This window comes from Lathyrus oleraceus, chromosome 6, assembly GCF_024323335.1.
Source record: "Lathyrus oleraceus cultivar Zhongwan6 chromosome 6, CAAS_Psat_ZW6_1.0, whole genome shotgun sequence".
Classification (NCBI taxonomy): domain Eukaryota; kingdom Viridiplantae; phylum Streptophyta; class Magnoliopsida; order Fabales; family Fabaceae; genus Lathyrus; species Lathyrus oleraceus.
Genome location: NC_066584.1, coordinates 427,832,372 through 427,904,460, shown reverse-complemented (window position 1 = coordinate 427,904,460; position 72,089 = coordinate 427,832,372). Strand labels below are relative to the sequence as shown.

The window sequence follows — 72,089 nt, the reverse complement described above, 5'->3', positions numbered from 1 at the left end:
TTTACCAAGTCCCTAAAAAACATGTCCAAGTACCCAACTTTCCAAGGCCATAACTTATGATCCAAGCCACCATTTTCTTTGATCCAATGATCAGATTAAATAACTTGCTTCATACTTCAATTTTGTCCTAGGTGATAAAACCTTAAAAAATGCACGAATAAGGAGATATGGGGCCATGAAGTGGATGGTTCATTTGTTTGTCAAGAGGTAAAACACTTAGTAAAATTTTCAGCATGCTGACCTAGTCAAGTGACCAACTTTATGCTAGTTTTTCACCCAGATCCCAACTGATTCAAGAAGAGTTATCAACATGAAAGTTGTATATCATGACCCCATATTTCCAAAATGTCCAAGATCAATAAATTCCCATGCTCGAGCTAAGAGAATAGAATTTGGGAAGACAACCTTATGGAATGGTTCATAAGTCAAATTCTAAGCCAAAGTACACTACAAATCCAAACAAATCCACAAGTACATGTATTTCTTGCTTCTAAATCTCACTCTAATCAAAATATCACACACACTTTTAAGCCATTATCCAAGCTACCAAACCATTACACAATGAATCATTTCATTTTTGGCATAGAGGTTAGACTTCCATTTGTGTAAAGTGGCTTTAATCCAACATTAAGTACCATTGAGCTCGCAAATGGGTTTGGCTCTGATACATACCAACTCTAAACATCAAGTCCACTCCAACACTTCAGACAAAGCTCAATAAAACACTTCAAGCCCCCCATGCTTTTGCCATGCTTCCCACTTGGTGTTTTGTGCAAGAACCAACCAAGCAAAACAGTACAAGCCATGATTATTTTATGATATTTGAGACTTCTTGAACCCTCAAAGATCCAAAAAATATTATTTATTTTACCACTTTTTATTGGATAGAAAACATGTGTTTTTAGGTGTTTTTAAGGATCCTAATCAATCTCTTTGGTTTATCTTTTGTTTTACCTTATTGTTAAATGTTTGTATGATCATAGCACACTCTTTCAAGTGTTGATTGTTGTACTTAACATGTTTAAACTTGATTATTTTTATATCATGTCTAAATTGATTCACCTTGAAAACATGTTTGAATGAATGGTTAGGAGATGATTAGGCTTTCCACTTGCTTGTTTCTTATTCATGCCATGATTAGGGTTTATGTCTAAACTTGTCCCTAACGTGCTCTTTCCTCTTATTTAACTTGTATGCATAGTGATCCATTTAAGATTTTACTTTGTCCATACCATGTTCATATGATCCATGTTTTGAATATCCTTCTCTCGTCACAACATGACTTGACAACAAATATCTTGATTATGATACTTGTCTTATGTGGTTTGATACCCTTGTGTTGAGTAATGTACACTTGTTTAAATCATGTCTTGTAATTCTATCCCAATTTGTGATGTTATATCCATATCTTGTAATTGTTTATCACTTCATCCAAGTATTTCCTTTATAAACTCCCATGATGATTGAATACGTATCTCATACCTGTTCATGTGCTATCTCTTGTGGTGTTATGTTAACCTTTGTCATGTCTTGTTTATGATCATCATACTTCAAAAAACATGTAAGTAGCTTGTTCATGGCTTACCAATTATGTATCTTTATTTACCTAAATCCAAAGGAAAGGATCTTATGTTGACTTCTTAGTCATATATTATCTGTTTGTTTGTTGATTTTATTTGCCCATTCATGCATTAACCATCCCCCCTTTTCAAACTAAAACACCCATTCAAACCTTGACTTACCTTTAGTCAATGGATCTTTCAACTACACTTGAAAATGCTTTAGTACACATGAAGCATTTCAAACACAACCTTCGACTTACTTTTAGTCAATGGATCTTTCAATTACAAATGCTTTAGTACACATGAAGCATATCAACTCAAACTTTGACTTAACTTTAGTCAAGTAACACTTTCCAAAAACATTTTTTACCCCTTATAGTATCCCATAAAAAAATGCAAACAACTCTTAAAACCATAGATAAAATCAAAAGGTTCATGTAGAGTACTATAGATGTTTAGAGTGCTAATACTTTCCCTTTGCATAACCAACCCCTGTACCTTTAGAATCTCCCTCTTTTTGCTTAGCTTAAGTTTAATCTTCTAGATTTGCATATACATATTGGGTTTATTTTTGAATCTTTTCCCCTTCCCTTGGATAAATTAAAGTTCAGTGGTGATATTTTGATTCATGAGTCAAGTCTAATCAATAGCTTAGTCTTCGATTCTTCACCGCGACAGAAATGGCGACTTCACTGGGGAGTGATATTAAGTGGGTGATACCTAACTTGTTTATATGTGTTTATTATTATTTGTTGCTATGTTTTCTTGGGTTTCATTATGGAGACCTATAAGTGGTGACGAAATCCTAACCCGGATTAGAGAATACAAATAAGATAGGATGGTGGTATAATCAAAGTTACATGTCTGGAGTAATCCTAAGCATGATTAACATATGATATAACCCCGCTCAGTGGAGACCCCTTTGATGGTAATATTTGTTGTTACGAGTAAATCGTAGTGGCATTATTATCTTCGATCTGGGAGTCTAAGAAACTGAGGACCTTTAGAACCCTTTCAACCCCTCTAAGCCTTTTTAGGATGTAGTGCGGAGATTATTCATGTGTAAGATCTGAGTTAATTGTTACGCGATGCTACACTCAGACGAGTTTCTCTTGAGAATATTATTGGTCTGCGAGCAAGTCGTTAAACCGATAATATCCGAAAGATGGATCTATGACTCCGGGGACCACTTTAGAACCTTATTCTACAGGTACAAAATAAATATATTAGTTCATACATTATGGGATGGTTAAACCGTTGGCTCCATGCTTAATATCAAAACCCTAAACCTGTATTTGTGAAACATTCATGCATACATAAAAAACCTTTTTGCATAAAAACCAAGAAACTCAATAGTTTTCTTTTGCAAATATCGATAGGTAAAATGGAACTTGGAAGGAGGAATACCAAGAAATACACTTTCAAATGTCTTGACTTAACAGAGTTGAAGAAGCTTGGTTCTATGATAGTTAGTCTAGAGGATTTCAGAGCTCAATATGGAAGACTTATGGGTATCTTAAAGACCAAGGTTGAAAATGGAGTTCTCAACACACTGGTACAATTTTATGATCCACTCTACCATTGCTTCACATTTCCAGACTACCAACTTATGCCTACTCTAGAAGAATACTCTTATTGGTTTGGTTTGCCAGTCTCTAACAAATTACCATTCAGTGGTTCAGAGAAGACCCCTACATCAACAGCTATTGTAGAAGCACTTCACCTAGAAACGTCTATTGTGAAGGACAACTTCACTAAAAAAGGAGGGATTCTAGGTCTAAACTCTAGATTCCTGTTGGAGAAAGCCTTTATCTTTGCAGAAGAAGATAGTAGAGATGCCTTTGAAGCCATTTTTGCTCTACTCGTTTATGGAATTGTACTCTTCCCAAACATTGATGACTTTTTGGATGTTAATGCTATACGAATCTTCTTAATTGGTAACCCAGTGTCGCATCACGCGAAAAACCGGCGGGAAAACAAGAAACAACAGAGCCGCCACCGTGCGTTATTTATCCCAAAAGAGGGAAAGGAAACGCTCAGAGTAAACCTGGGAAAAGACATGGTCTCGCGACCAAAGAGAATGGGTTCGGGAGTCGGTTATGCGAAGGGAAGGTATTAGCACCCCTACGCATCCGTAGTACTCTACGGGATCCACGCACAAAAGAAAGGAAAATTGGTTGCTAAACACTGCTCAAATACTCACACACACTGGCTGAAAGAAACGCAAGAAACTGACTGAAACTGACTCGGCAGGATGTCGCATCCTGGGCCTACTTAGTCTATCAGGCATAGACATCAGAGTCGAAGTAGTTCGGACTGGGGAAACGACACATGCTCGCTAGGATATCGCATCCTATGCATACGTATCTTATCGGACGAGAGAAGAATCAGAGCATTCGTAGCTCGGCTGACACGCACACAAACAAACACTGGCAAAGGCAAACGTGGAGCCTGAATGCCAATCACTGGACTTACATCAGCATCCGAACCAAAACACACACAAAGAGGCAAACGTGGAGCCTGAATGCCAATCACTGGACTTACATCAGCATCCGAATCAAAACACACACAAAGAGGCAAACGTGGAGCCTGAATGCCAATCACTGGACTTACATCAGCATCCGAACCTAAACACACACACACTGGAACCCAAATGCCACTTGATAGACTTACATCGGCTTCCAAGCACACTACAACACAACAAGTTGATAGGGAGTCGGGGACTCGAGCCTATAACTGTCAAGGACACACTCAAACAAACAGACGACAAATTGCTAAGGAGTCAGGCACTCGAGCCTAGCAATTGTCAAACAACACACAAAAAAAAGAAAAAGGGCGCCCGGAGAGATCGGCTCAACCTCCTGCCTACATACTTCATCTGGTATGAAGATCAGGGCGATGTAGTTCCCCTACAGAGGGATAAAGGACTAGCCTAACCAGATAACAGAGGGAGACACAACTAGGGAGACTACGACTCGAGCCTAGATGTTGTCATGCAAAAATCAACCCTAAGTTAAGGTTTCTAGCTAACTTGCACAGGAAGCAAGCCTATCCTAAGCATGGCTTGCACAGGAAGCAAGCCACACACACACTTAACTTGCACAGGAAGCAAGTCAAACAAACCTAACTTGCACAGGAAGCAAGTCAAACAAACCTAACTTGCACAGGAAGCAAGTCAAACAATCCTACGAGCACAGATAGCACACACTATACACAAGCAAGTGGCTCAAACAAGGGTTAGGTTTTAGTCGAGGGGTCATATCAACCTCAACAAACAAACCTCTGGAACTGGGTGAATGTGCTCTTAACCTTGCCATTGAGGGGCTAAGGTGAAGCAGATGAAAGGTGAGTGAAGATAAGACTTCACAGCTCTTATCCCTGGCCTGGGAGAGCTTAAGACAAGAATGTGTGGGTTCAGAAAGTGGGAACCCTTCTACACATTTGAAACTGACTCAACTGTACAATTGTACAAGATCTCGGGTTTGTATCTACAATGCATCAACACAGTGGTGTGAGCAAAACAGATGACACAACATGAATAGTGGGGGATAGATTGCATATCCCTACCTTCCACCAATTGCCTCTTCACTTAGGAGGACTTTGACTCTATGCAAGGACAGAAGTAAACAGTCACAAACATTGCCTCTTAAGGAGGACTTCAGACAGTTGCCTGGCCAAGTAACAGGCCAGGTCTTCCAGACTACATGAAGAAGAAGAGACATACCTCAATGCAAATTGCTTATACAAGCAAAGCAAAGCAAAAAGTTCACAAGGAACTAAGCAACTAAAAGCACCTGAAACAGTCAAGCAGATGTTAGTATGCAACTTCAAACAAAGCAAAAAGAAACAGACACCAACAGTTAATTAGAGGCACATGGATGTGCAAGGCACAAGGCTCTAGGCATGTGAGCCAAGCCACCTACAAAACACACAAGTTAGTCATGGTATTTAGGCAAGCTCAAACAAAAAGAATTGGTCTCATTGGTCATTTGTTGGCCAACCTGAAAACACAAGCTCAAAAGTGAGTAACAGGACCACTAGGGCAAGCCTAGGGTCAAAAATGAATGAGAAAGCCAAAACAGCAAGGGATATCCAATCAAAGTCAAGTTTAAACATTCAAGAAACACAACCAATTGGGTTCACATGCATATCAATCACTATCATCATTTCATGAACAATTTAGGTCAAAGTATAGCAAACAGAAGCTCATAGGAGTCAACAGCAAGATTTAACTCAAAAGTCAACTCAAACATTTCCAAAAATCACCAAATAAATCATGGTCAATCACAATCCACAGCATGGTAAGCATGTCAAATTTCATCTCATTTGGACAAGTGGAAGGCAGTCAATGAAAATCAGAAAGTCAAAGCAATTTTGAACATGCTCAAAGAAGTCAAACAAACATGTATCAACTTAGAAAATTCATAAATCAGAGATGGCATATGATAAATGAATGGGATCAAAACCATGGCAAAGATGAGGATGTCTAGTTATCTCATGTAAAATTTCATGTCCATCCAATAAAGTATGAGAACTTCACAAATGAAATGGGAACAAGTGTCACACAAGGTCAACATATGACTAACCAGGGGAGAAAATCTCAAACAATTAGGAAATGCTACAAATAAATCCACAAAAAATCACATGTAAACTAGACATACAAGAGTAGGTTCATGCAAAAAATCAGATCAATTGGAGGTCAAGAAACATGGTAATGAAAATCATGAAGTTGGGCATCAATGGTGTGACACAAATTGTCACACCCTAATTCAAAAATTCATAACTCACAAACCAGCAATGATAAATTCACAAACTCTACACCAAAATCACCATGAGTGTGTCTAGTTTAAGCACAAAAAATTTGGGAGCCATTGGATACATTCTCATCATTTCACAAATGTTTTGGCAAAGTGTATAATATTTGGTCACATGTCACAAACCCTAGCACCATTTAAAAACCCTTGATCAAAAAAATCTGGAAAAAATATGATAAAATACTAGAGGTCATGAGGAAGACAATGCAAAAATTCCCATGATTTTTGGACTAAAATTGGAGGCGCAATGATTTTTGTAAGTTGGTGTCACAAAGTGAAATAAACATTGAGATGAATTGATTTTAGTTGGAACAAATATGTAATGAAATGCCAAAAGACCAAAACGCCCCTTGCTGAGTGTTGAAACTCAGCGTTTCATTTAAATGGGGAGGTCAGCGCTCCTTTTTAATATATATTTCATAGAAGGCGTTAAATAAATGAATTGGCATTGCGCCCCAGTGGTAAAACACTTGGTATCTGAAGCTTTGAGGGAAAGGTTTGGGGTTCGAATCCCCCTCGCCCCAGGCCTTTTGGCATTTATTTGGAAACAAGGCAAGGCATATACAGTAGCAACATTTACAGTATCCATATTGCAGAAAAAATACTTACAGTAGTTTCATACATTCAACAAAAATTTCCAGCAAGATTTTTTTTGTTAACCAAATTCAACAAACAACATATCAATGCGTTCCTCTTGCCTTGCTCATCAACATTATATCATCCATTTTCATCAAATCAAGTTAAACAAAGAGAAATAATCAAAAACAAGTTTGGATGTGAAACTTCAACTCAACATAACTTGCAAAATACCAAACCATTTTTAGTGATCTAAAGCTCTTTGAACTCAGCATTAAGAGACCTTTTTAAAGCATGTATTTATTTCACAAAATAGGGAGATCGAATTTTTACCAAATTTGATGGACAGTTGTGGTACAGTTGTTGTTTGATGTTGTTGGCCTAAAACAGATGCTCCATAAGCCTTCCAATGATGAATGAATGAAAGAGTTTGGCTTGAAACGACTTGAAAAGGTCTAGAACTCGGACTGCCATTGTTGAGTTCATGTAGAAAACAGTCGGGAATGAAGCTTTACAGTTGAAGAAACCATGTTTGAATGAGCTCCATATGTTGTTTTGATGATGTTTTATGCAAGGCCAAGTTTTGTTCTTTGGAGTTCTTTGACTGTTTTTGGAAAAATGCTAAGAGTGTGATTTTTGAGAGAATGAGAGAACAATGGTTTTTTTGCTATCCAAAGTGTGGCTGCTATTAGTGGTTTTCAAATGATGAATGGATAGTCAAAATAACAATGCAAGGCTTTGTTCTCTTTGAGTTCTTGGACAGAAAATTGGAAAATGCAAGAATGAAGTGTTTTTTGAGAATGAGAGCACACTGGTTTTTTGCTGTGTTAGAGGCTCTAATTCTGGTTCACAATGACAGAAAATCATGTAAAAATCTTCTGTTTTGATGTACAAGGTATGGTCCATGGATTTGTGGAGAGATATGGTGAAAGTGTACTTTTCTTCCAATGTTCAAGCAAGCTAGCATGGGCTGTGTACTTCATGGGAATGGGCTTGCAAACACATTTCAAATGACATTCCAAACACTTCCTAATTGGCCAAATGTGCTGAAAACTTTTAATTCAAAAAGTCAAACTTGAGTCAAACTTGCATTTAAATGAGATAAGTCAAAAAATGCCATTTTGATTGGTGAAGTTTTGCCTCATGAAATTTATATTTTTGGAAAGAGGGGATCAAATGTGACTTGTAGGAAAAAACCCCACCAAAATTGGCCAAATGGTTTGGGAGATATGGCCTTTTGAAGTTCAAGATTTTCTGAAATCGATTCGATCATAACTTGCCAACCACACATGGGAATTGAGAGTTCTTGGACTTTTTGGAAATGGGAGAACAAGATCTTCAACTTTCATGTTGGGCAAAAATTCATTTGAAGCTTGTATCATGATGTAAGTTTGAGGATCAAGACTTTCCATTTTTGGTAAGTTTCAGTTACAGGTCCAGTTTCCATTTTGGGAAATTTCTGATTTGGCTTCAAATTCTTCCATGATGGTGTTTGACATGATATATGAGGCCTATTGGGACATGAATAAGCTCTCTCAAACCATTTCCATTCATCAAAACACTGATTAAATGGACAGTTGACCAACAGTTGACTTTTAGGGTTTCTGACTGACTGTGCATGAACTGATGGCTTCTGAACATCCAATCTTTGACCAAAACACTTCAAATGGATCTCCAAGTCATGTGAACATGTTGGACCAACCCTAGGGCCCTGGCTCAATGAAAATTGTGCTTGCTTGCTTGACTGACTGATCTCCTGATCAGTTTGACCTAATTTCTTGACTTGCTTGCACTTGAGGCAAATGAGACAATGCAATGCTATGTAGTGGACCATGATATGCTATTACCTAATATGAAAATGTATGTACAATGATGGGTGCAAATTTGAGGTGCTACAGCTGCCCCTATTCAATCAGCTGGGAACCCGAACGGATGATAGCAACGGCTGTCAGACTTTCAGGGTAAACAGGGATTGAATACCAAAGAACCGCAGAATTTGCACGATGCCAGGATCCACCAATGGAAACGTCCACTGGGACTTATTACTGGGTATTTTGTTTTTTGTTTTCAAAGGGTACAGCCACATCCAGACATCACAACGATGATGAATGGGAAAAGAAGTCACAACTAGATGCCAACGGACAACTAGGAAAAACTCAACGTTTACCAAGACCAACGGAGAGGTAACCAGACATTAATGAATGACTGGAAGGGATACAACCATACGTCAGCGGACGTAATGGGAAAAACTCAACGTTTACCAAGACCAACGGAGAGGTAACCAATCATCATTGGATGAATGGAAAGAGATATACAACCATACGTCAGCGGACGTAATGGGAAAAACTCAACGTTTACCAAGACCAACGGAGAGGTAAATCCACGTGGGGACAGGTACCACTAGACGTCATAGGACGAATAGGAAAAACTCGACGTTTACCAAGACCAACGGAGAGGTAAATCCACGTGGGGACAGGTACAACTAGACGTCATAGGACGAATAGGAAAAACTCGACGTTTATCGACACCAACGGAGAGGAGGAAACTCTACTGGGGAGAGTGACCACAACCAAATCATCAACGGATGATCGGGAAAAACTCGACGTTTATCGACACCAACGGAGAGGAGGAAACTCTACTGGGGAGAGTGACCACAACCAAATCATCAACGGATGATCGGGAAAAACTCGACGTTTATCGACACCAACGGAGAGGAGGAAACTCAACCAGACGTCATAGGACGAAAGGGAGACTCAACGTTTATCGACACCAACGGAGAAGGAGAATACTTCAACCAGACGTCATAGGACGAAAGGGAGACTCAACGTTTATCGACACCAACGGAGAAGGAGAAAACTCAACCAGACGTCATAGGACGAAAGGGAGACTCAACGTTTATCGACACCAACGGAGAAGGAGAATACTTCACTAGGGAAGAAGGACACAACCAAATCATCAACGGATGATCGGGAAAAACTCGACGTTTATCGAAACCAACGGAGAGGTAACTCTGCATGGAGAGGGGTACAACTAGACATCATCGGATGACTAGGAAAAACTCGACGTTTATCGACACCAACGGAGAGGAGGAAACTCTACTGGGGAGAGTGAACACAACCAAATCATCAACGGATGATCGGGAAAAACTCGACGTTTATCGACACCAACGGAGAGGAGGAATCTTCACTAGGGGAGGGACGACGTTACGAACATCGAAAGATGATGTTTACAGACATCAAAGAAGACCAGACACTTACGCATGACTGGGAATCACCGAAAGATGGTGTTTACCGACGCCAAAGAAGACCAGACACTTACGCATGACTGGAAATCACCGAAAGATGGTGTTTACCGACACCAAAGAAACAACACACCCGGGTGCTGACAGGGTATACTGACATTCTCAAGATGACAGGGCTAGGCTGAACACTTGCAGGAGGTCTCACTGGGGAGAAACAAACTTTCTGTCACCAACAGGTGAGGAAATAAACCTCTGTGGGGATTATAAACACCAAATGTTGACTGGAGCCACTGTAGCCAATGCGTTGTACAGGTTGAACAAAAATCCGTCTCTGCAGGGAATACGGTCTAATGGGGTTTCGAACATATGAATGCATATGTTTGATTTTTTCTATGGCGTAATGCTCCGTTTATGAATGGAAATGCTACGCGATTTTTGAGGATGCAAGGATTACTACATGCAAAATGCAAATGAACCCTGGCTAGGGAGCCGAAATGATCAGATACTCTGACTCTGTGGGGAGACTCCTCTTGGGGAAATATTCTGCGGGGAACTCTGCTTGGGGAGTGGCGAAGCGACTCCGCTGGGAGGAAGACTCGACCAACCTTCAGATAGGATAAACCCTGCTTTGGAGAATGTCTGTTACTCCGCTGGGGATAACCCACGCGATCCATAGGTAGAATCAACTCAACTGGGGATGCAGATATCAGTCTACTACAGAAACTTGTCCAATCCACTGGTAGGATGAACTCTGCTGGAGAAATAAATGCTACTCCATTAGGGACGACCCAACCAATCCATATGTAGGAGAATCACTGCTGGAGATGTATTTCATGAGACCCGCTCCACTCGGGGATAACAATCGAAAGATTGACCAAAGAGTGCATGAGATATATTATCTATAGCCGTCAAAACGTAGATAATACACTCGCATGGAAGATTATCCATAACCGGGTTGCAGGTTGTTAAATGGATAAATCGACCGAAAAGAAAGGCATCGGTACCAGGACTAGGTATGCAAAGATGACCAATCAAAAGAGGATAAAGTTGCTTATTCGGAGCAAGTATCCAAAAAGAAGGGGAAGACCCAATGGTGACAATACTGCTTGATCAAGACAAGTATCCAGAGGGGAAAAGAATATCAACACCGCAAACCGGATACTGATAACTGCAAGGAGGGGATTACATCTACCGGTTTGTAGGCAGAAAACCACGGAAAAGTAGCCAGTCATCGATAGGATGAGCACAAAGGGTTAACTCCAACAAGGGGATGAGAGTGGGATTTTACAACTACCAGCTTGTAGGTAGGAAACCACAAAGATAGGACTTACAACTACCGGTTTGTAGGTAGAGGCCACAAAGATAGGACTTACAACTACCGGTTTGTAGGTAGAGGCCAACGAATTCCGCTGAGGATTAGATGAATGAGTGCCAGTTGGTGAGCGACTATTCATTTATGCCCCAGGGAAGTACAAGAGACAGCCAACTGGAAGTCAATTTAGGATTGATCCAAAAGGCAGACTGAAACAAGACTCATCCTAATGAGGAAAGAACTCAATAGGGAAAACCCATCCCGTGTAGGGAGGGAACGGAAGCAACCGTCATCCACGAGGATGTATCTCAGTGGGGAAATGGCAGGAAAGGATAAACACTTTCTGCTTAAGGGGTTGGCTCTACATGGAGAGATCAGACACACCCATATCTGCTAGGAAAATCTACTGGAGAGATCTGTATCACCAAATAGCAGGAGGCAACAATCAACAGATACCCGGCGACAGCTGCAACATGAGTATCCAAATGCTATGATTATGCATGTATGCATTCTACCTAAAACGTATGATGAATGCTGACAAACAGACATGCTCCAACCAACGGTCCGGGAATCAACCATCCGGAGAGAAAACCAAAGTCCTCATTCTGCATGGGAGGAAGAGCCACAAGAGGCTTCCGGAGGGATCGTCAGTCGCAACCGGAGAACAAAGTTCAACATACAGGCGGATGCGCCACAACAACTTGTGCTGAAAATCAGAGATACCGAGAAGCGACCAGATCTCTGATGAGAAGTACAAAAGCGTTGATAAAGCTCCTTACGCGAACCACTCCGCTGAGGGATCTATCTGAGGGAATGCTATAGTACTGGGATGTTGATCTACCAAATACTGAATCTTCAAAGAAAAACACCCACGTTGGGGAGAGAGGAAGACTACTCTGCTGGAGAGGCGAAAGTTGCAGTCTTCAATAAACACTCTGCTAGGGGAGCTGCCCCACAATAATGTCCGAAACAGCAAACTTGCTGGGGATGCCCCACGATAGGGCTCAAACAGCACTCTACTGGGGATGCCCCACAATAAGTGCTAACGGGGATTTGGAGGAAGAATCTGTACTGCCGGGAACATGAAGATGAACAACTTCAAACAACACTGCGTCGTGCAAATTCACTGAGGAGAGACCGTAAGAGGTTATACAGGAAAAGGTACAGTCATGCTCGAGATACGAACAATTGTCTTACCTGTTGGTAATCATACCACCCTTGGGAGAGCACTGTGGGTCTCTTAAGTATCCTTCCATCATTGTGAATGTTCACTTCGTTTAAGAACAATTTTTTTTGAAAAATTTGTTTATTTTGAAAACAATGATACTTTGTCAATTAAAACATGCAAAACATTTGTTGAGTTGAAACAAATAAGAGTGCAAACAATTGGATAAAAGCTCAAATTGATGTGATGGAATGGTAGTCTGCAAAGGGCGAGACTCCATGGATCTGTACAAGTTTGAAATCGGTGATATATATTGGAGAGGGCTACATTGAACATAATGACCTTTCCTCTACCATTCTGAATTTTCGATGTATTCAGAGCTTCAGTCGACGACGAATCGAGAATCCCTGACGGATGACAGATATAGAGCACAGTCTTGTCAAGATGCAGTTACTTGCCAAATCCCTAATTTTTGCCTAGATTGCCCCAGTGTGAGGTGCTCAATCTAGCGGGATGCAAACTCTTTTTTCAATGTCTCTAACTTTTGCCTGGATCGCCCTTTCGGGTTTTCAATCCACCGAGACGCTCCTTTTTGCCTAAGTCGCCTTTTGGGGTGTTCGACTTAGCGAGCTTTTGCTTTTTTGTCTTAGGCGAAGTATTTCTTGACTGCATCTGGAATTCACAGGACGAGTGGACTTCTTCATCCATTGTAGTAAGTGTTAAAGCATCGCCTGAAAAGGCTCTCTTGACAACGTTCGGACGTTTGTAGCTTGGAGTCCACCTGCCCCTGGAATCGGGCACGAAAGACAAGACTTTCTTGAGCACGAGGTCGCCTTCTTGGAACACACGAGGATTGACCTTCTTGTCGAATACTTTCATCACTCTCTGCTGATATAACTGACCATGACACATGGCAGTTGATCTCTTCTTTTCGATTGGATTCACCTGGTCGTAGTGACTCTGAATCCATTCAGCATCAGTTAACTTGGGACTTTGAGGGTGCTTTTGTTCTTTTGTTTTCTTTTGATTTCTTTCTTTTTCTTTCTTTTGATTTCTTTTGATTTTGATTGATTTCCTTTTTTTTTTGATTTTGCACCCTCCTCTTTCTCTTTTTTTCTCTTTTTTTTTTATAATGCCCCAGTTGGCTGTTCTGCTGATTCTCGAGATGCAGCTGAGTGATCTTCTTTTCTTGCTCAAGAAGTCGGGAAATCTCGTCAGGAATCCCTTCAACATCATCTTCTTCCGCTTCGAATACAGGGAATTCAAAATTGGGAGATGACGTCTGATCACTATGTTCAATGGGTTTAAGAAACAACCTGCATAATGATTTTGAGTATAAAAAGCACTTTGAAAATCAATACAATCGTTATGCAGATGAAAAGATTGCTTTTATTCTTGTTTTTTAGGGTTTTTTGTGATCACCAATTTCATGCAAAAAGCGAAAAGGGAAAACAAATGGAAAAACAAATGTTTAACATGAATTATTTGAATGAAAATATCATTGCACAAAATGTTGCCAACAATGTCATCACTTCTCCTTTTGGCATGGGAGAAGGGTTTTTAAACAAAGTGATTGTTACTCTGACTTATGAACAACTGTAGGAAAGCCCACAGTGACCCGATTGTGATAGATCCCGCCGGGGATGACAACTGTCAGTATCTCTTGCATCAGCAGCTTCTGTTTTCTGAACAACCCTTCTAAAGAAAAGTCGGCGCCAGCCCAGGACTTGTTATCTTCAAGCTTGATTAGCACGGGGACCTAAATCCTCCAAGATCAGAATACCTGACCTCACAAGGTCTTGAACCTTCATCTTCAGTTGGAAACAACTGTCCACATCATGACCAGGAGCACCCGAGTGATACACACAATGCTGTTCAGGCTTATACCACCACCGAGGGTTGACGGGTATGGGCGGCGGGTCTCTGGGAGTAATCAAGTTCCGCTCTAACAGAGAGGGATATAGTTCGGCGTAGGACATGGGGATTGGATTAAAAGTGATCTTCTTCCTCTCATTACTCGTACTGGCTTGATTTCCAATGGGAGGCTGGTAAGCCTGCTGCTGAGGACGATGTTGTGGAGGCTGATACTGCCGAGTTGGTTTTCTCTACTGTTGTTGAGTTTGAGTTGCTGGAATAGTCACAGCAGCAGCCTGACGATACTGTCCTCTGTTTGCACTCCTTCGACGGTGCACAGCATTTGTTTCACTTTCTCCCCTTTTGGGTGCCCCAGAGGATGGCTTCTTAGAACTCGAGGAACTTGAAGAGCCAGGATGGCGAACCGGAGCGCGGGTTGCTCTGACATTAATAGTCTCTGCGGCAAGAGGTTGTTCACTGATTCTGATCCCCCTCAATTCATCACCCAAGGCATAATCATTGACGAGAATAGTGACAACAGCATTCTCATGAACGGGTACATCCACTGGTGAAGCACGATGGACTAGTGGAATCACGGCTTCCAGTCTCTGGGCTAAGGCACGCAGCTCCTCTTGCCCCTGAACAACTCCTTGCATCATTGTCGTGAACCGGGCCATGTTTGCCCTCATTTCGGCCAATTCTGCTTGAACCTGATCCATAATCCTCTGATGATTGAGTCTGGTTGAGTAGCGGTGCGGACGACGGTCAGCAATCCTGTCTCAGTCAGGAACCAAAGTGAGCAATCTTTCCAAACATGTCTGCAATGCAAGGATGTGTATGATGTGCATGATGCGGATGCGGATGCTATCTTATCATGAATGATCCTGAAAAGGATATGCGTATGCGAGTTAACTTTTTTCATGCATTACTATTTTTTTGAAAATAAATATGCTATGATGCAAATGATGGAGCCAAGACTGGCAGGCTGTGCGTCTCAAGGCACAGGGTCAAAGCTTCGGCTTGGACTCTGATCACAAACATCTGAAACCCAAAGTCAATCTGATCAACTGGCATCTGAAACCAATCTGAGGAAACAAGTCACCATAAATCCGACTTGGGGAGTTCCGAAATAAACGAAACTGGAGATTACATCACTATCATCGCGGGAACATCCACTGAACGGATGACAGCCAGCTCCTCTGAACAGGTACTCTCAAATTCAACCCGGGGATCCGAAATAAACGGAACCCGCTGATAAACCACGGACAGAACTCCGGCGTCCCAGAAATAAATGTCCACAATTCATAGTCACCGTCAGTACCGAGAGTCACCAACTGTACCTGTTAAAATGATCATTCCCTCCCCACTCACGGGTGTCATCTAGGCCAGGGTAAGGTCGAGAGAAACGCAGCATAAATAACCTTTCGCAGAATATCATCCTGTGCACACCCGATGTATGCACCGATAATATCCCACCAGGGTCTGAACTGCTCGTGATATCAATGTTCCGCTAAGTGGCGCCATACCACCCGCTTCCCATGAATCACTCTATTCCTAGGTTTCCTAGATTTCACTCATAGCCTGGGTATTGGGCCTTTTACCTCAAGTAACTCCCACCCCCAAACAGAGAAACACAGACAGCACAGCAGATGAATATGAATGAAATGCAAACATTAATGCAAATAATAAATGCAAGCAATAAATGCACATATATACAATGAATGCAATAAAAAAAACAGCACAAAGCAACCAAAACCCTAACCTAGAGAGCGCTAGGAGAGACTCGCTCAGGGAAGATGGACCAGCATAGGTCAACTTCTCTCTGAATCCCCAGCAGAGTCGCCAGCTGTCGCATCACGCGAAAAACCGGCGGGAAAACAAGAAACAACAGAGCCGCCACCGTGCGTTATTTATCCCAAAAGAGGGAAAGGAAACGCTCAGAGTAAACCTGGGAAAAGACATGGTCTCGCGACCAAAGAGAATGGGTTCGGGAGTCGGTTATGCGAAGGGAAGGTATTAGCATCCCTACGCATCCGTAGTACTCTACGGGATCCACGCACAAAAGAAAGGAAAATTGGTTGCTAAACACTGCTCAAATACTCACACACACTGGCTGAAAGAAACGCAAGAAACTGACTGAAACTGACTCGGCAGGATGTCGCATCCTGGGCCTACTTAGTCTATCAGGCATAGACATCAGAGTCGAAGTAGTTCGGACTGGGGAAACGACACATGCTCGCTAGGATATCGCATCCTATGCATACGTATCTTATCGGACGAGAGAAGAATCAGAGCATTCGTAGCTCGGCTGACACGCACACAAACAAACACTGGCAAAGGCAAACGTGGAGCCTGAATGCCAATCACTGGACTTACATCAGCATCCGAACCAAAACACACACAAAGAGGCAAACGTGGAGCCTGAATGCCAATCACTGGACTTACATCAGCATCCGAATCAAAACACACACAAAGAGGCAAACGTGGAGCCTGAATGCCAATCACTGGACTTACATCAGCATCCGAACCTAAACACACACACACTGGAACCCAAATGCCACTTGATAGACTTACATCGGCTTCCAAGCACACTACAACACAACAAGTTGATAGGGAGTCGGGGACTCGAGCCTATAACTGTCAAGGACACACTCAAACAAACAGACGACAAATTGCTAAGGAGTCAGGCACTCGAGCCTAGCAATTGTCAAACAACACACAAAAAAAAGAAAAAGGGCGCCCGGAGAGATCGGCTCAACCTCCTGCCTACATACTTCATCTGGTATGAAGATCAGGGCGATGTAGTTCCCCTACAGAGGGATAAAGGACTAGCCTAACCAGATAACAGAGGGAGACACAACTAGGGAGACTACGACTCGAGCCTAGATGTTGTCATGCAAAAATCAACCCTAAGTTAAGGTTTCTAGCTAACTTGCACAGGAAGCAAGCCTATCCTAAGCATGGCTTGCACAGGAAGCAAGCCACACACACACTTAACTTGCACAGGAAGCAAGTCAAACAAACCTAACTTGCACAGGAAGCAAGTCAAACAAACCTAACTTGCACAGGAAGCAAGTCAAACAAACCTAACTTGCACAGGAAGCAAGTCAAACAATCCTACGAGCACAGATAGCACACACTATACACAAGCAAGTGGCTCAAACAAGGGTTAGGTTTTAGTCGAGGGGTCATATCAACCTCAACAAACAAACCTCTGGAACTGGGTGAATGTGCTCTTAACCTTGCCATTGAGGGGCTAAGGTGAAGCAGATGAAAGGTGAGTGAAGATAAGACTTCACAGCTCTTATCCCTGGCCTGGGAGAGCTTAAGACAAGAATGTGTGGGTTCAGAAAGTGGGAACCCTTCTACACATTTGAAACTGACTCAACTGTACAATTGTACAAGATCTCGGGTTTGTATCTACAATGCATCAACACAGTGGTGTGAGCAAAACAGATGACACAACATGAATAGTGGGGGATAGATTGCATATCCCTACCTTCCACCAATTGCCTCTTCACTTAGGAGGACTTTGACTCTATGCAAGGACAGAAGTAAACAGTCACAAACATTGCCTCTTAAGGAGGACTTCAGACAGTTGCCTGGCCAAGTAACAGGCCAGGTCTTCCAGACTACATGAAGAAGAAGAGACATACCTCAATGCAAATTGCTTATACAAGCAAAGCAAAGCAAAAAGTTCACAAGGAACTAAGCAACTAAAAGCACCTGAAACAGTCAAGCAGATGTTAGTATGCAACTTCAAACAAAGCAAAAAGAAACAGACACCAACAGTTAATTAGAGGCACATGGATGTGCAAGGCACAAGGCTCTAGGCATGTGAGCCAAGCCACCTACAAAACACACAAGTTAGTCATGGTATTTAGGCAAGCTCAAACAAAAAGAATTGGTCTCATTGGTCATTTGTTGGCCAACCTGAAAACACAAGCTCAAAAGTGAGTAACAGGACCACTAGGGCAAGCCTAGGGTCAAAAATGAATGAGAAAGCCAAAACAGCAAGGGATATCCAATCAAAGTCAAGTTTAAACATTCAAGAAACACAACCAATTGGGTTCACATGCATATCAATCACTATCATCATTTCATGAACAATTTAGGTCAAAGTATAGCAAACAGAAGCTCATAGGAGTCAACAGCAAGATTTAACTCAAAAGTCAACTCAAACATTTCCAAAAATCACCAAATAAATCATGGTCAATCACAATCCACAGCATGGTAAGCATGTCAAATTTCATCTCATTTGGACAAGTGGAAGGCAGTCAATGAAAATCAGAAAGTCAAAGCAATTTTGAACATGCTCAAAGAAGTCAAACAAACATGTATCAACTTAGAAAATTCATAAATCAGAGATGGCATATGATAAATGAATGGGATCAAAACCATGGCAAAGATGAGGATGTCTAGTTATCTCATGTAAAATTTCATGTCCATCCAATAAAGTATGAGAACTTCACAAATGAAATGGGAACAAGTGTCACACAAGGTCAACATATGACTAACCAGGGGAGAAAATCTCAAACAATTAGGAAATGCTACAAATAAATCCACAAAAAATCACATGTAAACTAGACATACAAGAGTAGGTTCATGCAAAAAATCAGATCAATTGGAGGTCAAGAAACATGGTAATGAAAATCATGAAGTTGGGCATCAATGGTGTGACACAAATTGTCACACCCTAATTCAAAAATTCATAACTCACAAACCAGCAATGATAAATTCACAAACTCTACACCAAAATCACCATGAGTGTGTCTAGTTTAAGCACAAAAAATTTGGGAGCCATTGGATACATTCTCATCATTTCACAAATGTTTTGGCAAAGTGTATAATATTTGGTCACATGTCACAAACCCTAGCACCATTTAAAAACCCTTGATCAAAAAAATCTGGAAAAAATATGATAAAATACTAGAGGTCATGAGGAAGACAATGCAAAAATTCCCATGATTTTTGGACTAAAATTGGAGGCGCAATGATTTTTGTAAGTTGGTGTCACAAAGTGAAATAAACATTGAGATGAATTGATTTTAGTTGGAACAAATATGTAATGAAATGCCAAAAGACCAAAACGCCCCTTGCTGAGTGTTGAAACTCAGCGTTTCATTTAAATGGGGAGGTCAGCGCTCCTTTTTAATATATATTTCATAGAAGGCGTTAAATAAATGAATTGGCATTGCGCCCCAGTGGTAAAACACTTGGTATCTGAAGCTTTGAGGGAAAGGTTTGGGGTTCGAATCCCCCTCGCCCCAGGCCTTTTGGCATTTATTTGGAAACAAGGCAAGGCATATACAGTAGCAACATTTACAGTATCCATATTGCAGAAAAAATACTTACAGTAGTTTCATACATTCAACAAAATTTCCAGCAAGATTTTTTTTGTTAACCAAATTCAACAAACAACATATCAATGCGTTCCTCTTGCCTTGCTCATCAACATTATATCATCCATTTTCATCAAATCAAGTTAAACAAAGAGAAATAATCAAAAACAAGTTTGGATGTGAAACTTCAACTCAACATAACTTGCAAAATACCAAACCATTTTTAGTGATCTAAAGCTCTTTGAACTCAGCATTAAGAGACCTTTTTAAAGCATGTATTTATTTCACAAAATAGGGAGATCGAATTTTTACCAAATTTGATGGACAGTTGTGGTACAGTTGTTGTTTGATGTTGTTGGCCTAAAACAGATGCTCCATAAGCCTTCCAATGATGAATGAATGAAAGAGTTTGGCTTGAAACGACTTGAAAAGGTCTAGAACTCGGACTGCCATTGTTGAGTTCATGTAGAAAACAGTCGGGAATGAAGCTTTACAGTTGAAGAAACCATGTTTGAATGAGCTCCATATGTTGTTTTGATGATGTTTTATGCAAGGCCAAGTTTTGTTCTTTGGAGTTCTTTGACTGTTTTTGGAAAAATGCTAAGAGTGTGATTTTTGAGAGAATGAGAGAACAATGGTTTTTTTGCTATCCAAAGTGTGGCTGCTATTAGTGGTTTTCAAATGATGAATGGATAGTCAAAATAACAATGCAAGGCTTTGTTCTCTTTGAGTTCTTGGACAGAAAATTGGAAAATGCAAGAATGAAGTGTTTTTTGAGAATGAGAGCACACTGGTTTTTTGCTGTGTTAGAGGCTCTAATTCTGGTTCACAATGACAGAAAATCATGTAAAAATCTTCTGTTTTGATGTACAAGGTATGGTCCATGGATTTGTGGAGAGATATGGTGAAAGTGTACTTTTCTTCCAATGTTCAAGCAAGCTAGCATGGGCTGTGTACTTCATGGGAATGGGCTTGCAAACACATTTCAAATGACATTCCAAACACTTCCTAATTGGCCAAATGTGCTGAAAACTTTTAATTCAAAAAGTCAAACTTGAGTCAAACTTGCATTTAAATGAGATAAGTCAAAAAATGCCATTTTGATTGGTGAAGTTTTGCCTCATGAAATTTATATTTTTGGAAAGAGGGGATCAAATGTGACTTGTAGGAAAAAACCCCACCAAAATTGGCCAAATGGTTTGGGAGATATGGCCTTTTGAAGTTCAAGATTTTCTGAAATCGATTCGATCATAACTTGCCAACCACACATGGGAATTGAGAGTTCTTGGACTTTTTGGAAATGGGAGAACAAGATCTTCAACTTTCATGTTGGGCAAAAATTCATTTGAAGCTTGTATCATGATGTAAGTTTGAGGATCAAGACTTTCCATTTTTGGTAAGTTTCAGTTACAGGTCCAGTTTCCATTTTGGGAAATTTCTGATTTGGCTTCAAATTCTTCCATGATGGTGTTTGACATGATATATGAGGCCTATTGGGACATGAATAAGCTCTCTCAAACCATTTCCATTCATCAAAACACTGATTAAATGGACAGTTGACCAACAGTTGACTTTTAGGGTTTCTGACTGACTGTGCATGAACTGATGGCTTCTGAACATCCAATCTTTGACCAAAACACTTCAAATGGATCTCCAAGTCATGTGAACATGTTGGACCAACCCTAGGGCCCTGGCTCAATGAAAATTGTGCTTGCTTGCTTGACTGACTGATCTCCTGATCAGTTTGACCTAATTTCTTGACTTGCTTGCACTTGAGGCAAATGAGACAATGCAATGCTATGTAGTGGACCATGATATGCTATTACCTAATATGAAAATGTATGTACAATGATGGGTGCAAATTTGAGGTGCTACACCCAGTACCCATCTTACTTGGAGATACCTACCATTCTATCCATCACAGGACTAAGAAAGGTGATGGAACCATTCTTTGTTGTGCACCTCTCCTATATAAGTGGTTTATTTCTCACTTGCCCAAATCTAGGCTCTTCAGGGAGAATCCGCAGAAGCTCAGATGGTCTTAGAGGTTCATGTCCATTGATCAAGGGAGTATACATTAGTATGACCCCTCCTATGATGTTGGAGTAATTATTGACAGTTGTGGTGAATTTCCTAATGTACCTATCCTTGGTGTACATGGGGGAATTAACTACAACCCTATCCTTGCCAGACGCCAGTTAGGATATCCTATGGTGGATAAACCCGATAACCTTCTGTTGTCAGGTTTCTTTTACCTCAATGAAGAAGAGAGTTTCGGTCTGAAGGACAGAATCGTACATGCTTGGCGCAACATTCACAGGAAAGGAAAAGGCCGATTAGGAAGAAAGAATTGAGTTGCTTTTGAGCCCTACACCCAATGGGTTTGTGCTAGAGCCAGTGAATTTAAGATGCCATATGCTCTTGAGAAGCCCTCATTTCCTTATGCTATAACATCATCATCTATCATTCCTATTGAGAATAGGGAAGAGTTTCAAGAAATTTTGGATAGGTTGAAATTGGAAAGAGACCCTTGGGAAGGCAAGTACCATGTCTTGAATGATAAGAAGATGAAGATGGAGCAACAACTAAAGGAGAAGGATGATTTGATTGAGATTTTAGAACAAAAAGCTGTGAAGAAACAGGAGGAACAAGAAGGTTTACTTCTATCTAAAGTTCAGCCTTTTCATGAGTACTCCAGCATACCTCCCACCTCAGGTGCTTGGAAGGGAATCGACGCCAAGCTTATGATCGAGAATGCTCAGCTAAAGAGGAAGAAAAGGAAGCATCAGCCAGCAGCAGGACCTTCTACATATGAGATTCCTTAGGACTCATAGACTTAGCTGTTTTCCTCTTGTATTGTTTAGGATCGTTGAAATTGTATTTCATCCTTTGTAATCCCTCAAATGTTTAATAAAAAGAGGTTTTTGTTCAGCTTATACCAAATTTTGTCTCTATAATATTTGCAATAAATTATTGAGTTTATTAAAAATTAAAACTCATCTTTTGCATATGCATATCATGCATCATTCAAGCACAAGTTCCTGCATTTCAAGAAACTTACACGTGTCTTCTCCCTCCAATAGTCAAATTGAATCACCAGTACAATACTCGAGCCAGTTGTCGGAGAAGGATGAGTCAGCTTGAACAAGAAAACCAAGAGCTCAGGGAGGAAGTAATCACATTAAAAGACAGTTTGGAAAGGCTTACTGCTATGATGGACACTTTGGTGGCTTCTCAGAATCAGTCATCGAACAATTCTCAAGATCCATTGCAACGAACAACAATCTCTGAGAACGTCTCGACGCCCATTCTAGTGGCGGCCGTCAATGATAAACAATATCACATGCCACCTGGTTTCCCTTGGGGCATGCCTTACGGTTATATGCCAACAGGATACCGCCCTCAAACGTTGAAGCTCTAGTAGTGACTGCTGTGATGCCTGTACCTCCTCCTATGGTGCATACAACTCCTTATAATGAAGAAAACATTTTTCACGCTGCTCCAAGTGAAGTTGTGGGAGTAGATGAAAGGTTAGAGGGATTTCAAGATCAGTTCTTAGAAATGCAAAGGGAAATCAACGCTCTTCGAGGTAAGGATCTTTTTGGCAAGACCGCTTCTGAACTCTGCTTGGTTCCTAATGTTCAAATTCCGCCTAAATTCAAAGTACTAGACTTCGAGAAATACAAAGGAAATTCATGTCCTCAAAGTCATTTGGTTATGTATGCTAGGAAGATGTCCACTCAGACTGACAACCATCAACTTCTGATCCACTACTTTCAAGACAATTTAACTGGTGCCGCTCTTAAGTGGTACATGGGCTTGGACGACGCGAAGATTCGTACTTTCAACGACCTTGGTGAAGCTTTTGTTTATCAATACAAATATAATGTAGATATGGCTCCAGACAGAGATCAACTCTGGGCCATGTCTCAGAAAGACAATGAGAGTTTCAAGGAATATGCTCAAAGGTGGCGTGAAATTGTTGCACAGATTTTCCCTCCACTTGAAGAGAAAGAGATGACTAAAATCTTTTTGAAAACTCTGAGTTCATTCTACTATGACCGCATGATCGCTAGTGCACTCGGTGATTTCACCGAGATGGTAAACATGGGCATGCTACTTAAGGAAGCAGACCGAGAGGGACGTTTGACTAAGGAAGCTGGAGCTTCTAGTCATGTTAAGAATTTCGCCAATAATTTCTCCAAAAAGAAAGAATCAGATGTTAGTGTCGTTTCATATGGAAGACAAAGAAGAAAGTATCAACATGTTGCATCCGTTTCACCAATCATTAGTCCATCAATGGTAGCGCCAATTTATTAGTCACAGTTCTCACATCAACATCAACAACATCAGCAACAACAACATGTTCAGCAAACAACCATCAAATCAACAACATCAATAGCCTCCACAACAGGCTCGCTCTCAATTCAACAATTAAAATCATATTAAAAAAAGGCCATAGTTTGATCCTATCCCAATGTCCTATGCAGAATTGTTTCCTGCACTGCTAGCTAAAAATCATGTCCAGACAAGGTCTCCACCACCTGTGCCAAAGGACCTTCCCTATTGGTACAAGGCAGATCAATTTTATACTTACCATCAAGGGGCACCTGGACATAGCATTGAAAACTGTTTTGGTCTAAAGTCAGATGTTCAGAGGCTCATCAAGAGTGGAATCCTTTCATTTAAGGACGTAAACCCCAATGTTCAAGTTAATCCTCTACCGCAACATGGTTCAGCCTCAGTTAACATGGTATATGGTTTCCCGGGCAGTTTCTGGATCTATGATGTACGATTGTTGGGAGAGAACTTAGTAAAGAAACACGCCAGATATAGCAAGAATGATTTTATGCCTCCACATAACTATACCTCTTGTAGGGTTTGTTCTAGGAACTCTCAAGGATGCCTAACTGTTGTAACGGATCTCCAGGATCAAATGGACAAAGGTTACATTGAAGCCTACAAAGACATAGATTACAATCAAGTCAATATGGTCAATAGTGACAACAAAGTGAATGTCATAGTTCCTCAGTTCAACGACTCTGAGCCTATACATATTACTTATGACAGTCGGAAGACTTCTATGACTCCTCTGGTCATTAACTTACCGGGCCCAGTTCCCTACCAATCTGATAAAGCCGTGCCTTACAAGTACAACGCTACAATGACTGAGAATGGAAAGGATGTTCCTCTACCCTCCATTGTTAACATCGCTGATGTAAGCAGAGTCACAAGGAGTGGGCGTATATTTGCAAAAAGGACTGAGGATGTCGCAGCAGGAAAGCAGGCTCATGTTTGGATCCCTTTTGAACCGGTTGGCCAATCTAATAACATGAATCCGAAAAGTGATGATGATGAGGTGTTGAAGCTCATCAGAAAAAGTGAATACAATATGGTGGAACGATTACTGCATACACCTTCCAAGATATCTGTGTTATCTTTGTTGATGAACTCTAAGGCTCACTGTGAAGCTTTGCAGAAAGTCTTAGAACAAGCTTATGTAGACCATGATGTGACAGTTGGATAATTTGATGGTATCGTCGCTAACATCACGGCCTGTAACAACTTGAGTTTCAGTAATGAAGAGCTCCTCGAAGAAGGAAAAAAAATCATAACATGGCACTAAATATCTCAATCAACTGTATGAATGACTCTTTGTCAAGTGTGTTAGTTGATACAGGCTCGTCTCTCAATGCCATGCCGAAGTCGACACTTTCCAGACTTTCTTTTCAAGGTGCTCCTATGAGGAGCAGCGAGATTATTGTCAAAGCTTTTGATGGTTCCAGAAAAACAGTCATTGGAGAAGTTTACCTTCCTATGACCATTGGACCTCATACTTTCCAGATAACATTCCAGGTGATGGACATAGAAGCTGCGTATAGTTGTTTATTGGGTCGGCCTTGGATCCATGAAGTTGGGGCAGTCACTTCCACTCTGCATCAGAAGCTTAAATTTGTGAAGAACGGGAAGCTAGTGATAGTCTGTGGGGAGAAAACACTGGTTGTGAGTCACTTATCATCTTTCTCTTATCTTGAACCTGAAGAGGCTGTTGTAATTCAATTCCAAGCCCTTTCTTTGATTGACAAAGATGTCAAGAGAGGAGTATCCATCTCTTCATTCAAGGATGCACAACGGCTAGTAAATAATGGTATACCCGATGGTTGGGGAACAATTTTGGATCTCCCAGAAAACAAACACCGAGAGGGTTTAGGCTTTTCTCCTACTTCCAAGAAGATTTCAGGAGGAAGTAGATCTGTTCGTTCAATCAAAGAAACTTTCCATAGTGGAGGATTCATCAATCCCACTTTTCCAGAAGTTAGTGTCGTCACTGAGGATAATGATTCAACATGGGAACCTTACTACGATGATCCTGAATATGATCTTGAGGCGGAAGATGCATACGTGCCTTTCTACTTTCCTCATCATAGAGAACTTGAATACATCCCGGGGTCAGAAGACGAAGCAGCTGAAGCCAATGCCATCGTGGAAGACAATCCTAAAGATGTTCCGACCGATTTCATAGCTCACGGAGTAATTCGCCAAAATTGGACCTCTGTTGATGTTCCTGTTGTTGTTCACATTTCAAAGTAATATTTTGTTGTCTGTTTTCTTTTCAAAAAAATCCTTTCGTTATGCCTAAGGCGAAAGTGACAATGTTTGGGCTTGCGTTTCAAGAATTAAATCAATGAAAATGTTATTTTGTTTCCATATTGTTGTTTTTATTATTTTGTTATATTTTTTTGGAAAACGGTAATCTAAAAAAAAGCAAATAAACACTTCCAGATAGCTGCACATAACTTCACACTTTTATCTGTTTCTAAAACAAGCATAAAATCACATGTGCAGATTAATTCATGACATATCCATTAAAACCAATGACCTTATGCCCTCTTACAACTTTGAATTCCCTGTGTACGAAGCGGAAGAAGAAGAAGAGGAAAACATTCCAGATGAAATCTCTAGACTGCTCGAAAATGAAGAAAAGACCATTCAGCCATTCAAAGAGCCAATGGAAGTAATCAACTTGGGGTCTGAAGAGGATAGAAAAGAAGTCAAAGTTGGAGCACTTCTCGCGCCAGAGGTAAAAGAGAGGATGATAGAGCTTCTCCGAGAATATACCGATGTGTTTTCTTGGTCATACCAAAACATGCCAGGATTGGGCACTGATATTGTGGAGCATCATTTACCGTTGAGGCCAGAGTGCCCACCGATCAAGCAAAAGTTAAGAAGAACTCGGCGGGACATGGCAATCAAAATCAAAGAGGAAGTGCAAAAGCAGATTGATGCAGGTTTCCTTGTCACATAAGAGTATTCACAGTGGTTGGCCAACATTGTGCCATTTCCCAAGAAGGACGGAAAGGTTCACATGTGCGTTGACTATAGAGATCTAAACAAAGCCAGTCCTAAGGATGACTTTCCTCTGCCACACATTGACATGTTGGTCGATAACACCACCAAGTTCAAGGTCTTCTCTTTCATGGATGGATTTTCCGGTTACAATCAAATCAAAATGGCGCCCGAAGATATGGAAAAACAGCTTTTATTACACCTTGGGGCATATTTTGCTACAAAGTAATGCCTTTCGGCTTGAAGAATGCTGGTGCCACCTATCAACGAGCTATGACTACTCTTTTTCATGACATGAGGCACAAAGAGATTGAAGTCTATGTAGATGATATGATAGCAAAATCAAAGACCGAGTAAGATCATGTTGAGTATCTTTTGAAACTGTTTCAGCATTTGAGAAAATACAAACTCCGCTTGAACCCAAACAAATGCACCTTTGGGGTTCGATCAGGAAAGCTCTTAGGTTTCCTCGTTAGTCAAAAGGGTATTGAAGTTGATCCCAACAAGGTTAAAGCCATTCAGGAAATGCCAGCACCTCAAATAGAAAAGCAGGTGAGGGGATTCCTTGGACGTTTGAACTACATTTCAAGGTTCATATCTCATATGACTGCTACTTGTGCTCCCATTTTTAAGCTCCTCCAAAAGGATCAGGGTTATGTTTGGATGGATGATTGTCAAAAAGCCTTCGACAATATCAAAGAGTATTTGCTAGAACCTCTTATCTTGTCCCCGCCAGTTGAGGGAAGACCATTGATTATGTATATGACTGTACTAGAAGAATCTATGGGCTGTGTCTTGGGTCAACAAGATGAAACAGGAAGAAAAGAGTATGCCATCTATTATTTGAGCAAGAAATTCACTGACTGCGAGTCCTGATATTCCATGCTAGAGAAAACTTGTTGTGCTCTGGCTTGGGCTGCCAAGCGTCTCCGTCAATATATGATGAATCACACAACTTGGTTGATATCCAAGATGGATCCGATTAAGTATATCTTTGAAAAACCTGCATTGACTGGAGGAATTTCTCGTTGGCAGATGCTCTTGTCCGAATATGACATTGAGTATCACATCTTGAAAGCTATCAAGGGAAATGTCTTGGCCGATCATTTAGCTCATCAACCAATCGACGATTATGAGTCTATAAATTTTGAATTTCCAGATGAAGATATGATGTACTTAAAAGCCAAAGATTGCAATGAACCACTGCCAAATGAAGGGCCAAGGCCAAGTTCTCAATGGGGTTTAATATTTGATGGAGCAGTTAATGCTTATGGTAATGGTATTGGGGAAGTAATCATCACTCCTCATGGCTCACATATCTCTTTTACTGCAAGATTAACATTCAAGTGCACAAACAACATGGCGGAATACGAAGCTTGCATCATGGGTCTAGAACAAGCCATTGATCTTAGAATAAAAAATCTCGATGTTTATGGAGACTCATCTCTAGTTGTCAATCAAATTAAAGGAGAATGGGAAACTCGTCAACCCGACCTAATCCCATACAAAGACTATGCAAGGAGGTTATCTACTTTCTTCAACAATATTGAATTTCATCACATCCCTCGTGAGGAAAATCAGATGGCAGATGCCTTGGTAACTTTGGCCTCCATGATCATTGTGAATCGTTGGAATGATGTGCCTAAGATCGATGTTATACGTCTTGATAGACCTGCTCATGTATTTGCAATGGAAGAAGTCTCTAATGACAAGCCATGGTACCATGACATCAAGTGTTATCTCCAGAGTCAAGAATACCCACCTGGGGCATCAAACAAAGATAAGAAGACCTTGAGAAGACTGGCTAATAACTTCTTTCTGAACGAAGAAGTTCTATACAAGAGAAACTTTAACATGGTTCTACTCAGATGCGTGGATAGACACGAAGCAGACCTGTTGATGCAAGAAGTTCATGAAGGTTCCTCTGATACTCACTCCAACTGACATGCAATGGCTAAAAAATGTTAAGAGCGGGTTATTATTGGCTGACAATGGAAGCTGACTGTTGCAAGTATGTGAAGAAGTGTCACAAATGCCAGATTTATGTTGACAAGATACATGTACCTCCGAATCTGCTCAATGTTCTCTCTTCTCCATGGCCTTTCTCTATGTGGGGCATCAACATGATTGGTATGATTGAGCCCAAAGCTTCCAACGGACAATGTTTCATTCTGGTGGCTATTGATTATTTCATAGAGTGGGTTGAAGCGACCTCATATGCAAATGTGACCAAGCAGGTGGTAGTTAGATTTATCAAGAATCAACTTATTTGTCGTTATGGTGTGCCAAGAAGAATCATCACTGATAATGGTTCAAACCTGAACAATAAAATGATGAAGGAAATGTGTGAAGAGTTAAAGATTGAACATCATAATTCCTCTCCATACAGACCTAGGATGAACGGTGCTGTTGAAGCTGCCAACAAGAACATCAAAAAGATCATTCAGAAGATGGTACTGACGTATAAGGACTGGCATGAGATGCTCCCTTTTGCTCTGCACGGATATTGTACGTCCGTCCGCACTTCAACAGGGCAACCCCCTTTTCTCTTGTCTATGGCATGGAATCAGTGCTCCCAATAGAAGTAGAGATCCCGGCAATGCGTGTCTTGATGGAAGCTAAGTTATCAAAAGCTGAATGGTGTCAAAGCAGGTATGACCAACTGAATTTGATTGAAGAAAAGAGAATGACGACTTTATGCCATGGTCAGTTATATCAGCAGAGAATGAAGAAAGCATTTGATAAGAAGGTTCAACCTCGCGTATTCAGAGAAGGTGACCTTGTGCTTAAAAAGATTCAATCTTTCATATATGATTCTAGGGGCAAGTGGACTCCTAATTATGATGGCCCATATGTTGTCAAGAAAGCCTTCTCTGGGGGGGGGGGGGGGGCTTGATTCTTACAAATATGGACGGTGAGGAGCTCCCACAACCTGTGAATACTGACGCAGTCAAGAAATACTTCGCCTAGAAAAATAAAATAATATCTCGCTAAGTCGAAAACCCAAAAAGGCGGCTTGGCAAAAATGAGCGTCTCGGTGGACTGAAAACCCGAAAGGGCGGTCCAGGCAAAAATTAGAGACATAAACAGAAAATGATTATCCTGGTAGATTGAAAACCTGAAAAGGCAATCTAGGCAAAACAAAGGATTATGGCAAGTAACTGCATCAGATCAGATTGGATCACTTGAAGCAACGCCTGCCTGTCAAAGCTCTCAACTGGCTCTTATCAGAAGCCCAAATACATCTGGAATTCAAATTTGTTAGGGAGAATAGTTTCATTGTATTTTAATGTAGCCTTTTCCCATATTACCATTTTTCTAACTTTGTAAATATCCATGGGATCACGCCATTTGCGGTCACCATTCTATCAATAAAATTCGAGACTTATCCATTTATTGGCAATCCTTATTTTATTTTTGCTCTGCAAAAATATCATTTTTATTTTGATATAAATTCTTGAAACGAATATTTGAAAATAAAATTTTTAAAATAAAATATTATTTTGATTTGTGAATGCAAAAAAAGAACGTTCATAGTTAAATCCCTAAGCGGCGAGTAAGTTGTGAAATGTTGGATGTTGGTACTCAATGTTCCCCAGCAAAGTGTTAAGCCTGGACTTTCTATCAAGATTTAAAATAAACAGTCAAGCTTTTTCAGCGATCATTATCCCCGGTGGAAGATGCAAATTTTGATGATGTCTCCGGAAGAATCATTTTGAAGGTTTTCCTGACCAATCTACACATGTCTTTGGTAGAGCCTACATGTTTTATTTTATTTTCTAAGTGAAGTCTTCTTCTCTAGAGAAATTGGAACCCTGCAACAAGATCTTTGCTCCATCAAAGGTTCACATTTCATCCCCAGATGAAGCATTTTCCTCTCCCCAGAGAGAATTGGACCTCGCAACGAGACTTTTCTCCTTTGATGACCTTTAACTCATCTCCAGTGATGTTTTCCACCTTAATGAGACTAGCCAAATATTAATCTATGAAACATATTATGTCCCCAACGTGTCTGTTTTGTCTGTTTTTGTCATCATAAACATAACATGCATACATGCATATATACATACATGCATATATATCATGAATAACCAAATTCACATCCATTTTTGCATTCCTTGATGACGTTTACCTCAATTTATTTGAATATGTTCATCCTTGGGTGTTATGCTTCCTTCCCTATAGGAGTCGTCAACCTTAAGCAAAGAGTTTATATCCTTTCTAACTCTCCACTGAGTTCATTCCACGTGGAAGATGGTTGTTTAGTTGTCCTTTTCCATCTTTGGATAGGATAAAATCCCAATTGAGATTCATTCCCCATTGGTAGAGTCTTACTTTTTTTTCTCTCAAGTTGTTCCTGGAGTGAGCCAAATATTTGGAAATTAATGGTGAATTTCTCTAGGTTGTTAAACCTAGACCGAGAGTGTATTTATTTTGCACTGTCTCCCCAGGAGAAACATCTTCATTATCGCCAGTGAAGACATATCCTTTTCCCTAGTATGAACACAAGTGGTTTTCTCTTTTGAGAAGCTTGTCTATCTCGAAGGAATTATCAATATAGAAGTTTTCTTCCATCAGATGGTTTTCTCTCTAGAGAAGTTTGATGAAGACTTCCAATAGGTAGCTGTCTCTTTATTTGAGAAGCCTGTTTCATGATCTCTGATCCCAATAAGTAGCTGTCTTTTCCCGAGAAGCTTATTGACGCCCATTTTGGATAACAAATGGCAGCCTCTTTTTGAGAAGTTTGTTTATCCCCAATGAAGTTATCAACATATCAATCGTTCTTTCCAACAAATGGCCATCTCCCTAGGAAATTTCGTCAGAGAAGTTTGTTGAAGACTACTACATGCACCTTTCTTTTATCACATGACTTTATATACCCGGTGAAGTTACTTCTCTTTCCCCAAAAAATGGTCACCTTTTTAGGAGCTTGTTTCATTGATCCTTTCCAAGAAAAAGATTTGGTTAAAAAAGAAACCAATGCCCGTTCGTTGGCTTATGACCCGAATCGCGGATAAGTTTATTTTGCCTTTTCTAAGTGGAGTACTTAAGTAAAGAAGAAGCTGAATCATATTTTGATCATGTAAGCTTATTCAGACTCATTATTTGAATAGGCGGTCATCTCTACCTTTGAGAAACCTGTTGTGAAAGCTAGAACTCGTTATTTTAACAGGCGGTCATCTATACCTTTGAGAAACCTATTGCGAAAGCTAGAACTCGTAATTTTAACAGGCGGTCATCTCTACCTTTGAGAAACCTGTTGCAAAAGCTAGAACTTGTTATTTGAACAGATTTTCATCTCTACCTTTGAGAAACCTGTTGCGAAGATATTTCCTCAGCTGAAGTCATGATCATTTGGAATGATCTATTCCCCAGGGAGCCCATATCCATTGGAATTTGCAAATCTTCTTCCTCAACTGAAGTTGTAATCTTTTCCTCAGTGGAATTTCCTTTTGTATGTCCCCACAGTGGTGTTCCTTTATCCCTATGTGTTTTCTCAACTAATATTACTCCTTTGTGACATTGTTCCTCACAGAATTCCTGAGCCCTGCATGCATATCATATCATAAGCATTTAGTGGCCTCTTAGGGCCAAAAACAATGCATGTTTGTATTTAAATCTCTTCAATCACGACGAGATGAAAATTCCATATTCATATCTCCGAATTGAAAAAACTTAAATATGGGCATCTGTCATACCCTAATATTCAACCCTAAGATGCCACCATCATTTGTATCATTTGCATGACATCTAACATCTTTGCACTACTAACCTACTGAAAATACAAAAAAAAATTATACTTTGTTTGTCTTAAGCTAGGGTTTTGTGCCAAGAGCTTTCAAAGATTGATCAATCAAGGCTTGGCATGAGTTTTAACATTTCAAACTCCTTATTCTTACCAAGTAATCAAGTGAATTCCATCAATAAGAATCGATTTCAAGATCATTCCATCTCAAGTTCATCAAGCCACAATTCATCTGACACTTAAAATTAGGGTTTTGGTCAAAGTCAGCTTGATGTTGGCTCTTTGACCAAAGCATGATTCTATGGCTTAAGGCATGATCCAAGGTATTAAAATGTGTACTCATAACCCACTCATACAATTCATATGGCCCAAGAAGTTAGGTTCATAAGCAGATGAAAGTTTGAACACAACTGATGAAAAAGTCAACAAATGCTTAAAGTCAAAGTTTGACTTTTAAGATTTTTGGTCAACTATGGACTTTTCAAGTCAAGGATTATGAAAATATGATCATTGAAGTAATTTGATCAAGTTTAGTCAAGAAAATCAAGGTTACTTGCAAAAAGGGCAAAGATGGAGAATTTGAAATTTTTACCAAGTCCCTAAAAAACATGTCCAAGTACCCAACTTTCCAAGGCCATAACTTATGATCCAAGCCACCATTTTCTTTGATCCAATGATCAGATTAAATAACTTGCTTCATACTTCAACTTTTTACTGGGTGATAAAACCTCATAAAATGCACGAATAAGGAGATATGGGGCCATGAAGTGGATGGTTCATTTGTTTGTCAAGAGGTAAAACACTTAGTAAAATTTTCAGCATGCTGACCTAGTCAAGTGACCAACTTTATGCTAGTTTTTCACCCAGATCCAAACTGATTCAAGAATAGTGATTAACATTAAAGTTGTATATCATGATCCCATCTTTTCAAAATGTCCAAGATCAATAAATTCCCATGCTCGAGCTAAGAGAATCGAATTTGGGAAGACAACCTCATAGAATGGTTCATAAGTCAAATTCTAAGCCAAAGTACACTACAAATCCAAACAAATCCACAAGTACATGTACTTCTTGATTCTAAATCTCATTCTAATAAGAATACCACACACACTTTTGAGCCATTATCCAAGCTACCAAGCCATTACATAATGAATCATTTCATTTTTGGCATAGAGATTACACTTCCATTTTTTGTGTAAAGTGGCTTTAACCCAACATTAAGTATCATTGAGCTCCCAAATGGATTTGGCTCTGATACATACCAAATATAAACATCAAGTCCACTCCTACACTTCAGACAAAGCTCAATAAAACACTCCAAGCCCCCCATGCTTTTGCCATGTTTCCACTTGGTGTTTTGTGCAAGAACCAACCAAGAAAGCAAACCAGTACAAGCCATGATTATTTTATGATATTTGAGGCTTATTGAACCCTCAAGGATCCCTATAAATAGAGGATAAATCCTAATTTATCCACACACCAAGCTTTCTAAGGAAAACTCCATTCTCGAGAGCTTTTCAACCTTAACCTCCATTCTCTCATTTGGCTTGTGCATTCTGCAAACCAAAGGTTCCAATCATCTTCTGGGAACTCATAAGAATTAGGAGAGGCATCAAACAGTAGTTAGAAGTAGTGTTGAAGAGGCATTGGACCTTGCTCCAATAGGTATATTCTTGCACTTTGAAACTCATCATACATATGTCATTTCATTTTGATTTCTGAAGCAAATCTGTAGCATTTATTGTGTTAAGAAGGATCATTAGCTTACATGTCATTTATATTGTTGTTTATGTGAAATTATGTTGCATGAAACCTAAAGTTTCAGTTCTGGTTTTTTCCTTTGTGCATCTCCATCTTTGAGTATTATCCAAAACCTATGGTACCATTGTGTTCCTTGCATTTTTCTATACGATTTTGATCTTTATTTCATGAAAAATGGTTGAGAAATGAGAGAGATATGATTGATGGAAGATTGGAAAAATAGTGGGAAAAAGAAAACGAAAATGAGAGAGAGAGGTTGAAGATGATGCTGAGTTGGCATTGGAAAAAGTCCATGGAACCCCAAGGACGTGGGTTCGAACCTGGCCAGCATAATGTTTATTTTTTCTCACTTGTTAAATGTTCAATTTTCTTCATAACTTCAAAAACCCATAACTTCATGATCACTTAACCTTTTTGACCCATTCTTTTTGCCATGTGTTCATAAGAATGTCTATTTTATGATGATATCAAAAAATCCAAAAAATATTATTTATTTAACCACTTTTTATTGGATAGAAAACATGTGTTTTTTAGGTGTTTTTAAGGATCTTAATCAATCTCTTTGGTTTATCTTTTGTTTTACCTTGTTGTTGAATGTTTGTATGATCATATCACACTCTTTCAAGTGTTGATTGTTGTACTTAACATGTTTAAACTTGATTATTTTCATATCATGTCTAAATTGATTCACCTTGAAAACATGTTCGAATGAATGGTTAGGAGATGATTATGGTTTCCACTTGCTTGTTTCTTATTCATGCCATGATTAGGGTTTAGGTCTAAACTTGTCCCTAACGTGCTCTTTCCACTTATTTAACTTGTATGCATAGTGATCCATTTAAGATTTTACTTTGTCCATACCATGTTCATATGATCCATGTTTTGAATATCCTTCTCTCGTCACAACATGACTTGACAACAAATATCTTGATTATGATACTTGTCTTATGTGGTTTGATACCCTTGTGTTGAGTAATGTACACTTGTTTAAATCATGTCTTGTAATTCTATCCCAATTTGTGATGTTATATCCATATCTTGTAATTATTTATCACTGCATCCAAGTATTTCCTTTATAAACTCCCATGATGATTGAATACGTATCTCATACATGTTCATGTGCTATTTCTTGTGGTGTTATGTAAACCTTTGTCATGTCTTGTTTATGATCATCATACTTCAAAAAACATGTAAGTAGCTTGTTCATGGCTTACCAATTTATGTATTTTTATTTACCTAAATCCAAAGGAAAGGATCTTATGTTGACTTCTTAGTCATATATTGTCTGTTTGTTTGTTGATTTTATTTGCCCATTCATGCATTAACCCTACCCCCTTTTCAAACTAAAACACCCATTCAAACCTTGACTTACCTTTAGTCAATGGATCTTTCAACTACACTTGAAAATGCTTTAGTACACATGAAGCATTTCAAACACAACCTTCTACTTACTTTTAGCCAATGGATCTTTCAATTACAAATGCTTTAGTACACATGAAGCATATCAACTTAAACTTTGACTTACCTTTAGTCAAGTAACACTTTCCAAAAACATTTTTTTACCCCTTTTATTATCCCATAAAAAATGCAAACAACTCTTAAAAACATAGATAAAATTAAAAGGTTCCTGTAGAGTACTATAGATGTTTAGGATGCTAATCACTACAACAAACAAGACTTTAGACAGCGCTTTTTTTAGCCTTAGACAGCGCTTTAAAGCGCTGTCTAAACCTCCACTGCTAAAGGTTTAGACAACGCTTTTTTAAATCTTAAAAGCGCTGTCTAAGCCCCCCCCCCCCCCCCCCCCCCCCCTTAGACAGCGCTTTGGCCAAAAGCGCTTTATAAGACCCTCTTATTTTAAATTTTTTAGGTATACCTTAGACAACGCTTTTGAAAAGCGCTGTCTAAGCCCCACCCCTTAGACAGCGCTTTGGCCAAAAGCGCTTTCTAAGACCCTCCTATTTTAATTTTTTAGGTATACCTTAGACAGCGCTTTTCAAAAAGCGCTGTCTAAGGTATATGAAAATTTTTGAAGCTTTTGTTTTAAACCACATTTTTTCCAGGTTTATAAACCAGAATTTCTACCTGTTTTCAACCAGATTTTGACAGACAATTATCACATTTTATATATGCCATTTTGGCCTTTTTTCTACCAATTTTTGGCTAACAAATATATATATATATACCAATTCAAACCAATTTTGCCTTAAATGTATCAAAATATATACAAATTTATGTACACATTTACAAGTCATTACATATACTACAAATGTACACATTAATTACACAAATTTATGAACAAACATTGAGCTCTAACATGAATTGACACCACTCCTCTTTGATTTCGTCCACTTGATCCTTTGTATAAAATGCACACTTGAATTCCTCAAAGTACTACATAATAATATAACATATTTTGAATTAATTCCAACTATTTAATTATATGAGATATGTGTAAATATAAAAATAACTCATAAGTTAGAAATACATACATCGGTGGGAATCTTTAATTGGCCCAAAGCAAGAGTATCTCGCATAAACCTCAACATGAAATACCCGCAATCTATTTGATTACGTTGTTGAGGACACTACATATGAAAAAAAAATATGGATTATAAATCCTAAGTTTTATCAAGTGTCATCACTAATATAATAAAAAATGTGGTAATTAAAAATATACCGCCACTTTAATCCATGTAATGGAGTTGGCGCCCCTCCTTGAGGTTTGGATAACTCGTTGGGCCCGAAAAGCTTGTAGGACGCTAATAAAATAAAAATGAAGCAATTAGAACAATTCACATAAACTAAGAAAAATTTTGAACATTCTCACTTACGTGTCAATTAGGACCTTCATATCCGGGTATGTTGTCCAATCATTTCCTAACGAGTCAAGATAATACACAATTTCTCGGATAGGATTGATTGCGAGCAACAACCAATGTCCACTGTAATGATTAGGCAAATGTTAGATGGTAACTTGGAAAATAATTATAATAGATGAATTTAGAATGAAATGCTAACCCGGTATTAAACGGTATAAAAAACAACTTCTCCGCATCTTTATTGTCCATGAGGATCCGAAGAACGTACTCCGTCACGGTATCCGGTCTACTTAAGATTAAAACTAAGTTGACGGTCGCGGGTGCTAAGAATCCGAATGACACGTCCAAACCATTGGGGCGCATCAATTTGTCATACAAAAACCTAACATAAAAACATCATTAACACCTCTTTTGAAACATAAAGTAAACCGGATTAACATAAAGTAAACATCATTAACATAAGTTGTTTAATTAATAAAACAAAGTAGACCGGATTTACCTAATATATATATTGACAACGTTGACGCCGATTTCTTCATGACTAAAAACTTGCATGAAGTCTTCATTACCAATCATTTGGTCGTAATCAAAGCCGAAAATCCCTACCTCCATATGTAGGGTCCGAACACCTCCGGTCGGTATATCGGTCATCTCTAGAAATGTCCTGAGGCACGACCTATACTTGGTGGTAGCTTTTTTCCTAGCTACGGTCTTCTTAGCACCAGAACTTTTTACCCGTGCGGAGGCGTTGCTAACCTCCTTTTTTTGTTGTGCGGAGGCATTGCTAACCTCATTTTCTTGAAGTTACATGTCATATAAATAGTTAGATCAAATTAAGAATGTAACAACTTCCATGAATATATGTCATATAATTGTATATTACCTCTTTTCTTGAAACCGTGGACTCGGTATGCTGTGGAATCGCATTATCTTTTGATTTGGATTTTGTGGGAGTCTATTTAACATAACCAAGGAAAATATGTAAGTAAAATTTTAAGCATAAATTTTAAACTTTGAATATACACATTAAAGTTAACATAAGTTTTAAGCATACCTCATATCCTACGCATATGAGGTTTGTCGGCCATGCAACAAACGAACCTACTGCTTCGTGCACCGTTGTTGCATCCGAATCATCGCTAGGATATGGTAATGCTGCATTCGGCTCAACTGCAATATCAACTGATACCTTCAAACATCCACCAGGGAGCTCTCTAGTGTGGAGTAATACTCCGCTAACGTTATGCACTTTTCCCTTGCCAACCATCCGATAGTATGGTGACGACAAATACAGCTGACAATGGGAAATGCCCTAAAACCAATAATAACAAGAAATCGTTAATGTGTATATATGTCAAATACATAATTTAAGCAAATAGTTCAATTTAAGACAATTATATGTAATTACCTCTGGAATGTTCGGCTGAAAGGTACAGTTGATATTGTTTTTGTCCGAAGCATCTCTGTATACTGTTGAGGCGCTAGCCTCTCTTTCTCTCCTCAATGCATCAAGCTCAGCTTGCATGGCTTCCAATCTTGCATGAAGCTCCCGATTACTAGGAGCCTTTCCTTTTTTAATACTCAGGGAGGTCGGAGTGACTCCAAATCCCTTACCCCTCACCCGACCAGAATACTCAGGGACATCTAATGCCCGACTAAGTATGCCCTTAGTATCATCGGGAGATAAAGACTGAGATAGCTCCTCCTGAAAAATCAGATGAATACCGTATACTTGTCAAATATTTGTGTATAAAAATGTTATTCAATTAATGAAAAAATGTTATACTTACACATTTCTGGTATACGTGTAAAACTTCTTCTTGAGGAACTCCAGATTTGCCCACACGGGCTTCCTTCCACAAAACATGTGCAGGAAGAGATGTTTCTGAACTTTCCTCCTTCTGCAGCTACACATTAAGTCATACAATTTGATCAGATAAAACTAATATATGATGAACAAATTTGTTATCGCAATTTATAAATACTTACCATGGATTGTTCTAAGCGTCCATATCCGACACGTCCTTTTCGGTACGGATATGCGGGACTTGATGCTCTTTCCCGATTTGTAGCACTTATTCTTTGAAAAACCGGGTCTTGTCTTTTGGATTTGAAAGCTTCCCATTCTTCAGCCGATATCAAACTTTCATATTTTTTAGGAAGCTCCGCATCCACAAAATTACCATCCGCATCCTTAAGGAACTTGGATGATAAAAATGTCCGAAACCCTCTTAGAAGCTTTCCGGCCAATTTCATACAAAAACCTCTTCTTTCTTCTTCGATGTTAAAACATCGCTAAGAAAAACATACAGATTGATAGTTAGTATCGGTAATTGAAAAAACATAATTGATACCGTATAATTAAGGGCCAAATGATTGTACCTTTATCTCACTCCAAATTTTTTCTTTGGACTCATTCAGCTCTTTGTTTCTCCAATCATCACATGTAATGGGAATTTCATTCCTTACTAGTGCACCGATAAAACTAGTTAAGGTATGCCCATTAGGTTCTATAAGCTGTCCCTGGTTGTTCCAATAGACATCTAGTATGATGCCTCGAGATCTTCCTTGGACCACCCTTCTCATTACTGTGATGCCTCTTCGAATTTCTTCTTCCGCGGATACTTTTTTACTAACTTCCTCATGTTGGTCATCAGCCATGTCTAACCTGTAATAAACCAAGGAAACCATCAAATATCAAATATAACTTATAATCAAAGCAATTGAAAACAAAAAAATAAAGAAATCATGCATTATCAGATATAACTTATAATCAAAGCAATTGAAAACAAAAATATAATGAAATCATGCATTATCACATATAACTTATAATCAAAACAATTGAAAAAAAAATAAAGAAACCATGGATAATTTACCTAAGTCACTAACATCTCTTTCTTTTCTTTGTTGGAATATTAATCACTTGTTTCTTAGCAATGCGTACGGATGAATTGATCCAAATTCCCTCATTATGATCGTTTCTTATATATGACTCATCCGGTATAAGATCCTCAACTTCATCATTTCTATTCAACTCATTCCGTCTAATGCATGACTCATTCTCAACATCAATATCACATTGATCGACACCGCTATCATCAGTCACTTTGTTAGAGAAAAGCACTATAGACCATTTTGTACTCTTCGGGTCATTCACATAGAACACTTGTTTAGCTTGAGATGCTAGAATAAAAGGTTCATCTTTGTACCCCACCCTAGTAAGATCAACTTGCAAAAATCCGGACTTATCCATTCGTATGCCACTACTATTCACCCACTTGCAACCAAAGATGGGAATCTGAAACTTCTCGTAATCAAACACCCAAATGTGCTCAATAACTCCAAAATATGACAAATTTGCATATTTGGGGTTTAAGTCCTTCATACTTGATATATGCATTGCTTCAGCTAGCACGGTGACACCACTATTTTGCATAGTACTCTTATCATCTTGTTCTTTGGTAAAAAATGTGTATCCATTAATTGAATATGCGCTATGAGAAAACACATGCAAACTTGGACCATATGCCAAACATCTCAACCTTTCTGTTACCGAAGAAGGATCTGAAGAGCGCTTCAAATAAATATGATCCTTCAACCATTGTATGAAACTTTGATTGTGCTCTATAACTATCCAATTTTCATTTCTGTTCGGATTTAACCTTCGGAGTACATCCTTGTGCATTTCAACATATGGCTCAACCTCATTATTATTGTGCAGAACATACAAATGAACTTGATCCCGTTCATCCCTTGATATTGTCACAATTTTATTCCCAATTAATTTTTTACCTTCCATTTTGTCGAAAATCTGAGCTCTGGGGAGTCCAATCGATTGAACGTTAGACAAATATTCAGTACAAAACTCAACAGCTTCTTCAACAATGTATCGTTCAACAATACAACCCTCTGGTCGACTTCGGGATTTCACGTACCCTTTTAATATTTTCATATACCGTTCAGCAGGGTACATCCATCTCATATAAGCTGGTCCACACAACTGTGTCTCTTTCACAAGATGAACAACTAAATGAACCATTATGTCAAAAAAAGACGGAGGAAAATACATTTCAAGCTCACACAAGGTAATTACAATCTCTTTTTGTAGTGTTGGTAAGATCTCGGGATCGATCACCTTACTACAAATTGACCTAAAGAAAAAACACAATTTAGTTATGGCACTTCTTACTTTTTCTGGCAAAATAGAACGTATACCTATCGGTAGAAAATGTTCTATTATAACATGGCAATCATGTGTCTTCAAATTCTTCAACTTGAGGTCTTTCATAGAAACAAGTCTTCTGATATCAGATGAGTATCCTTCTGGAACCTTAACTTCACTCAGAGACTTACACAAATTTTTTTTCTCCTTTCTAGATAAAGTAAAAGCAGCAGGTGGTAGATATGTTCGTCTTCCTTTCTTCACGGGTGCTAATTCAGTTCTCATTCCCATTTTTAACATGTCCTCCCTTGCTTTAAGGCCATCCTTAGACTTGCCTTTTATATTGAGTAATGTACCGATAACACTTTCAAATACGTTTTTTTCAATATGCATAACATCGAGAAAATGTCTCACGTACAAAGACTTCCAATATGGCAATTCAAAAAATATCGACCTTTTCTTCCACCCACCTTTCACAATCTTATGTGCAAAAGGCTTGCCAAACTCAGTACGCACATCTTTCACCTTTTCAAAAACTTGTTCACCTGACAATGCGGGTGGAGCTCTACGATGTTCGGTGTCTCCATTGAATGCTTTTCTCCACCCACGGTAGTGATGTTTAGAATGTAAGAATCTACGATGACCGAGAAACACATTCTTCTGGAAAAGTTCCAATCGAATCGTATCGGTTCCGTCTTCACAAACAGGACACGCACGTTGACCTTTAATGCTATACCCAGATAGATTCCCGTATGCTGGAAAATCATTAATTGTGCCAAACAACATCGCCCTCAAATTGAAACTTTCTTTCCTATATCTGTAACACCCTTCTACCCCAAACGACATAATTAAATAGATTATCAGAGTACAACATGTAGAAGAGTTTACATTTCTTACAACATACACTTTTATCATATCACAACATAAAACATATTATTTATTAAAATAAAAACTTCGCAGCGGACAACAACACAATTATAATCTTTCAACATATAACAATTCATAATAATGTTTCATTATCGTCTCAACAAACATCTCAACATAATAGTCATCATAAACAACGTAATAATAATCAATTCTCTATCGAATCCCATAACCCCGGTGTCACATGACCAGAGCATTTGACTCGACTCTGTAGAATAACTCTACACTTATTCTTCAAACCTCAACAATAGCTACTCCTCTTTATCTGCACATTGCTCATCATAGATGAACATAAACACATGCAGAAGGGGTGAGAATTACATTATTAAATAATAATATAACGACAGAAATATAAACATAAATATATATTTCACATAGGCACACACAACTCATCATCATCATCAAAATTAACAAACTCATGAACATCAACAAAGCAACACATCAAATGCAATGCACAAACCCATGCATGACTCAACACGACTCGGTATACCCATTTTGTGATCAACTACAGGATCACCACTCCCAGATTCATCACCATAGAATCCGAGTCCCCCGTAAGGAACCAAGCCTCTCAACAAGCCCGGAGTCAACAACATCATTGGAACTCATGTCCGTTCATCACTAGGCATCGGCCTTTCATGAATGCATGCACATCAAACATGCATCATAATCATCATAGCAACAACAACATCATTGGTCATGTTATCATCGTCATTAATATCATGACATACAACTCAACAAAACAACAACAACATCATAACGATATCACATCGTCACATAACATATTCATAATTAAACACATAAGTTCAACGTAGCATCATCATAACACCTCATACAATTCATATAATCACTATTAATGGTTTATAGTACAACTACAGCGACTTACTAAGAGTCTCGTAACTCAACGTACTCCAAACCCACCAGCATTAGCTTCTGCATTTCGCCAGTTCGCGCCGCCAACATAGGGACGCGCCGCGAACTCTCCAATACAACACAGTTCGCGCCGCGAACGAAGGATCGCGTCGCGAACAACTTATTTCGCTTCAGTACGCGCCGCGAAGCAGGGTTCGCGTCGCGAATAATGAGTTACAGAACTCCTCTAAATCCTGCCCAGTTCGCGCCGCGAACTAGGCTTCGCGCCGCGAATCACGCGCGACAGAACCCCTCTGCTGCAGAATTCAGCGCAGCTTTGCTTCTCTACTCGCCATAAACCGTACCCCACAGCTAACCAACCAAAATCGACATTTAACAGACATATATACACAACATACTTCGACTACAGTACATATAACGCAACAGAATTCACAAATCGGAGGGTTTCCCCTCAAAACCCCAACTTTCTCAATCTCCCTAAAATCCCCAAAATCCATCAACAATCACACAGATAACACGAAATTGCTCGCATATTATCGTTTCATAATGGTTCAGACCCCTTACCTCTTTGGATTGAAGGAAGCTCCGAGCAATCTTTGGCCTTTTCCTCTTCCTTCTCTTTTTCTGCAGCTTTTCCCTTTCTCTCTGATTCTGAGACACAATACGTGAAAACAACCTAAGTTTCACTTGGACTCTTTTATCCCCTTTCCACTTTTGCCCTTCCACTCTTCATATTCCCTTTATTTATTTATTTAATTATTATTAAAATAAATAACATCTTATAATAATAATAAAATATTCCAATAATCCAACTTTATTTAATTAAATTAATAAAATAATATTAACTCAATTAAATAATTCCCTTATTTTAATCGGGGTGTTACAACTCTCCCCCACTAAAAGAGTTTTCGTCCTCGAAAACATACCTCAAGCGAATAAAGCCGGATACGATTCCTTCATCTGATCTTCACGCTCCCAAGTCAAGCTCTCACCAGCTGGACCTCCCCAAACAACTTTCACTAGAGCAATCTTCTTACCTCTCAGGGTCTTCTCTTCTCGGTCATCTATCCGAATTGGCAACACCTCAACGGTCAAATTATCCCTCACCTGGATATCATCCAACTGAACAACATGCGAAGGATCCGCAATATATTTTCTCAACTGAGATACATGAAACACATCATGTAGATTAGAAAGCGACGGCGGTAAAGCTATCCGATACGCCACTTCCCCAACCCTCTTCAAAATCTGATACGGACCCACAAACCTCGGAGTAAGCTTTTTAGACTTTAAAGCTCTGCCCACACCTGTCGTCGGAGTAACTCTCAAGAACACATGATCTCCCTCTTGGAACTCAAGTGCCTTTCTCCTATTATCATGATAACTCTTCTGACGACTCTGAGAAACCTTCATTTTCTCCTGAATCATCTTAATCCTTTCAGTCGTCTGCTGCACAATCTCAGGTCCGAGTACAACACTCTCACCTGATTCGTACCAACACAATGGAGTCCTACACCTCCTACCATACAATGCTTCATATGGAGCCATACCGATACTAGCATGAAAACTATTATTATAAGTAAACTCCACCAACGGCAAATAACTATCCCAAGAACCACTCTGCTCCAACACACAAGCTCTCAACAAATCCTCCAAGGATTGGATGGTTCTTTCAGTCTGACCATCAGTCTGAGGATGATAAGCTGAACTCAACCTCAACTTAGTCCCCAACGCTTTCTGCAAACTTTCCCAAAATCTAGAAGTAAATCTGGGATCTCTGTCAGACACAATACTGGATGGAATACCATGCAGCCTCACTATCTCCTCAATATACAACTCTGCCAACTTCTCTAAAGAGTGATTAATCTTCATCGGCAAGAAATGCGCCGACTTAGTCAATCGATCCACAATCACCCAAATAGAATCATTACCTTTCACCGTCCTCGGCAATCCCGTCACAAAATCCATGGAAATGCTATCCCACTTCCATTCAGGAATCTTCAAAGGTTGCATCACACCTGCCGGTTTCTGATGTTCAATCTTTGACTTCTGACAAGTCAAACAGGCATACACAAACTTAGCAACATCTCTTTTCATACCAGCCCACCAAAACAACTTCTTCAAATCTTGATACATTTTAGTTGCACCTGGATGGATACTCAATCCACTCCTATGACCCTCTTCAAGAATACTCTTTTTCAATTCAGACACCTCAGGAACACAAACTCTACCTTTAAATCGCAGGATGCCATTCTCATCAATCTCAAAATTACCACCATTACCCTGGTTAACCATAGTAATATGATCAACTAGAGCGACATCAACTTGCTGACCATTCCGAATATCTTCCAGAATTCCACTAGTCAACTTCAGCATACCCAACTTTACGCTATCAGCGGGAACTTCACAACCCAAACTCATATCACGGAACTGTTCAATTAACTCAAGCTCCCGAACCATCATCATAGACATATGTAGAGACTTTCTACTCAGTGCATCTGCAACTACATTAGCCTTACCGGGATGATAACTCAATTCAAAGTCGAAATCCTTCAGTAATTCTAACCACCTTCTCTGCCTCATATTTAACTCTTTCTGATCAAACAGATACTTCAGACTCTTGTGATCACTGAACACTTCGAATCTGGAACCATACAGATAATGCCTCCACATTTTCAACACAAATACAACAGCTGCAAGTTCTAGATCATGCGTAGGATAATTCCTCTCATGAACTTTCAACTGTCTAGAAGCATAAGCTACAACTTTACCGTTCTGCATCAAAACACCACCAAGACCCATCAAAGAAGCATCACAATAAACGACGAAGGACTCACCAGGATTAGGCAAGATCAACACTGGAGCACTGGTCAACCGCCTCTTCAACTCAACAAAACTCGCTTCACAAGCTGCATCCCACACATACACTTGACCCTTCTTAGTCAACTGCGTCAACGGCAATGCCAACTTAGAGAAGCCCTCAATAAATCTGCGATAATAACCAGCTAACCCCAGAAAACTGCGTATCTCAGTAGCAGACTTCGGAGTCTCCCACTGTAATACAGCACCAACTTTAGCAGGATCAACAGAAATCCCACCACTCGAAATCACATGGCCAAGGAAACTCACTTCCTTCAACCAGAACTCACATTTAGATAACTTTGCATATAATTTCTTTTCTCTTAACACCTGCAGAACAATTCTCAGATGTCCTGCATGCTCTTCTTCCGTCTTAGAATATATCAATATATCATCTATGAACACCACAACAAAATTATCAAGGTACGGATGAAATATACGATTCATATATTCCATAAACACACCTGGAGCATTAGACACACCGAACGGCATCACAGTGTATTCATAATGACCATACCTCGTACGGAAAGCAGTCTTCGCAATATCCTCTGACTTTACTCGGATCTGATGATAACCCGACCGCAAATCAATCTTACTGAAGACATGAGCTCCAACCAACTGGTCCATCAGATCATCAATCCTCGGCAATGGATACCGATTCTTGATAGTCACCTTATTCAACTGCCGATAATCGACACACAACCTCATCGTACCTTCTTTCTTCTTCACTAACAATACTGGTGCACCCCAAGGAGAAACACTTGGACGCACAAACTTCTTCTCAAGCAATTCCTCAAGTTGCTTCTTCAATTCAACTAATTCAGTTGCCGACATTCGATAAGGAGACATCGACACTGGACTCGTACCTGGTACTAAGTCAATGGCAAATTCGACTTCACGTTCTGGAGGTAAATCACTTACATCCTCCGGAAACACATCCTGAAATTCACAGACAACAGGCAAATCTACACTCACTACTTTCTTATCCGCTTGCAGAGACGCAAATAAAGCGAATACCTGAGCTTCATCTTTCACAAAATCCCCCACCTGCCTAGCAGATAGAAATCTTGCCTCATCATTCTCACCAACTTCAGAAAACCGCACCGTCTTCCTATAGCAGTTGATAAACACGCCATAGAATTCTAGCCAATTCATTCCCAGAATAATATCAATTTGGTGCAAGGGTAAGCACACCAAATCGACCACGAACTCTCTCTCAAAGATCGTCAAATGACAACCTCGACAAACAACCGAAGTCTTCACAGAACCATTAGCAGGAGTATCTATCACCATACTTCCGCCTAGGGACGACATAATCACACCAATCCTGGTCGCACACTCATACGAAATGAACGAATGAGTAGCACCAGTGTCAACAATAGCAAGCAATTCAACATTATTAATCAAGCAAGTACCTTTAATCAGATTATCTTCTTTAGGAGCTTCAGCCCCACTCAGAGCAAACACCCTACCAGTAGTATGAGCTGCAGTAGCCGCCTTCTTCGGTTTCGAGCACTGCGAACTGATATGGCCTTTCTCGCCACAATTAAAACACGTCGGACCAGCATCCTTACATTCAGTAACTCTATGACCAGCCTGACCGCATCGGAAACATCTCAGCACTCTCTTGGTACAGCTATCAGCACGGTGGCCTGGCTCGCCACACTTGAAACATTTACCAGCTATGGAAGATCCTCCCCCACTTGGCTTCTTCTCATCTACCACTTTCTGCTTACCTTTACCATTCGGAGATGCATAAGGACTACCACGATCCTTATTCTTCTTCTCACTAAGACTCTTGTAATGAGCAGTCCTAGCCTTGCTATCTTCATCAAATATCCTGCACTTATTAACCAGTGTAGGAAACCTACGAATCTCCTGGTAACCAATGCCTTGTTTGATCTCGGGACGCAACCCGTTCTCAAACTTGACACACTTGGATTCCTCAGCATCAGCATTGTTATAATGAGGACAATACTGCACCAACTCCTCAAACTTCGAAGCGTAATCAGCAACAGACATGTTACCCTGTTTCAGTTCTAGAAATTCCATCTCCTTCTTACATCGCACATCAGCAGGAAAATATTTCTCCAGAAAGACCGTCTTGAACCTTTCCCAAGTCATCTCAGCACCTGGTACTTCGATTCTCTGGCGAGTATTATCCCACCAGTTTTCAGCCTCTTCAGATAACATATGCGTACCAAACTGCACCTTCTGTGCTTCAGTACACGTCATCACCCGGAAAATCTTCTCAATTTCCTTCAGCCAAATCTGAGCACCATCTGGATCATAGCGCCCTTTGAATGTAGGAGGGTTATTCTTCAGAAACCTTCCCAAATTCTTAAACTCGTCGACCGGCGGATTCTGCTGCGCCTGCATAGCCTGCGCTATAGCAGCCAAAGCCTCCGCAATCGCACAGTCATTTTCTCCAGCCATACTCTGCACAACACCACTACAACCGTTAAATATCGACAGTGTCATTTACACTAATCGACCAACAGGGAAAACATCACCTTATGACTCGACCGGACTGACCATGCTCTGATACCACTAATGTAACACCCTTCTACCCCAAACGACATAATTAAATAGATTATCAGAGTACAACATGTAGAAGAGTTTACATTTCTTACAACATACACTTTTATCATATCACAACATAAAACATATTATTTATTAAAATAAAAACTTCGCAGTGGACAACAACACAATTATAATCTTTCAACATATAACAATTCATAATAATGTTTCATTATCGTCTCAACAAACATCTCAACATAATAGTCATCATAAACAACGTAATAATAATCAATTCTCTATCGAATCCCATAACCCCGGTGTCACATGACCAGAGCATTTGACTCGACTCTGTAGAATAACTCTACACTTATTCTTCAAACCTCAACAATAGCTACTCCTCTTTATCTGCACATTGCTCATCATAGATGAACATAAACACATGCAGAAGGGGTGAGAATTACATTATTAAATAATAATATAACGACAGAAATATAAACATAAATATATATTTCACATAGGCACACACAACTCATCATCATCATCAAAATTAACAAACTCATGAACATCAACAAAGCAACACATCAAATGCAATGCACAAACCCATGCATGACTCAACACGACTCGGTATACCCATTTTGTGATCAACTACAGGATCACCACTCCCAGATTCATCACCATAGAATCTGAGTCCCCCGTAAGGAACCAAGCCTCTCAACAAGCCCGGAGTCAACAACATCATTGGAACTCATGTCCGTTCATCACTAGGCATCGGCCTTTCATGAATGCATGCACATCAAACATGCATCATAATCATCATAGCAACAACAACATCATTGGTCATGTTATCATCATCATTAATATCATGACATACAACTCAACAAAACAACAACAACATCATAACGATATCACATCGTCACATAACATATTCATAATTAAACACATAAGTTCAACGTAGCATCATCATAACACCTCATACAATTCATATAATCACTATTAATGGTTTATAGTACAACTACAGCGACTTACTAAGAGTCTCGCAACTCAACGTACTCCAAACCCACCAGCATTAGCTTCTGCATTTCGCCAGTTCGCGCCGCCAACATAGGGACGCGCCGCGAACTCTCCAATACAACACAGTTCGCGCCGCGAACGAAGGATCGCGTCGCGAACAACTTATTTCGCTTCAGTACGCGCCGCGAAGCAGGGTTCGCGTCGCGAATAATGAGTTACAGAACTCCTCTAAATCCTGCCCAGTTCGCACCGTGAACTAGGCTTCGCGCCGCGAATCGCGCGCGACAGAACCCCTCTGCTGCAGAATTCAGCGCAGCTTTGCTTCTCTACTCGCCATAAACCGTACCCCACAGCTAACCAACCAAAATCGACATTTAACAGACATATATACACAACATACTTCGACTACAGTACATATAACGCAACAGAATTCACAAATCGGAGGGTTTCCCCTCAAAACCCCAACTTTCTCAATCTCCCTAAAATCCCCAAAATCCATCAACAATCACACAGATAACACGAAATTGCTCGCATATTATCGTTTCATAATGGTTCAGACCCCTTACCTCTTTGGATTGAAGGAAGCTCCGAGCAATCTTTGGCCTTTTCCTCTTCCTTCTCTTTCTCTGCAGCTTTTCCCTTTCTCTCTGATTCTGAGACACAATACGTGAAAACAACCTAAGTTTCACTTGGACTCTTTTATCCCCTTTCCACTTTTGCCCTTCCACTCTTCATATTCCCTTTATTTATTTATTTAATTATTATTAAAATAAATAACATCTTATAATAATAATAAAATATTCCAATAATCCAACTTTATTTAATTAAATTAATAAAATAATATTAACTCAATTAAATAATTCCCTTATTTTAATCGGGGTGTTACAATATCCATCATAAACCTCCACACCGTTCTCCCACAAAATCTTTAAATCTTCGATCAGAGGTGTCAAGTATACGTCTATGTCATTCCCTGGTTGTTTAGGCCCAGAGATTAACATAGATAACATCATGTACTTACGCTTCATACATAGCCACTGAGGTAGGTTATAAATCATAAGAATCACAGGCCATGTGGTATGTGAGATACTTTGAAGACCATGTGGGTTCATTCCATCAGTAGATAATGCCAATCGAAGGTTTCTTGCTTCTGATCCAAACTCAGGATAATCATTATCAATCTTCGACCACTGTGGTGAATCAGCCGGATGCCGATACTTTCCATCAATAATTCTTTCATCTGCATGCCAAGTAAGATGTCTTGCATCGGTTTCACTACGAAACATGCGCCTAAATCTCGGAATTATCGGAAAATACCATAAGACTTTTGCGGGAGATAATCTTTTCTTATATCGAGACAAACCGCATTTAGGGCACTCAGTTAACATTGCATATTCGTTACGAAACAAAATGCAATCGTTAGGACAAGCATGTATCTTATCATAGCTCATGCCAATAGAGCACAACATTTTTTTTGCCTCATAGGTTCGATTAGGAAGAACATTATCATCCGGTAGCATTTCTCTCATAAGGGCCAACAACTCTGTGAAACTTTTATCCGACCATCCATTGCCCGCCTTTAAGTTGTACAACTTTAATACCGCAAAAAGTCTTGAGAATTTAGTGCAACCTTTGTACAACGGTTTCTCTGCATCGCTTACCATCCTCTCAAACATTTCAGGACAATCATGAAGATCTTCTTCCAGTGCTTCTACAATCTCTTCAACTCGATCACAATCGTATGTTTCCGTGTCTTTGTCGTATGAAGCATAGGTCGTATTACTTTTTCCACTCGATTCAACATTCTCGTTAATTTTCTCACCATGAAATATCCAACACTGATAACTTTGATCAATTCCATGCCTCAGCAAATGCGATTTCAATCCATGTGCGTCAACCTTACCAATATAACAACAACGCAAGCAAAGACAATGCATTCGTCTGGGGTTTTCAGCGTGTTAACAGTATACTTAACGAATTCCGCAACCCCACTCTCGTACTCTTTGGTCATTCGATCGGCACAGATCCATGTTTTATCCATGGTTTTCCTACTTATTAAAGTAAACAATTAATCCAGACGAAAATACATAACTAAGGTAGTATCTTTGAATATCCTAACATTTATAAAGTTCAATTCATTTTAAACTTCAAAAACCTATACATAACCAATGTTAATATAAACTTCAATAACGTATCCGATACGCCAATATACCAACTTTAATTACCTCATCACTTTCATTTTTTATATTACAAGAATCAACATTCAAAATCAATAAACCAACCATATTCCATAGTAGTTTCAATGAACATTCAAATTGATTTCAAAGCATCATTAACTTTAGCATATCATTGCAACGTCCATCAACACAATAATGATTTCTAACTTCCATACTAACCTCAACTAACATGATCAATGGACTTCTAACTCATGTCACCTCTAATTACTAACAGCTTATTAACTAACATTTTTCATAACACATTTTCCTAACTGTTTTGACTACTAATCTAACTCTCCTAACACAATTAGTTACCTAACAATTTATTAACACAATTGCATACTAGTTTAACAGCTCTAACATCATTTGCTAATAATCATCCAATTCCATAACAATTATAATAATCACTAACAAGTTAGCATACTAACTCAATCACTAAAATGCAATAACAATTCAAACAATCCTAACTCAAGCAATCTATAATTATCACACTAACTGTTACAACAGTCCTAAAACTTCAATTAACATTCACCAAAATCCATTTAACATCCTAACTAGTATTCACCTGTCACCAAACTTTGTAGCTTGTTGTTGTAAATTTTGGGAATATCGGCACGGTTGAGATTGTTGAGATGAGGAGTGCGGTGGCGGAAACGGTGGAGGTTCGGAGGTGAGAGGCGAGTGCGGCGGTCGATTGTTTGGGTGACGGCGGAGGGACCCTCGAAGGCGGAAAATAGGGTTTTCGGAAGTTGAAGGAAGAGAAAGTAAAGGTGATATGGGGATGTCGTGTTTTGGAGTGTCTGCGTGATGTTGTGTGAGTTGAGAAGAAGGTTATGGCTGATGGAGATTGAGGGGAAGAGGAAATGGCGGAAGTTTGTGAGGTGAGTGAAGAAGAGGGAAAACAAAAAGAACTGAGAACGAAAATAGAAGTCTGAAAGTTTATTTTAATTAGACCTTAGACAGCGCTTTTGTGGAAAGCGCTTTCTAAGGTATGCCTTAGACAGCGCTTTCCAAAAGCGCTTTCTAAACCCCCCCTTAGACAACGCTTTTGGTTTTAATTTTTTTTTTTAATTTAAAGACTTTAGACAACGCTTTATCAAAAGCGCTGACTAAGGTCTATATTTAAAAGCGCTGTCTAAGGGGGGGTCTTAGACAGCGCTTTTAGAAAGCGTTGTCTAAGACCCCCCTTTAGACAGCGCTTTCATTATTTTCTTGGAACATTTTCCGTGTTTTATTTTAATTTTAACCTTAGACAGCGCTTTCTTTTAAAAGCGCTGTCTAAGATGCGCTGTTAAAAGTCATTTTTGGCGTAGTGAATACATTCACTTTGCATAACCAACCCCCGTACCTTTAGAATCCCCCCCTTTTGCTTTGCTTAAGTTTAATCTTCTAGATTTGCATATACATATTGGGTTTATTTTTGAATCTTTTCCCCTTCCCTTGGATAAATTAAAGTTCGTTGGTGATACTTTGATTCATGAGTCAAGTCTAATCAATAGCTTGGTCTCCGATTCTTCACCGCGACACTTGTCACTCGATTAAAGCTTCGATCATACAAATTCAAAATCACTTTTCCAAATTAAATATAATTTCCAAAGACTTTATCTTCATAATTAAATTTTGGATGAAAAAGAATATAGGAGGCGTTCGCTTCACTTTTTCTCAAGTACTCAAACGATTAACGTACACCATATTGCTCGAATTCTTGCCACCCGATTAAAGCTTCGATCATACAAATTCAAAATCACTTTTCCAAATTAAATATAATTTCCAAAATTTTTATTTTCATAATTAAATTTTTGATGAAAAAGAATATAGGAAGCGTTCGCTTCACTATTTCTCAAGTACTCGAATGATTGGCGTACACCATACTGCTCGAATCCTTGTCATCCGATTAAAATCCTAAAAGCCTACAAATTCAAATATTTTTTTTATCCATGCAATTATAACAACTTTATTTTTTATAATCTAAACTTTGGATGAAAAGAATGAGAGACGTTCTCCTCGCCATCTCTCGAATAATTGAACGATTGACGCACACTATATTGCTCAAATTATTAACTTTCGATTAAAACTTCACCAAATTCAAATCATCTTCTCATTAATATAATTTCTAAAACTTTTTAAATTAAATTTCGGATTGATAAAGGATGGGAGGCGTTCGCCTCACAATCTCTTAAATAATTGATCGGTTGGCGCTCGCCATATTGCTCGATTTTCTTTCGACCTCCGATTAAAATACTTTAAATAAACTTGGATAAAGGAATGGGTGGCGCTCGTCTCACTATTCTTTGAATAAGCAAGTGGGAGGCGCACGCCTCACTACCGTGCATATTCGACTTCCGCAAACAAACTTTCAATAAATAATTTAAACGAAAAAGGAGTAGAAGACGTTCGCCTTATTATTCCTCGAAAGAAGTGAACGATTGGTGTGCACCATATTGCTCAATCTTTCGTCGTTCTTCTAAAATATCTCAAACACACTAAACCCAATTTCTCGCCCCGTGCGATCAAAACCAATCAAACAAAACATCTAACATATTAATTCAACTCGTCACCCCCGTGTGACCAAAACTATTTTTAGAAAGAACACTGTTTAATCCTTTCTAATACGCACAACAAACTTGTGCTTAAGCCTCCGCCGAGAGTAGACAAGCTAACGTTTAGCCTTTAGAACGTGATCTAAACAGTCGTTCATAAAAGATACCAACCAACCGTAGTTCCCCGAACTACGAATGCTCTGATTTCCTTATTGCACCATAAGGATACGTACGCAGGAGATTGCTGTATCTTCGCGAGCACACTAATAAAAAACCTCTTTTTTCCCCTTCTGAGGTTTCCATCCATCTCTTTTAAATATTTTTATAACTCGAAGAAAACAAACAACATTTAGCTAACATTCAAATCGCAAATTAAACTAAAAGGTTTCCGTTGAGTACAACGGACGTGAGGGGTGCTAATACATTCCCCTTGCGTAATCGACTCCCGAATCCGAATATGGTTGCGACGACCATTATTCTATTTTTCAAAGGTTTTATCGATATTTTCCTATTCCTTCATTGGAATAAATAAAGTTCGGTGGCGACTCTGTTCGAACATAATTTTTCCGCGACCATCGCGAGGGATCGTATTTTTCAAGATGCAACAATTACAACAATCAAACTTATGACATCTCCTCCAAACATCATTTCCCTAACATCCTTATCAGTTTTGACTCACACCCAACCAAATATACTATTGAGTCTCTCAATACTTCTAATTTTTTTTCCCTTTTGGTATTTTTCCATCTAATCAACAAACGAACTCCCTCTTCAGTTGATCGAAACTAGTGATGTTCCAGAAGAGCATCAACATCAGAGATTTGTCTCTCGAATAAACCACTTTTCCATAGAGGCGACGAACACCAAACATGTTTGCAATATAATGAAATGAGATGTGGAAAAATGATTCACACAACACCTCTATTTATAACACAAAAAATTACACATTACACTGAGGCGCCAACTGGATTGGCAATACCATGTGCTGTAGCCAATCCAATTGGCGCCTCCTCTCTAACTTTAGGAGCTGACGTCAATTGGTCTGGCGCCTCCTCTAAAAAGTGGGATAGATTGAGATTTTTTTTTAAAATCAGGGTTATTTTTGGATTTTTTTTTGAAAATCAGGGGTATTTAGGTAAAAAAATCACAATGTGTGTGAAGTGTCGTACAAAGATTCCCTTAGGGTAAAAGTAAATGGTAGCTAAACAGATCACACACACAGAAGATTAACATATTACGAATTTCAAATTCGTCTTCTCAGTCCCTCCTTACGTGACTAAGCATAACAATTGTTTTGTCCATTTTATATGTGTACTTGGTAATGTGTAGTACAAACTAAGGAATCCGCATTTTCTCTCGTTATCTCAAATTAATTTAAGAAGAAGCAAAACATTATCTGAACTACTCTGAGTCCCAAGGATTACTAAGAAAAATTATTGATAAATTATTGATGCCAGTAATTTTTCTTAAGTCTCAAATGAACAATGTATGCACCTGAAGGCTAAAGCTATTAAAATATCAAAGGGGTTCATTGGTCATCATAATGAGGAAGCAAATAAAAATTTTCTTATAGCCAAGGCATGAAGTTAATGTCCTTCCAGTATCACACAACTTTGCTACTAAGCATTTTCTTCTTGGACAAGCTATTTGCGATTAACAAATATTTCTTCATAATATTTGCATGATGCAAAACATAACCATTACATTAGCTTACATATGGAGACCAAATTTTTCAAGATAGATTCCAACATTACTAGTTAACCCTATCTCAAAATATTGATTTTGGTTAGAAACCATATCTTCAAATGTGATAGACAATATGATTAAAAACAACATTCAATTGTGATAAGCTAATGTAATGTGTGAGCGCCACTTATCTTTCAAGGACAGTGTCAAAGCCGCCATCCGACTCTGTTTACCTCAATTCAGGCGTGATCCTCAAAAAGGAATAGGCGAGCGAGCAACCTGTGTACCTCAAACACATTTGCAGTATAATCCTACCGGCTTACCCGGATTACCTGACAATGTTTTGTAGTATATCAGATCCTGCGAAATGCCTATCAATATATTATATTTTGCAAAATACTTAACAACACCTCATTAAAGTATGCTTATCTTCATCACAAAGGTCCAATCAATTTTACCATGCATATTATATTACTATGATTATCTATTCCTCCAATACATTGGGAATCATATAACTCTTCGATTTAACGTGAAATTTGGGTAGGCTATGTTTAAGGCAAATTCAATCGTTAAAATAAGGGCCCTTGACTAAGAGATTAGATTCAGCACACTGAGATGAATCGACTTCCGACATTAAGCTCTAAGTAATCATAAATATTAGAACCAAATAGAATGGAATTGAGAAACTTATCCGCATATAAGCTACTTCCACCAACGGTATTATCAAGCAGAACTCTGCATCACATCATGTTGCCGAAAGAACCAGAAGGATGTGTGACTGAGTCGAGAATCTTCGGATTCGCTTCAACTTGGTTGTCTATTCCTCCGTCTCCGAAAAGGTACCAGTGTTGACAAATAACACTCACCGTGTGAGCTCTTTACAAAACAAGACCATTCTTTGGATAGTCGCAAAAACCTAGCAAGGGATGACACATGAGATGCAATGCGAACCAAGCACGTAGTCGACACTCTCAATGTCTGACTGACATTGATGTTGGCGAGTTTGTTCCTCTAAATGTTGTATAAGTGGAGTTGGCAGAGTTCTATTGTAAGTGTCACCAAAACTATGGAGTTGGTGGGGTTACGGTTCTACCGTGTATCTTTTCAAGCCACGAGGGTGAAATAGGTATGGAAGGTCTTAGAAACCTAGAGTCGTCACCACCATTGTTAACAACTCCCTCATTAGAGATTCTAGGTGTGTGGCAAGGATAGTTTTGTCGGGCCCCGTGGTGGGTGTCAAATGATTTTGTTAAAAATATCATTTGGTTAACCCCCACGAAGCTGGTCAGGTGGGATCACAGTAGTTAAGTGATTTTGGTGTTTTTAGGGGAAGCAAGGAGGGGCAACCATTGTTGGGTTGTCAAGGTATTTTTTGTGTCTCTCTCTATCGTTTGGTCTCAATGACCTATTTATATTGTAAGCCTTGTCCTCACGGATAATGAAGAGACGTGGTTTTAATAGGTTTTAGTAACTAATAATAATTTGTAACAGATTCAATCATTAACCATTATGTAATGGATTTGGCAAAATCATAACGATTCCAACTTGAACGATAATGAATTGAAATCGGGATGTATACGGTGCTCGTTGTCTGAACTAGAATGACTTCATCTCCCCACCTTTCACTTGATAGTATTAAAATTGACCGGTGTAATAAAATATTGGTAAATCAAAATAGTATTGCTAATATTTTTCTTGTTTATGTTAAAAATAAGATAGAGTAATTGGTGTTTTTTATTTTAAATATTTAATTTTGTTATTATTTATTTTATTTTAGGTGGACATTGCAATTTCATAAAATTTAATTGGGTATCCAACTAATTATCATATTTTCTTTTTATATTTGTTTATTATTAAAAAAAATTAAATCTTAAATTAATTTTGTGGAGAGATTAGTTACTATGGTCAATGTAACTAATTTTACGATTTGAATTCATCACAAATAGAAGTTAAATTTCTTCAAACATTCAACATCTATAAAATAATAGATGTAAAAAATTATTTATTAATTGATTGTGAAAAATTATTTTACCATATTAGTGTCAATTCATTTCAACTAAAATTATTAATTACCATAAATTTAAAAATATAAAAATTTATCTTTATTTTATAAATACTCATTTGAATTAGATAAAAATAATAAAAAAAATTATTTTATTATTATTAAAATAAAATCAGAATGACATAATATTTTATACTATTAAAGCGCGAATTCAACTCCGCAATTCTCAATTTTTTTTTTATATTTAACTCTTAAGATACCTTTGTTCCTGTCTGTTGAATTTATGGATCCATATCATCATTTGCATTATGGGGATGTAGGAACAAAAATGATCGATTCATATTGCAACCATTTCTCTTGATACTTTGAAATGGCAGGTAACTTTCTTTTTCATACTCTACCATTTGCCCTTTTTTTCGTCTTATGGTCTTAACGATAGTAATAGTAGAAATCACTTTTCTATAGTTTTGTTCATTTGTGTCCAACACCAATAAACGTATCAACAAAAACAAACACATTCAATGTTGATATTTTCCTTTCACAAACATTTATTAACCGACACTTAAATTATGAAAGTATCATTCACAAATCTTAACACTTAATTTTAATCTTAACACTTGAATGAATTATTTCTTTTATCATTCACAAATCTTAACATTTAATTTCAATCATGATGGACATGTTTCGAGTTCAATCAATTTCTGCTAATGTTGCGACGAAGAATTAAATGTTAATCTTTATTTCTAAGAATCCAATTAAACTCGATAAACATGCCATTTAAGCCACTAAACAATAACCGTTGATTGAAGAATAACCGGTCAGATTTTTACTCATTTCCAAATCCATTTTCTATTCATCTCTATATATACCTCACTACGTATACACCTGTTTTCAAAACAATGTCTCATCAAAACATGAACAGTTCAAGAATTCAAAATTCCTATGTAATATACACCTTTTTTTGTTAAGGTTTCTTCAGGTTATTGTCATTATTATATATATTCACTTATGATTGTTTTGTGCAGGTTTTTGGTGTGATTTCTATAGTTCTGATATTGGTATCAGTAGTGGAATGCGGAACACCAAGTAGTGAACTGAACGATTTTGATTATCCTGCAATCAATTGCAGAAAACACAGTGCAGTTTTGACAGATTTTGGCGGTGTTGGTGATGGAAAAACCTCTAACACAAAGGCTTTTAATTCAGCAATAACTAACCTAAGCCAATATTCAAAAGATGGTGGTGCGCAACTTATTGTTCCACCAGGTAAATGGTTAACTGGAAGCTTCAACCTCACAAGCCATTTCACACTTTTTCTCCAAAAAGATGCTGTCATTCTTGGATCTCAGGTATATATATCTATGATGATTTTTATTTTGCATCATTTGAAAATTTCATAATCAATTAAATGGTTATTTACATGACACAGGATGAATCAGAATGGCCTCAACTTCCTGTTTTACCATCTTATGGAAGAGGTAGAGATGCACCTGATGGAAGGTTTAGCAGTCTCATATTTGGAACAAATCTCACTGATGTGGTAATTACTGGTAACAATGGAACAATTGATGGACAAGGATCATATTGGTGGAGCAAGTTCAAGAATGATCAACTGAAACTCACTAGACCATACATGATTGAACTCATGTACTCTAATCAAATCCAAATATCTAATCTCACTTTGGTTAATTCCCCATCTTGGTTTGTCCATCCAATTTATAGCAGGTTAGATAAATGCACCATTTTCATTTATTCTCAACACTAATACATTCTGTTTTTCTCTTTTGAATTTTACTGATGAAGCTTTATTTTTTCAGTGACATAATTATAAATGGACTTACCATTCTTGCACCTGTTGGCTCTCCAAACACAGATGGCATAGACCCTGGTATGCTTTATTTTGTTAAATTATCATCAGAGTTGTGTCCGTGTCTGTATCTGTGTTTCTTAACTTTTATTTTTCCTTTTCAACAGATTCATGTACAAATGTTAGGATTGAAGACAACTACATTGTCTCTGGTGATGATTGCATTGCCATAAAAAGTGGATGGGATCAGTACGGAATCAAATTTGGAAAGCCGTCTCAACAAATAGTCATAAGAAGGCTAACATGTATATCGCCTGATAGTGCTACGGTTGCGTTAGGGAGTGAAATGTCAGGTGGAATCCAAGATGTCAGAATCGAAGACATAACCGCTATCACAACAGAATAAGCTATTAGAATCAAAACAGCTGTCGGTAGAGGCGGATTCGTGAAGGATATTTTTGTCAAAGGAATGAAGTTGGATACAATGAAATATGTGTTTTGGATGATAGGCTCTTATGGATCACATGCAGACAAAGGATATGACCCAAAAGCATTGCCTGAAATTAAAGGAATTAATTATAGAGATATTACTGCTAAGAATGTGACATTTGCTGCAAAACTTGAAGGAATTTCTAATGACCCTTTTACAGAAATATGTATTTCTAATGTGAGTATTGAAGTGAATGCAGTGAAGAAGAAGAAGCTTCCATGGAATTGTACAGATGTTGCTGGAGTTACAAGTAATGTGAGCCCTAAACCTTGTGAGTTACTGCCAGAGAAAGAGAAAGTGGACTGTCCTTTTCCAAGTGACAAATTGCCCATTGAGAGTGTTCAGTTCAAGACTTGTTCTTTCCAAAAGTAGTAACTTCTACTAATAATAATATGGATTTGAATTTCTATTTTTTATTTAAATATAATAATAAGAATGTATTTGAACTTAGTTATATCATATATTAGAGTATTATTATAGTATGGTACAAAAGTAATCCTTTTCAATAATATCTATGGGAATAGTAGATGTTTACATTAAAATGTAATTGAATTATCAAAGCAAACACTTCTTTGTTATTGTGAAGAGGTCAGACAGTGTAACAAGAGAATGCTCAACCTGTGGAAAAACATCTACCATACGACAGGCATGAAATCGCAATGCAGGAATACACTACGAGAATAGTGGCGATTTTAGACATGATTTCTCCACGAATTTTGAGTCATGGAAAAACACATTTTCCATAAAATAGTCCTCGGAAAATATTTGGTGATAATATGTTAGATTATAAATTTGTTTTTGATTCATTAGACCTATAATATAATTGGCTCATTTTGGTTTAGTGCTAGAGAAAGATATAGAGATGTGAAGAAATTTATTAATAGAGACAATAATGATAATGATAAATATATGTAGTAGAGTGAAGCGCGTAAAACTCCTTCTCTCGTGAAATATCATGAATAATCTATCGATATAGGTAAAATTCTATCTATCCTATAAATAGAGAGAACTTATTATTTGTAAACTAAACTAGTAAAAACTAGTAACAAAAGTAGAAGCATGGAAACGAGATTGTAAAACATCCTCTTAATAGAAGTTATCATTCTCTTAAATAGTTTCTCCTTTCAATTCCTTGTAAAACCTCAATATATCCTTTTCCTTTTCTAACATAATGAAAATGAGATTTAGAAAATCTTAAATGCGACATCGGCTAAGGAGGCATGGGAGAAGCTCCAAACATCTTGCCAAGGTGAAAACAAAGTAAAGAGGGTGCATCTTCAAATTCGAAGAGGTGAGTTTGAATCCATGTATTTGAAAGAGTTAGAGTCTATTTTCGAATATTTTTCAAGAATTATTACTATTTATAATCAATTAAAATGAAATGTTGAAAATTAGTAGATGTGAGAATTCTGTAGAAAATACTTTGCTCATTAGACCTCGAATTCGAATATAATATTGTGACAATCGAGGAAACAAAAAATTTAAAGACTATGATAATAAAGTAACTTCAAGGATCATTACTGACTTACGAGGAGAAACAAAAGAAGAAGAAAGAGATCACAGAAAAAAATATTCAAGATGCAACGAAAGGAGAATGAAGAAATTCAAAGACATGAGAGATGACAACAAAGTCGAGGTAGAGGTCAAAGTAGAGGACATTTTGGACGTGGTAATTATGGACAAGTTTCAATTTCACTAATGACAGTTAAGAGAGAGGAGAAAAATCAACAAGAGGGCGTAAAAGAGGATATATGTAAACACAAGGAATCATAATTATCAAAGTCAGTGCTACAATTGTGAGAAATTTGGTCATTACACTTTAAAATATAGATCTTTCAAGAATGCAGTGGACGAGAAGACAAACTATGTTGAAGGGAATGATGAAAAGTTTGAAACAAAGTTGCTAGCATATGAAAATAATGAAGGAAGCATAGAAAATCCATGGTATCTTGACGTTCAATACTACAAAATAGACCTTTCGTAACACCAATTTTATAACTGTCTTCTTGTTAACCGTTGTAATAGTTCTTTTTTGGGCACATTTTTTATGTTGGTATTTACGAAAGTACATTTCACCATGATCGTATGTACCAACCATAGTGAAAGGTACCTGCAGTGAAATGGTCAGAATCCCAACATCAACAATTTTCTATTTATTGTGACATAATGTGTTTGACCTTGTATATCATCATGGTTCTTATTGTTAACTATGGTGAAAGATGTTACTTATTTATTTATTTATAAGCGAAATTATCTCTCTTTTCAGTTCATTACAACTGTCTCTCTCAAAACAAAACCCTAACATCTCTTTCACTCGTCTCTCTCAAAACTAAACCCTAACATCTCTATCACTCGTCTCTCTCATATTGAAATCCCGATCTTATCCAGCCAACTCGTCTTCTTCGAATGTTTCCTTTCTTTTATCAAATCTTAGCAAATTGCTACTTTATAGGTTCGTCCTCACTATAGTTTATGTTTCAAAATCTGTTTATCTATTATTGTTTGTGTTTCATCATGTTTGAACTTTTTGCTTGTTTCATTATGTAGGTAGGGATGTTTGTTTCAATGACGAGGATAAAGCTAAAGTGAGTGTTGCAAATAGAAAAAATGGCTCACTTTTCATAACACTATGTTTTACCTCATCCACGAAATTGAGGTAAAAACACTTATTTATAGTAGTGAAAGATGTCAAAATTGTGATTTTGATAACATGACACAAGTGATAGTTCATCAACTGAAACTTATTTGTTTCATATTTTCCACTGTGAACTTCTACAACAACTGAACCTTTTATTAGAGCTAGCATTGTATGAATGTCACTCATTGACCATCGAGGGCAATACAATATAGGCCATTTTTCAGAGAAAGGCACAAATGATGTAACTTTTGCCCTAAAAAATTGTTAATCCCATTAGTGGAAGAGACATATATTCAAGCTCAAAGAGCTGCTTAGTATACATAAGCACGTTTTATATTGTGTGTTATTGTTAGTGATGTCAATCGAGGCACCGAGAACGTTAATAACTTTATCCATTTGGGTGACTATTTCTTATTTAAGATGATTCCCTTTTGAATTTGCAATTTTCTTGATCCGGTTCAGGGCAAAGGTTTTTTTACAGTCCTGTAGTTTTTTTTTGTAATTATCATTACAAATATCTCTTAACTAAGTAACAAAATCTTAATTAAATAACGATATTGGAATTAAATTTGTAATTTGAAGAATTCATATTTGATTCATTTCTATAAAAAAATGTTAAATTTATCAATATTTTTCATAATTATTTGTACATAATAAAATCTATTTAATGATAGTTATGCAATATGAACAATATATTTAAAATATGTAAATTCTTCCTCATTATTAACATAGTAGTTATTTTCAAATATTTATTTTAAGAAAAATGGTCAATAAAACTAAAAGATTTAATTTATTTAAATTTTTAATTTATTTATTAATAAATGATGTATTTAAAAATTTATTAATATTTACATTAATAAAAACATCACGCTTATGTACGGGTTCTAGTCTGATACTCGCATTTGTTGATATATATATAAATTGATGATAGAAAAGGAAAGATAAATATAGTTAAAAAATTAACATTAGAATGAAAAAAAGTATTAATTTTAGTGGTTCAGGTGTTTCCATGTGTAAGTGGTTTTCTCCCTTACTTACTTTGTTTACTAATATTCACACCATATGCACCCCTTCTCCTTAACGAGGCTCTGATACCATACTGGCCGGGAGCCTCACATATCATGAAACTCAGTCTCAACTGAATCGTCATCAAATAGTCAACCATAGGCATAACACAGACTATCAATTAAAATTGAAATTCCATAATAGTAAGGACCGTAGTATGGATCGAAGGTCAGATGTTTTCTGATACACAAGATCCTTAGTTGAGACAGGTGTAGAGCATACTTGCATCTATGTGGGGGATTATGATATGAATATAGTAACTGAAGCTTTCAGGGAGAAAGAAAGGATATTTAGAACATAGTTGTTCTTGAACACACAAAGAGTTTTTATTTGTGATTGCTTTATGAAAATAGTTTACAAGAGCCCTCCTTTTATAGGCAAGGAGGAACATAAAAGACAAAAGCAATACTATTACAAGCATGGCATTATAGAAATGCCTTTTCCAAAAGTCCGACACCCTTATCTCTAAAGCATACATAATGGAGTTACTTTTACACAAAAGACGAGAAAATACTATTCATAAGCATGCTAATGGCCCATAAGGGACACTTGTCACCTAGTCTTTGAAAATGGGTTCATGAGATGGGGACATGTTCTGATCGGATAAGTTTTCATCAGAAAAGCAATCTCCATAACGTGATGACTCATGTTGCCAGATGTCATTCATCATGTAAGTGTGATCCATCAATTTTCTATTAGCTTCTTCCACTTGTCCTTCTGAGAATTCAGCTTCCATTGGAGAATCCAGATTCTGTTGTATGGCTTGAGTTGAGCTTTCTCCAACTTCTGGTCTTCTGAATGTTCCATAACTTATACAAGTTATACTATCATCAAAGTTCTTTAGGTCATAAAGATTGATGCAGTTGACATATTCCATTAATTCCCTTGTGATTTTTAGACTGGGAGGATAATCATCAATTGTTTCCCATAAGTGAACATAACTCTTGCAATTAAGTAACTTTGTTTCGGGATCTGTCTGATAAGGCCTGTGTAGAAAGAAAACAGACTTGATCTTGTTAATAGCTTCTAAGGCTAATCTTCTCTCTTTGACCTCGTCTATGACTGGTTTTAATTGATTCCTCCACCATTGCAATGGAGAATACCATTCAAGAGTAGTCCAAATCAAGGACTTGTGATTTTTGGGATCCATCAGGTGTTGATACATGGCTTCAGTGGGAATAAGAACGGGCATGTAATATAATACTGTGGCACACCAGATATACCATAAATGGTTTTTTGTGAATTTGGCATTTGGGTTTATTAAAATTGGTAGGAGGAAAGGTGTGTCAGGGAAATAAGGAGTATGATCCGGGAGTTTATTCCTTATGATTTTTGTCATGTAATAGAAGAGATTGTTCCTGGCATATTGTTTGAGCTGAGATGGTGAAGAGGAGACTGTTATTCCTGGAGGGAGATTTCTGGTTGTGGATGCATGATCTGGTAGTGGTTTGACCATAAGAATCAAAGGGAAAGTGTGTTTGGCTGTGATAATCTGGATAGGTTTCATAGGTCGGGATAGTAGATCCGGAATCACATTTTGGGCCCCTTTGATGTGTTTTACCGAGAAATCATATCTGGAAAACCAATCTTTGAGGTGAAGGGTTTGAGGATTCGGTGGCATCTTATTTTTAAATTCAAGGATCTTGGGAAAAGATGAATTATCCATCTGTACTTCAAACTGGTAGCCTCTTAGATGGAAGTCAAACTTTTGAATTCCCATTTTTACGGCAAGAGCTTCTTTGTAAGTAGTGTGATAGTGTTTTTCAGCTTCTTTAAATTGGCCACTGGCATGACCACAGTAGTATCTTTTCCTTTCAAGTTCCTCTATCAAAACTGCTCCCCAATAGTGATCACTGGAATCAGTCTGCAGGATTCTTTTCCCATTTCCAGGGATCTTTAGGGCAGGTGGAGTTTGTGCGATCTTCTTCAAGGCTTTTACTGCTTCGGTTTGTATTGTTCCCCACGGTGGGGGGTTTTTCTTTAACATTTGTGATAGAGGGCTTGTGTATTTCGCCAGTCTTGGAAGGAAGTCTCTGATATAATTAATTATACCAAGAAATTGTTGGATTTGTTTGACAATGAGATTTTCATCAGGAAAGTTTAACAGTTCTTGGGCAATATGGGGTTGAGGTTGGTATTTCCCTTGGGAAAAATGCATCCCTAAAAAATCAATCTCTGTTTGGCCCAATTGACTTTTCCTTTCAGAGAGCATTATTCCATGTTGTTGGGTTATTTGAAGGAATCGGCCCAATAATTGTTTATGGGTCTTTTCATCTTTTGAGAACAATAGCACATCATCAATATAGATGAGGATGCTATTGAGAATGGGTTCAAAAATTCTTGTCATGGCCTTTTGAAAGAGTGACGGCGCAACTTTAAGCCCAAATGGTAACACAGTCCATTGGTACTGGGCATTCGGAATGCAAAATGTTGTTTTGTAACGATCCTCTGGATTGATACCCAATTGCCAAAATCCTGACTTAAGGTCGAACTTAGAATAGATTTGGGCATCTTTGATGAAAACATTTAAGGACGAGGCCTTTGGAATGGGAAATTTATCATCTTTGAGAAAATAATTTAGAGGTTTGTAATCAATTACTAGCCTCTTTTTCCCTCTTAACTTTTCAGATCTTTTCTCCACATAAAATGCTTGACAAACCCATTCTGATTTGGTGGGCTCTATCAGACCTTGCTTGAGCAGCTGGTGGCATTCCTCCCTTGCCAATGAATAATCTGATGGACTCATTCCTGAATGAGTGGCCTTGGTTGGATTAATATCTTCATTTAGCTTAAAAGGAAGTTGAACAAAAAAGTCCTTATTTTTCCATAGGGGTTTCGGATGGCGGAATTCTTCATGGTTGTCTGCGCAGAGTTTGAGTAGGTTGGATTTGATTTCTTCATAACCAGCAGGGATCTTAGACAAGGAATATAATTTCAATATTCCGGAATAAAGCTTGACTTCTCTTTTGAACTTGATTCCTGTGGGGAGAATTTGAAGTCTGTTTGCTGCTGAATAGACATCCATTCCTACTACAATATCTTTGTTTGGAAGATTACTGCCAATGACCCTAGTCCAGACGATGCAGTCGGGGAAGAATTTTATTCCTATTTTCTCCTTGGTCATTAGATCTGTCTTGAAAACCTTCCCATCTGCTGCTACAAAGTATGCGGCATGTGTTACCCACAATTCTACTGGGAGAATGCTAGGGTTCATCATTGTAATCTGGGCCCCAGTGTCCATGTAAGATATAACTTTCTTTGGACGTGAAAACTTCGTCGCGAGGACATGAACTTCAACACAAGGGAGAGGTGGAGTAGGAAGAGAACTTCCTATTTCTTTGAAGGAGTAAACAGGGAGATATCTGCCATCTTCCGACTCCGAAGATGATGCTTCATCAGGCGAAGAGTCTTGGAGGGCAAAAATTGTTTCTTCGTCAGCAGAGCTTTGCTCAGAATACAGTGATTCCAAGTCTCCTTCTAAAGGTTGAAGAGAGTTGATCAGTTTTGCGGCTTTATGAGTATTATTAGGACATTCTTTAGAGAAATGTCCCTTCTTTCCACAAATAAAGCATCTCTCATTTTTCCCTTTTCCTCTAAAAGGTTTTCTTCTGAAGAACTTCATATTCTTCCTTTTCTTTCCCTTGAAGGTCCTATGAGACTTGGTGTATTTTTGTCTTTGGTGTTTCTTTTTTATTGTACAGCTACACCTTTTGTCTTTACACTTAATCTCCAGGTAGGCTTTTCTACACGCGTGTGTGAATTTTGACTTTTGTTTTATAACTTAAGAAAATTGGTGATGAAAACTGCAAAGCTTTTCAAGTGCTTCTATTGTCACCTGGTGAATTTGTCCAAGACTCATGGTTTGGATATCTCTTTGAGTTGTGGCTAACATTCTATGGATTTCTGGTTGGAGCTCTTGTGGTAGAGAGGAGACATAGGTATTATTGAGACTAGGGTCATTATATCCATTAAGGACATAATATCTCTGTGCCATCCTGTGATAGTGTCTGTCAAGATCCTTTGTTTTGAGGGAACAACACTTCATCTCAAAGAATTCTTGTCTGTTTTTCCTATCAAACATCTCCATATCACCGATAAATTCACGATGAAGCACACCCAGAACATTAGCTGTAGTTTCTAAACGGTGTAACTCATCTTGTTTGAAGGTTCCAAGATTGTGATACCATTCTTTCATTGTGCCTGTCATCCTACAGCAAAATTCTTCAATGATCTTATAGCTATCTGCACTTGTTTTCATCATCTGGGTGTCAAGCCAAGCTCCAAATTCAAGTAGTCTTTTTCTCCAGCGACTGGGTGGTATGTCATCAAAGGTGAACCAGGGACCGCCATTTGGTTTAGTCCTTTCAAGGATCAGGGTTTCTTCAGGGGACTCTTCTTCAAAGAAGGAATCTTCCTCCTTTATATTTGCCATGAAGAGTCTTGGGATATAGTTGTCTTCAGATTCTGATCTTGAGGAAAGAGATCCTGGTGTTTCATCAGTAGATGTTTCTTGATCAGAGTTATTGTCACTATCTGTCGAGGACTCATCTTCCTTGTGTGCCGATGTTTCAGCAAGGTGGTGATTTTCTTTGGAAGATTCGTACTTTCTGGTGATCGTCATGGCTTGGAAACCTTTATCTGGAGTTTCTTCTTCTTTTTGGATTTTTGGAGGAGGTGTTTCAGGGATATCCTGAGAGTCTGAGGATGAGGCGCTTAGGCAGGAAGCTTTGTCTTTTGTCTTGGAGGTCGAGGGAGTTGAAGTTCTAGTATATTTTGGTCTATAAGCTCTGGGTATGTATCTAACCTGATCTGGTGGTGATGACCCATAGGTAGGGTAGAAAGGAGAAGGCCTTTCTGGTTATTTGAAATATGTAGGAAAAGTAGGAGGGTCAAAGAAAGAATTTTCAACGGGCTTGGGCTTTCTTTCATGAGAGGCTCTTAAGAAATCATCTATCTCTTTTACTTGGCCTTGTAGATTTTTGATCTCTCTTTCCTTTTGGTCAAAAGTTTTGCCAAAAGTTCTTTCTTCTAACATCTGCCGCAAATCACGATCCAGCTGAGATACTTGGGCTTTTAAGCTCCTGTAGTGCTTCTGCATTTTTTGGGATAAAACTTTGAGATTGTCATCTGTCTCATCAATTTTCTCAGCAATCTTATCCACCCTTTTGTCATGGCTTTGGAGAATCTCATTTTGAGAAACCATGTTTTCAGATTGCCAGTTTAGCACTTCTTCAGCTTGAGTTAAAGGCTTAAGTTTCCCATCAGGCTGGACTTCACTGGGATGAATGAAAGGTTTAGATGTTCTGCCTGTGATTGGATCCATTTTCCTTTCCAGGGAAGGAAATTGTTGTTCGTACTCTGGAGTTGCAGCTGAGTACATAAAACAAGGAATTGGTTGGACGACAATTGGAGGATGTAGTGACTTACAATGGTCTGTTGGTGACCATGTAACAAGGGTTGGATCATCAGGTGGTAACAATCCTTCTTTCCTGAGGATTTTTAGTCCTTCCTCGTAGATAGAGAGGGGTTTCTTTTTCCCATGAATTCCTACCCATGGACCATTGTCTGGATCAAATCTTCTTTGAGGAGGTGGAGAGGGTTTACACCTCCCTTTTTTATTTGTTTTGGGAAGAATGATATCTCGGTCAATATCATTGTCGTGCATCCAGCAGTCACAATCTGGGTCACATCTTGTAGGATCAACATCCCAGATGAAGTGGCCATCTATTTTATCAGTGTAGATGGGTTTTCCTTCTGCTGTAACAGCATGGACAGGACACCAGTTTTCTTTTAAAACTGGTTGGATCATCATTGTCTGGAAGATTGGAGATATTGAGGTCGACTCTTCGTCTGGCTTTTTGAAAATCGTCTTGACCCTCTTGTCAATAGATCTTCTGAAAGTAGCCTCTTGGGATTGGATAGGCCTTCTATCAACATGAAGTCTCTCGTAGTTTGTTATCCATTCAAGTGGAATTAGTTGAGTTAACTCTTCCCTTGTAATTCTTCTCGGAATTTGGACTATAGAGGGTATGTCTTCTTCTCTATTGGTGACAACCAATAGTGAATCAGAAGAGCAACCTGAGAGAGGGAGATCTATCGAGTGATTCTGCAAACGGTATATTATCTGGTGATGGAGAGTGGCTAACATAGCTTCTGGCACTTGGTCAGTTCCAGTGATTTGAACCTGTACTTTAAGTCTCGTGGATAAAGTATTATCACTGAGACTCACGTTATAATTAGGAAAAATGGTGAGGACAACACTCCCTACATGCAGCGTGGTGAGAACAGTTCCTATCACAGCGTTTTCATAGTGGAGGTAGCTCGAGTCCAATAGAGCTATTTTGCAAAAGACAGGTTGGTTCTTCCTTCCGTGTAGGGAAAGGATGAGTCTGACAGCCCCAAAGTGTAAGGCTGTATATCCTTCAGTCTTCCAGTGATTTATGAGATACTGGGGAATCTCCAAATCTACGTACTGCTCCTGGTTCGTAGCTCTTAAGCTACATTGGTCTAGTCTAGACGACTGGACATATTCTTTCATATGAGGGTGGTTCGTAGAGATAAGATTTCGGATGGATCTGTTAACACTTCTTTGTCTTTTGAAGATGTTGTACGGACTTAATAGAGGAGGTATTGTTTCGGAAATTTGAGCATCTTCTGGAACATGAGAATACTCAATAAGGTTTTCTATTTTATGAGAATTTATCTTTTTACAGAGTTTAGGGAGAGATAGAGAAGAAGTAGTAGTAATAGGTTGAGTGTTTGGTTCAGGTGTTTCCATGTGTAAGTGGTTTTCTTCCTTATTTACTTTGTTTACTAATATTCACACCATATGCACCCCTTCTCTTTAACGAGACTCTGATACCATACTGGCCGGGAGTCTCACATATCATGAAACTCAGTCTCAACTGAATCGTCATCAAATAGCCAACCATAGAGAAATTAATTAATTGTTGATATATTAAAAAAGGTTATATGCTTGAATAAATTATTTTGGCATAATAACGTTGTTGTTGTGGAATACTATAACAGGTTAATAATTGTTCAAGATGTTAAATACCCATTTGTCCGCACCTATTAAAAATATTTTGTACAACATATTTGTACTTAAATGCACATTGAAAATAATATATTTATCCATGTTTTTTATATGAATTTAATCGGTTATGTTCCGTGTCACATCTTGATATTTTAAATCAGATAAAAGAATTCAATTTTTAAAAAAATATAAAAATTGATTATTAGATATTTTTGATAATAATAGTAGTATGAATGATTTGATACATGATAAGAAAATAAAATTATAAATTAATATCAATAAGTTTAATGTAATATTATTATGCGATGTTAAAAAATATTAATTAACTTTTTTTTATTCCTAATTTGTAAATATATATATCGTTTTCTGTAAAACTTAGTATTTAAAAATATTGTTTTAATTGTATAAATAAATAATAATAATGATAATAATAATCAATAGTGTTATTTTATAATAATGGTCATTAATCAGTGTTTAAATTTTATAATTGATTAATTATTTAAAAAAGATTATACTGAAGACAATTGTTTAATTATGTTTTCAACTAAAGGTGTTTATAATACAATTTGAGATAAAAAAATAAATATAATTTGTGCGTCAAATAAAAAATAAATATAATTATTAATATTTTAATATCTTTAAATATTTATTAAACTTTATTTATTATCACTTTATTAAATATGAATATGTTAATTGAGATTAATTACTATACACTGTA

The 72,089-nt window shown here is 38.2% G+C and overlaps 1 protein-coding gene and 1 pseudogene across 1 annotated transcript; both read left to right on the top strand.

The window, feature by feature from the left end:
- The first annotated feature begins 28,248 nt into the window (after nucleotides 1-28,248).
- Nucleotides 28,249-49,985, top strand: LOC127096069 (uncharacterized). The gene is made up of 2 exons (XM_051034689.1): nucleotides 28,249-29,070; nucleotides 49,899-49,985. Exons 1-2 carry the CDS (start codon nucleotides 28,249-28,251, stop codon nucleotides 49,983-49,985), a joined length of 909 nt encoding a protein of 302 aa, XP_050890646.1.
- A 9,249-nt stretch (nucleotides 49,986-59,234) lies between these two features.
- LOC127096068 (probable polygalacturonase) lies at nucleotides 59,235-61,004 on the top strand (annotated as a pseudogene).
- The last annotated feature ends 11,085 nt before the right edge of the window (nucleotides 61,005-72,089 follow it).

What these genes read in the sequence shown, in the direction of transcription:
- LOC127096069 (XM_051034689.1), top strand. Translation starts at nt 28,249, where the DNA reads ATGCTCTTGTCCGAATATGACATTGAGTATCACATCTTGAAAGCTATC. An exon ending in ACAAGAGAAACTTTAACATG is followed by an intron (nt 29,071 to 49,898) that starts GTTCTACTCAGA and finishes GTACAACTACAG; the next exon opens with CGACTTACTAAGAGTCTCGC.